The sequence below is a fragment of the Schistocerca cancellata genome, chromosome 2 (genome assembly GCF_023864275.1).
Source record: "Schistocerca cancellata isolate TAMUIC-IGC-003103 chromosome 2, iqSchCanc2.1, whole genome shotgun sequence".
Classification (NCBI taxonomy): domain Eukaryota; kingdom Metazoa; phylum Arthropoda; class Insecta; order Orthoptera; family Acrididae; genus Schistocerca; species Schistocerca cancellata.
In genome coordinates, this window is record NC_064627.1 from 1119438015 (window position 1) to 1119510103 (window position 72089).

General features: G+C 41.1%; 1 protein-coding gene across 1 annotated transcript; it reads right to left on the reverse strand.

Moving 5' to 3' along the window:
* Window positions 1-1790: 1790 nt before the first annotated feature.
* LOC126150058 (uncharacterized) lies at window positions 1791-29141 on the reverse strand. The gene is made up of 4 exons (XM_049915850.1): window positions 28716-29141; window positions 20166-20660; window positions 19750-19911; window positions 1791-2006 (listed from the first exon to the last, which is right to left on the reverse strand). Exons 1-4 carry the CDS (start codon window positions 28792-28794, stop codon window positions 1930-1932), a joined length of 813 nt encoding a protein of 270 aa, XP_049771807.1. The 5' UTR covers window positions 28795-29141; the 3' UTR covers window positions 1791-1929.
* Between the last annotated feature and the right edge of the window lie 42948 nt (window positions 29142-72089).

Genomic DNA, 72089 nt, shown 5'->3' on the forward strand with positions numbered 1-72089 from the left:
TGCGCCTCGTTTTAAAATGTACATTAATGTACATGTATTAACTGTGTATCTGGCATTGAATCATTCAATCTGCTATTTCTCAATATGTTTTTTTTTGGGGGGGGGGGGGGATATAAAATTGCAAGCTGGAACTACCCCACTTGCTATTATTATACTCGTATTAATAAATTACATTTTTCCTTAATTTCCATTAAGTCTAGTCATACACATTGAGTAAATGTCATGCATGCATAAATCTGTAAAAATGTTAATGTTATTCAGACCACATCTCAGGCAGCTTCATTTTTCAGGTGTCAATTGTCAACATGCTCTCTATGGCAATGTTTAAATTAATGAGTAACTGAAAATTTTACTACAGTGTGTGATGATGAATTTCAACTGAATTAATCAGTAAGTTTGGAAACAATGACACATACCACTAGAAAGACTGGAATCTAGACTGCATAACACGTTTTAATTTTCCTGCTCCAAATTAACAGAGAATCTTAAAGTTCAGACTCACCCAAAATTGCTTTTGCCTCTTGTGCCATTACAGCCATTTAATTTCCAAGTTTATAGTTATACTTTTGGTGCCCTAATTTTTCTACACTGAATGACATTTCATTAACCAATTAAGCCACTAATTAAGTATTTGCATAAATTCAACATTGAACTCTAATTGTAAACAGATAATCCCCAGTGCAGATGTACAAAATCGTTCCATAAGCTTTTATAATTTACTAATTACTTATAATGTAAAACAAATTAATGCCTGAGCACACAGCTCATCTACTTTCATAAATTTCAACGTAGCAGTTTTATACACAAAATTTATTTCCTGAGATCATAAAATGTTCATACACAAGTCTCTGAATAGTCCACACCACCCAAATATCTTCAGTCTAGTGGAAATGTCTCCGTGTCAGTTATATACATTTCTGTGTGTTATCGGTAGTGATACCTGCTGCCACTACTGACTGTGTAATTTGATAACAACTTTGGAATGTTCACTTGTCATACTTCATATATGAAAGCGTACTGCAACATTTGGCCAAAGACAAGACTTCTTAGGAGACTGCTGTATGTATCTACTTATGGTCAGTATCTTAGGTGAAAACAGACTGGTCATGTTGCTTCAAGTCTTAATAAATGTGCAAAACAAAGTAATTTAAATGCTGTGTTGCATTCATTATTTGAGAAACTATCATAAAATCAGTTTACAGCAATATAAAGAACTTCTACCAATGAGACACCGAGTGCAATCCAGTGATCACAGATTTGCCCACTTATGTGATGACATTATTTCAAATGGCCCCTTTCTCATTACTTCATCTTGACTGCGTATAACTTGAGGATCTCAGTGCAGTGCAAATCTTTGTAAAAATATTCCACTATTTTCTATAGAAAATTTGCTTTCTAATATTACCATTTGTCCCTTGACCCTTTTGTTTATAACGGAGAGAACTAATACTGTCAAAGATTACAGGAGGTATGTAACATCCTGTCAAGAAGAACACAAAGAAAAATTTATTTACTGGACAAAAGTTGAATGAAAGCTAATAAGCACTACACACAAGATTACAATAAATTAATTTTCTGAAAAAGCGGTTCTCTCCTTGGGAGATGCTGAGAAAGGAAAAGAGGCTGGCTGTCACTGCAGAATAGTAGCTTACCAAACAGAAGTTAGGATGGCAGACACTATGATTAATGAAGAAACACTTCCAAAAAACAGATTAAGACAGTTTTGTGATAATGGGTTGATTATGCATTTGAAACGAATGAGCGTCACTGATTTCTTAAAAACAAATAAATTTATTTTAAATATAATCTGAAAATAGAACATCTGTCATTTACAATAAATGATCCACTTTAAATGAATTTCAAAAATTGCACATTAAATACCACAGCAACACACTGTGAATAATACACTATGAACATATTTACAAAATGTCACCATTCCAGATCTGGTACAGGAATTTTTGGGCCATCGTTTTCACAATCACTACCAAACAGAACATCTGGTACATCTGAAAAACAAAAGGATGTCTTTAAGTGCACCATAGTGTGGTAGTACAAAGACAGCAAACTGTTGTAAAGAAGCACCAATAATTTACTCAAAAAGATTATTTCTCATACATTTTAGGAAACAGATGTTCCACTGCAACTCAAAATAACATAATTTTATGTTTTCTTGCAGTAATTATTAATTTTTATGCTTACAATACAAGACTAGTTTATGTTTTCTTATTGCATGTGAGTGTGAAGTGTAAATTTCTCAGACAGGGTGTATACACAGACAAGAAAAAAATAATTCCAGAATTTTTCCTGGATCTCCCAGTTAAAAACATACTTTTCACATGTAAAAATACATTTTTCAATGTTAAGCAACTATGCACTTTCTCTCGAAGCTGTAAAAACATAAATACTTTGAATGGTAAAGGTTATACACCAGCGAGAACTTTCCGGCACTTTGAAAGCGAAACTCAGCAGGGGGGGGGGGGGGGGGGGGGGGGGGCGGAGGGAGGGAGGGAGGGAGGAGGGGGGAGAAGTGTTTTGGAAATATCTTTGATGTGCAGCAGCATGTACGCTACGTGAGCGTACAAGCTAATAGAGGGGATTAGAGTGGCAGTTTTCTGCCGCAGACCATGTGGCTGGTGGTGTAAGTAAGATGCTGACTAAGCACGAATGGGCCTATGGCATATTTGAAAAAGAATTGTTGGCAGTGGTGTGGGAGTTCATGAAGTTCCGGACATACTTGGAAGGGCACGAGACCACTGTAATGACGGACCACAAGGCACTTAGTTATTTGCAGAATTGTAGCCTGTTGAATAAGAGGCTCACTAGGTGGGCAATGTTCTTACAAAGGTTCCAGTACCAGATAGAGTATGTTAGAGGCACTGAAAATGTGGTGATTGATACTTTCTAATGCTTGCCAATTGGAAGTGAGGGGAACAGTGAAGAGGAGGAAGAGAGTACAGAATTTAAGATGATGTATATAGGGGATGTGGAAGGAGAAAAACAGATTAGGAGCACATGCAAGGACATAAGGGGGAATACAGAATGCATTTACAATTTTGAAGCTAGTTAAGACTAGACTGTGTACAAAGGGACATGAGAAGTTGGAGATATTTTACAAGATAATTAAAGGGGTGTTGTACCACAGAAAGAATTAAAGCAAATAGTAGTAGTGACTGAGCTGGCCTCAGGAACATGTACAGTCACTAATTAATTATGAGCATCTGAACCATGGGCACAAAAATGGATAGGAGTACTACAAGACTGTTGGGTGTTTAATAACATGGACTGTGAGGTGAGAAAGCATCTAGTTGCTTGTGACAGGTGCAGGCGAGTAAAAAAACACAGCACCATTACCAGTCAAGGGGAGATGCAAAACATCTTGGCCAAAAATGCTAAAGAGAACGTAGCAATTGGTCGGTTTGATCTGTTACCAACTACGAGGTGCATTCAAGTTCTAAGGCCTCCGATTTTTTTTCTAATTAACTACTCACCTGAAATCTATGAAACTGGCGTTACTTCTTGACGTAATCGCCCTGCAGACACACACATTTTTCACAACGCTGATGCCATGATTCCATGGCAGCGGCGAAGGCTTTTTTAGGAGTCTGTTTTGACCACTGGAAAATTGCTGAGGCAATAGCAGCATGGCTGGTGAATGTGCAGCCACGGAGAGTGTCTTTCATTGTTGGAAAAAGGCAAAAGTCACTAGGAGGCAGGTCAGGTGAGTAGGGAGTATGAGGAATCACTTCAAAGTTGTTATCACGAAGAAACTGTTGCGTAACGTTAGCTCGATGTGCGGGTGCGTTGTCTTGGCGAAACAGCACACGGGCAGCCCTTCCCGGACGTTTTTGTTGCAGTGCAGGAAGGAATTTGTTCTTCAAAACATTTTCGTAGGATGCACCTATTACCGTAGTGCCCTTTGGAACGCAATGGGTATGGATTACACCCTCATTGTCCCAGAACATGGACACCATCATTTTTTCAGCACTGGTGGTTACCCGAAATTTTTTTGGTGGCGGTGAATCTGTGTGCTTCCATTGAGCTGACTGGCGCTTTGTTTCTGGATTGAAAAATGGCATCCACGTCTCATCCATTGTCACAACTGACGAAAAGAAAGTCCCATTCATGCTGCCGTTGCGCGTCAACATTGCTTGGCAACATGCCACACGGGCAGCCATGTGGTCGTCCGTCGGCATTCGTGGCACCCACCTGGATGACACTTTTCGCATTTTCAGGTTGTCATGCAGGATTGTGTGCACAGAACCCACAGAAATGCCAACTCTGGAGGCGATCTGTTCAACAGTCATTCAGCGATCCCCCAAAACAATTCTCTCCACTTTCTCGATCATGTCGTCAGACCGGCTTGTGCGAGCCCAAGGTTTTTTCGGTTTGTTGTCACATGATGTTCTGCCTTCATTAAACTGTCGCACCCACGAACGCACTTTCGACACATCCATAACTCCATCACCACGTCTCCTGCAACTGTCGATGACTTTCAATTGGTTTCACACCACGCAAAATCAGAAAACGAATGATTGCACGCTGTTCAAGTAAGGAAAACGTCGCCATTTTAAGTATTTAAAACAGTTCTCATTCTCGCCGCTGGCGGTAAAATTCCATCTCTGGGACATATTGACAATGAACGCGGCCTCATTTTAAAACAATGCGCATGTTTCTATCTCTTTCCAGCCCGGAGAAAAAAAATCGGAGGCCTTAGAACTTGAATGCACCTCGTAGTAGGGGTGGGCAAAAGTACATTCTGCCAACAGTTGATGTATTCTTCTAACACGTAAAGATGTATGGGATGTACAAGGACACTAGTGGGACTGTGATTAAAAAACTGGAGTCCTACCACAATGAAATTGGTAAGCCGAAAACAGTGCTCTCTGAAAATGGGTCCCAATTCACCTTCAAGGCATGGGAGAACTTCATGGACCAGAGAGGTGTGAAACACAAGTTTACCACCCAACAGGAAATCTAGCTGAGAAGTATATACAAGAGCTTGGACGATTGTGCAGGGCACACTACAGCCACAGGCGTACCATCTGGGCAGAACTGTGGCCACGTTTGAGGACACCATGAACAGTGTGAAAAACAGTGCCACTGGGTTCACATCTCATGAAGTAATGTGGAATAAAAAGGCAGCCAGCCTTATAGCTGAGGCAGTGAACTTTCCACCAGGCACATCTATTTATGAACAAGAGACAGAAGCTAATTACTGGACAACTGGCAAAAGGGGCTTACAGAGGAAACATAGGCACGATTTAAGATACAAGCCTACAAAGTACAAGGTGGGTGACTTACTATTAGTAAAGACAAGGAAAGCCAAAGGATTTAGATGGAGAGATCAAAAAGCTTTTTGAATCATACCATGGCCCATTTGTTGTGGTAAGCTGCCCTCACCCAAGCGCTTAGAGGTTGGAGTATCCTAAGTCACGTAAATCATTGGGACTCAGGAATGTAACTGAGCTGCGACTGTACGAACAGCTGCTGTGATGGGGTTGAATCTTTTTCTTTTCTTCTTTTTTTTATATAGTAAGAATATGTGTTTACTTAATGGTGCGTATAAGCTGAGGATAATTTATCATGTGTATGTTAGCTAAGGTTTTTTTCAATGGACTCCTTGCTGAATACAGTTTACATGTGTGTTTAATTTTAAGAATTTTCTGGATGGCCTAGTGTTTTTCCATGTTTCTCTTGGCAAAAGTATAGTGGTACTTGAAGTTGTGGAACAGCTGGTTGACACAGCTAATTCTCTCATAATGACTAGTCATATAGGCTACAACAGATGTAGTCACTGTACAGCACTTGTATGTACATGATAGGATGTGAGTGTGAGACAGGGACATTGAGTGGCATTTTTCTTAGTGTTTATAACGATATGAATATCGATTCGATTTTTAATGAGTGGTTATTGTGATTTGGTGACAATATTTTTTTTGTTTATAGGGGTGGAGATAGTTCAGCATGCAACTGACTGATGAGAATATGGAATTCAATGGTATATATAATTTGATTTTATTTTTGTTTATATGTTTCGGATTACTTATTTCAGGGGAAAATAGGCTGATTTGTGGATTATGTTGTGCCATGGGATATTTTATATATTTGATTTTATTCAGTTTGCAGTGCTGTAATTGTCATTGGTCACTGAGCAGCAGTTAGATTATTGTTTGGCTTAAAACTAGAGACAGGGTTGTTACTGGAACCTACCAGGGAACCTATCATATAATCAATTTGAATACTATTCTGGTCACATGTTTTCTTAGTTTCACTTTGGCTAGAGAAACCTTGTCTCAATGTTGTACAATTGCAATGATCTGGGCCGTTTCTGTTCTTTAAAGGAACAAATTGTTGCGATCAAAAAAAGTCTGTAGAGAGCATGTTTTTCTTGGTAACACTACCATCTGCATGTTTGTGTCAGGTTTCGCACTGAAAGTTGGCTTTACTGTGTCAAGTCTGGGTAGCAGAGAGGGAGGGTTTACATCCGACCAGTTTCTGGTACCCACACACCTTTGCTGATAGGAAATTGATCAAGTGAGTTTTGTTTGTTCCTAGCTGCATCAGGCTAGCTGACTGGCAGGAGAACTTGAGAAACAGAACCTGAGGTCTGAGCTGCAGCACTGATGCAGGTCAGAGGCACAACACAGAAGACAACAAAAGGTGAAGTGCTTACTGTATGTGCTGCATAATTTCTACTAAGAAATGTAGTGCACTGAAATAAAAAGATTGAAAAAAGGACAATATTTAGAGGATTTTAAGAAAAATTGCTGATCCACCTTCAATTTGTTAATGTTTCATTACTTTCAACCTTTGGCCAGTCATATCAGCATCATGGAAATACTGATGAATAAATGTATTTAGTGTAAGTTTAGTTAAGTTAGGGTATAAAGTGCTGCCGCATAAGATAATATAGGGACTTGTTCATTTCAATTTTTCTGCTATCATATGTTGAGATTACCTTTGTGTGTTATTTAGTTTCTGAGGGCGCAGATTTGGTTTAGTGCTACTTGCAACCCATGCACTGCGTTTATGGAGTAGCAAGTGGGAGTGACTGAACATACAAGCTGTGGCAGGAGATTAGGGCGGCAGTTTTCCACCACAGAGCACCTGGCTGGCGGCTGCTACGGGGCTGCGGCGAGCAGCTAGCGATAACACGACCTTGGAAAAACCAGTGCAGAAGCTTGGCAGGGGAGCGTATGGCCATGTTTGCATGCTTGGAGGTATTTATGTCAGAGAAAAATTGATAAAAACAGAACTAAGAGTGACACGGAGATGCGAGTTGGCACTCATGGGCAGAAAAATACGTAAAGCTAAATTACCTAGACGTGCCACAAAAATATATAACAGTTAAAAGTTTTTTGTTGTCTTTTTGTAATTTTGTAAATTTATGAAAGTTCAAAAGCTAATATTTTGGCAATGCTTTGGCCGATTAATGTAAATAAAGTATTTATGGATGTGGCTAGTAGAGCTGCATCGAGCAATCATAGCCAATTTAGCCAGAGTATGTACCATTTTTTAATGAGAGATCGTAATATGGGATTTGACTGAGAAAAAACTGTGGTTTTGGTAATAAATAAACTGAAAGAGATGAAATTAGCGGCAGCATTCTAAAGTTTAAAGAGGCAGATGAGTAATTAAGTATGTATTTTTATTTGTTTTTGTTTGGTATTAAAAATCCAAGAAAAGCAAAATCATGCCACAAGAACATTATTTGTGAGAAACAGTGGCAGATCAAAAAACTGGACTTTAAATTGTTATTGCCCGGAAAATTTCTATATTTTTGTGGTTAGTTTTAGAATATTCCTACTTTTTTTTGCCAAACATTGTTTTGAGTTCAGCAGCCTTTTCAAGGGTGTATAGGGCAGCCATCTTTTGGAGAGTAGAGCGGGAGTTTGAGCAATGCTAAGAGCCAGATGTGCCACCCATCTGGGGCTGTATTACAGTATCCGTTATTAATGGCTGCGCTTAGGTAAAAGCCCCTCGGACTGCATTTTAACTGTTTAGTCAAGAATGGGGGAAAGAAATACAGTAGAAGAAGAAGAATGGGTAGCTTTGAGAGATGAAATAATGAAGGCAGCATAGGCTCCAGTAGGAAAAAAGATGAGGGATAGTCGAAATACTTGGGTAGCAAGAGAGATATTGAATTTAATTGATGAAAGGAGAAAATACAAAAATGCAGTAAATGAAGCAGGCAAAAAGGAATACAAACGTCTTAAAATTGAGATTGGCAGGAAGTGCAAAATGGCTAGAGGACAAATGCAAAGATGTAGAGGTATATATCACTAGGGGGTACGGTAGATACTGCCTACAGGAGAATTAAAGCGATCTTTGGAGAAAAGAGAACCACTTGTATGAATACCATGAGCTGAGATGTAAAACCAGTTCTAAGCAAAGAAGGGAAAGCATAAAGGTGGAAGGAGTATACTGAAGGTCTATACAAGGCTGATGTACTGGAGGGCAATATTATGGAAAGGGAAGAGGACGTAGACGAAGTGGGAGATATGATACTGCGTGACGAGTTTGACAGAGTCGAGTCGAAATGAGGCCCCGAGAGTAGACAACATTCCATTAGAACTACTGGTAGCCTTGGGAGAGCCAGCCCTGACAAAACTATACCGTCTGGTGAGCAAGATGTATGAGACAGGTGAAATATCCAGACTTCAGGAAGGATGTAATAATTCCAGTCCCAAAGAAAGCATGTGTTGACAGGTGTGAAAATTACCAAACTAATAGTTTAATAAGTCACGGCTGCACAATAACAACACAAATTCTTTACAGAAAAACTGGTAGAAGCTGACTTTGGGGAATATCAGTTTGGATTCCGTAGAAATGGTGGAACCCATAAGGCAATACTGACCCTACGACTTGTCTTAGAAAATTGATTAAGGAAAGGCAAACCTACATTTCTAGCATTTATAGACTTAGAGAAAGCTTTTGAGAATGTTGACTGAAATATTCTCTTTCAAATTCTGAACGTGGCAGGGGTCAAATACAGAAAACAAAAGCTATTTACAATTTGTACAGAAAACAGATGGCAGTTGTAAGAACCGAGGGGCATGAAAGGGAAGCAGTGGTTCGAGAGGGAGTGAGACAGGGTTGTAGTCTATCCCCAATGTTATTCAATCTGTATATTGAGCAAGCAGTAACAGAAACTAAATAAAAATTTGGAGTAGGAACTAAAATCCATGGAGACAAAATTAAAACTTTGAGGTTTGCTGATGACATTGTAATTCTGTCAGAGACAACAAAGGACCTGGAAGAGCAGTTGAATGGAATGGACATTGTCTTGAAAGGATATAAGATGACCAACAACAAAAGCAAAATGAGGGTAATGGAATGTAGTCGAATTAAATCAGGTGCTGCTGAGGGAATTGGCTCAGGAAATGAGACACTTAAAGTAGTAGATGAGTTTTGCTATTTGGAGAGCAAAATAACTGATGATGATCGAATTAGAGAGGATATAAAATGTAGATTGGCTATGGCAAGGAAAGCGTTTCTGAAGAAGAGAAATTTGTTAACATCGAGTACAGATTTAAGTGAACACACAAATAGGAAAAGTTAATGGTTTAAATTAACGTACAAAAGTGTAGCTACAAAATAGTTATGCTTTCACATATAATACTGGTCTTTGAAATTAATAAACTACAATAAAAGTTAAGCTTTCACAGATAACATTGGTCTTTTTAGCGGGTCTTGCACTTTAAGATACATCACACAAATGCGGCAAAAAAATCTGAAATGATGATGTTAATGTCTGGCCTTCTGGGCTGGTCTTTTAAGTTTTAAATGAGAGTTAAACACTCTGTGATTTAAGGAATTCATTGCATATTCTCACATGTAACATAGTTCATCTTGTGTAAAAGAAAATTTCCTTTGGAAGTAATGTTTTTCGAAGAGCCATTTGCAATATCTTCCTGTGACCTCCGACTTGGGTTCGTTTCAGCAGCTACCAGATAGTGCCAGCAAACAAGCGTTACTGTGCATAGGCAGCTATGACGACACAGGAAGCCCGTACGTTCACACACATATAGCATTAAGAGATCTTACATAACGTCATAAAAGAATTAGGACATCAGAGGATACTCCAAGAGCATAAGAATTTCGTAAACCATACTTAAATGCATAATTCGGATGAAAGGACACGTTCATCAGTCCAGATTCACAATGAAGTAGGCCTCAACTTGATATTAAGCTTTTCAGTGTGCTTTTTGGGATGCAAAATTTTCTTGGAATACCAGTTCTGTATTGTCCCATGTTTGATTCTTTATTATGGCATAATACGGTGTTAGAAGATGAAAATGTGCACTTGAAATTCAGTGAACAGTTGAAACTAACCATTTGTGTGGAATGAAACACATCGTTTCTTATCAATCGACTGCATCTGCAGAAAAGACTAATAAAAGCTATATTTATTTTGCAAACCGAGAAAAATAACTTCATTGTTGTGCAAGGCAATTAATGCTCTACAGCCAAAAAGGTGGAAATAAAATAAAATCAGAAAACTGGAAAACAAACTAATAACTGCCTTTCGTAATTATGTGCACTTATTTTCATTTACCTGATAGTTCCTGGCCACAGAAATCCTATTTTTTTGTCATGTGAACTGTAAACGAAGAGGAAATAGGACATCAGGAACAGCAAAATCACTATACATAAACATGGGTCACTATGCTCTTCCCCAGTAAAACCCGGACTGTTCTTTGCATTGTGCGTATCTGGCAGCTTGGGTGCGCCAGGAATTTTTTTTTTGTGTAGCATGACTAATCTTGCTATTACTGCAGCCACACTGAAAGCAACCAGAAGTAGGAGAAGGCACTGCTCGTATGCAACTCAACTGTGCATGTGCATGAGCCCGCTGGCAACTACTCACAATGACTTAACGTAAACGTTTGTGACGTCACGCTCATCGAAGCAGTTTGCTGTTATGAAGTATTCCATAGTCGTCCTAAAGCCTTTGACACATTTTGTTGCTTATAACTTCTTACCAGTCAAAAATCACACAAATTTAACAGAAGACTAAAACAATGAAAAATTCTTGGAATTCTAGAAAACCCCTGGGTTTTTACTGGTTTTCTCCCAAATAAAAAAATTCCCAAGTTTATCCCGGATTTCCTGGTTGACCCAGAGCATATACACACTGTCAGATTGACCACAAGGAGATGGTGAAAACAAAATTTAATTTTATAGTCTCTGGGCATCTTGCGTGTTAACTTTGGCCAACTGACTACTTCATTCTCAAAATAGTTTTGTTTCTATTGCTGTTAAAAGTACACGAGTTGCCTGTGTCTTGTTCAAATGAATGAAGTAGAATACAGGTCTGTCATGTTTGATATGTTCCATTTTGATTTATCGAGAATCAGCATCGCTGAGATACTTTACACAGTCTGCTATTGTGAGAGGGTGTGTGCGGCGATATGGAGGCTTTTCTTAAGCTGTGTGCAAGCCCGGAGTGGGGAGGTTCTGATAGCTGCTGACTTGACAGAGAGCACGTGTGGCCGATACGTGGCGGCTGGCTGGGACTTCGGACATGATCTTCCTTAGACTAGCGTGGCCCAAGTCAGGGAGGGTGAGTGCAGGGTCAGTGCTGTTGTTGCCATGAACAATGAAATACACTGCAAACCACAGTGATCCATGTCTGGACAGGGCAGGATGTGGCACATGGGGTGGTCACTGTATCAAGCTGAGAGCCATGATCGTAATGGCCGTTTTGCTGATCTGTAATCATTGAGCTGCTGCCAGATTTTTCTGTTTCCTGCAATGACAACATTGCCTCCAGCTGCAACTTTGACTGTTAAAACAGATGAGTTTAAGTGCTACTGCATAGACTGGTCTAGAACATTGTTTAGGATGCAATGTCGGCTTTGGTATCACTCGGGTTTCAGTTCTCCAAAGAAAAGTAAAAATTCAGGTTACACACATAAGGTTCTGTTCTGTTTGCTGATTGTATGTCTCATGGTAGTTAGGCCAGCTATTGTGCCCTTTATTTGATTCAGTATTAAGCTATGCACTATTACTTTTTTTGCATCTGCTAATTCTAAATCATTTCACTATTTAGGTGCCATTTTTTTGTGCGGCACAGTGCGAAAATTTCGGTGTATATCATTGCTTTATCATAACACTTAAGCTTACTGTGTCTTCTCTGTTGTTGCATGCTGGATATGAAGGTTCACTTTAGCCCGGTACACTGCCTTCACGAGCAACAGCTGCTGCTACTACGTTTTCGTTAAAGATTATTACATTAATGTCATGTCTGTAAGTTTGTATCTTGGTCTGACCAGATCACTAACTCTGTGCCTGAACACTTTGAGCAGTACCTTAGTTAAATTTTCAATTGTGCTTTAACAGTTTCTGACAATTTACTTGCTTTCTGAATTTTAAAATTTGTTATTGCAATTATCAGTTGCATTGAAGATTTTAGTCAATGCACTGCTCTCAAATTGAAAACTGGTTGTCAATTGTTTAAAAATTTAGTCAATTTCCAGGCCTTTAAATTTAAAATAATTTTATTTGTAATTACCTATGAGATTTCTGATTGGATTAAAAATTTCCATGATTGCCATTATCAATTCTACGTTAAAGATTTATGGCTAATTAACTTATTTTTATATGGAGTTATGTTGCTGAAGTACCACAGTAGGGAAGTATTTGTGTGTGTGTGTTTTTTTTTTTTTTTTTTTTTTTTTTTTTTTTTTTAGGGCGCACAACTTCAATGGTCATTAGCGCCCTGACTACTCTAAAAATGCACCGCGAGGCACAAGTGGACAACAACTAAAAGGGAAAACACGCTAAAAGAAACTGACAGGCATAGGATTAAAAAACAACATCAAATGTCCTTAGCGAGGTTTGTCAAATTGATAAAACAAAGAACACGAGCAGCTGCTCGTGGGTCATCCGCTAAAACGGCATCGAAAGTATTAGGCAGGTTAAGATCGAGGCGCAGTTGGTTAAGATCGGGACAGGACATTAAAATGTGTCTAACTGTCAGCAAGTGCCCACATGGGCAGAACGGCGCCGGCGCAGCCGTCAGCAGATGGCGATGGCTGAACCGGCAGTGTCCAATCCTTAACCTTGCTAAAACGACCTCCTCCCGCCGAGAAGGGCGTGAGGAGGACGTCCAAGCCACGGGAAGAGGTTTTAAGGCCCGAAGCTTGTTGTCGGTAAGTGCAGCCCAATCGGCATGCCACAGCGACACAACGCGCCGACAAATGACCCTGCTAAAATCGGACGAAGGGACACAACAAGAAGCTGTCCGAGGCTGGAGGACCGCAGCCTTGGCCGCGGCATCTGCAGCTTCGTTCCCAGGGATACCGACATGGCCAGGAACCCACATAAAGCTAACCGGCGGACCGACGTCCACCAGCCGCTGAAGAGAGCGTTGGATCCGGTGTACGAAAGGGTGAACCGGGTACGGATCACTGAGGCTCTGGATGGCGCTCAGGGAATCTGAGCAGATGACATAAGCAGAATGTCGGTGGCGGCAGATGTAAAGAACAGCCTGGTAGAGGGCAAAGAGCTCAGCTGTGAAGACCGAACAATGATCATGGAGCCGGTATTGGAAACTTTGTGCCCCGACTATAAAGGAGCACCCGACCCCGTCATTGGTCTTAGAGCCATCTGTATAAATGAAAGTCATGTTGATGAACTTCGAACGAAGTTCCAAAAAACGGGAGTGGTAGACCGAACTGGGGGTGACCTCTTTTGGGAGCGAGCTGAGGTCAAGGTGAACGCAGACCTGAGCCTGGAGCCAAGGTGGCGTGTGGCTCTCGCCCACTCGAAAGGTTGCAGGGAGTGAAAAATTAAGGTGTTGAAGGAGGCGACGAAAGCGAACTCCAGGGGGTAGCAGGGCAGAGACATACAACCCGTATTGACGGTCAAGAGAGTCGTCAAAAAAGGAACGATAAGACGGATGGTCGGGCATTGACAGTAGCCGACAGGCATACCGACAAAGCAGTATATCGCGCCGGTAAGTGAGTGGCAATTCGCCAGCGTCAGCATGAAGACTCTCTACGGGACTGGTATAAAATGCTCCGATCGCAAGTCGTAAACCCCGATGTTGTATGGAGTTGAGGCGGCGTAAGATGGATGGCCGTGCAGAGGAGTATACGAAGCTCCCATAATCCAGCTTGGAGCGGACGATCGACCGATATAGACGAAGTAGGACGGTTCGATCCGCACCCCACGACATACCACTGAGAACACGGAGGACATTTAAAGAACGGGTACAACGGGCGGCCAAATATGACACATGTGGAGACCAGCTAAGTTTCCTGTCAAAGGTAAGACCTAAAAATTTGGTTGTCTCCACGATTGGGAGAGCAACGGGACCAAGTCGTAAGGACGGTGGGAGAAACTCTTTGTAGCGCCAGAAGTTAATACAGACCGTCTTCTCGGCAGAAAAACGGAAGCCATTGGCGACACTCCAGGAGTAAAGACGGTCAAGAGAACGCTGAAGACAGCGCTCCAGGACACGTGTACGCTGCGCGCTGCAATAGATGGTAAAATCGTCCACAAAAAGGGAGCCTGATACATCAGCTGGGAGGCAATCCATTATTGGATTGATCGCGATGGCGAACAGAGCGACGCTCAAAACTGAGCCCTGTGGCACCCCATTCTCCTGGCGAAAGGTGTCGGACAGGACAGAACCCACACGTACCCTGAACTGTCGATCCATTAAAAAGGAACGAATAAAGAGAGGGAGGCGACCGCGAAGGCCCCATGTATGCATGGTGCGGAGAATGCCCGCCCTCCAACAGGTGTCGTAAGCCTTCTCCAAATCAAAGAACACAGCCGCGGTCGGGCGCTTCCGCAAGAAGTTATTCATAATGAAGGTCGACAAGGTTACCAGATGGTCAACAGCAGAGCGGCGCCTACGAAATCCACATTGGACATTGGTAAGTAGGCGTCGAGACTCAAGCAGCCAAACCAATCGAGAGTTAACCATTCGCTCCATCACTTTACAGACACAGCTGGTAAGTGAGATAGGTCGATAACTGGAAGGCAAGTGCTTGTCCTTCCCCGGCTTAGGAATCGGGACAACAATAGACTCGCGCCAGCATGCGGGAACATGTCCCTCAATCCAGATGCGATTGTATGTACGAAGAAGAAAACCTTTACCCGCAGGAGAAAGGTTCTTCAGCATCTGAACATGAATAGAATCAGGCCCTGGAGCGGAGGACCGTGATCGGCCAAGTGCAGTTTCGAGTTCCCGCATGGTGAATGGGGCATTGTAACTTTCACAATTCGAGGAGCAAAAGTCAGGTGGCCTAGCCTCCTCTGCCTGTTTGCGGGGGAGGAAGGCAGGGTGGTAATGAGCGGAGCTCGAAACCTCGGCGAAAAAGCGGCCGAAGGCATTGGAGACAGCCTCAGGGGCCACAAGGACTTCATTCGCGACCTTCAAGCCAGAAACTGGGGAGTGGACCTTAGTGCCTGATAGCCGGCGCAGGCTACCCCAGACAACAGAAGAAGGGGTAAAACTGTTGAAGGTGCTTGTGAAAGCAGCCCAGCTGGCTTTCTTGCTTTCGTTAATAATACGACGACACTGAGCACGTAATCGTTTATAATTAATACAATTCGCCACTGTAGGGTGGCGTTTAAAGGTGCGTAAAGCACGTCGACGAGCACGTAAAGCGTCTCTACATGCTGCGGTCCACCAGGGGACCGGTACGCGACGTGGAGAAGAAGTAGGGTGAGGGATGGAATATTCAGCAGCAGCGAGAATGACTTCCGTGAGGTGTGCGACCTGACGATCGCAGCTTGTGAAGGTTTGATCCTGAAAGGTCGCCCTGGAAGAAAAGAGCCCCCAGTCTGCCTTGGAGATGGTCCAACTAGAGGAGCACGGAGAGGGAGTATGCTGCAGGAGATGGATAACACACGGGAAGTGGTCGCTCGAATATGTATCAGCAAGTGCATACCACTCAAACCGGCGTGCAAGTTGGGGAGTACATATAGAGAGGTCTAAATGGGAATAGGTATGAGATGTGTCCGAAAGAAAAGTAGGGGCGCCAGTATTAAGGCAGACAAGATTGAGCTGGTTGAAAAGGTCTGCTAACAAGGAGCCCCTCGGGCAGGAGGCTGGAGAACCCCAAAGGGGATGGTGGGCATTGAAGTCTCCAGTTAACAAAAACGGTGCAGGTAGCTGAGCAATAAGTTGCATCATGTCTGCCCTGGTAACGGCAGATGACGAGGGAGTGTAAACGGTACAAAAGGAAAACGTAAAAGTGGGGAGAGTAATGCGGATGGCGACTGCCTGCAGGCCGGTGTGCAATGTGATGGGATCGTAGTAAATATCATTCCGGACCAGCAACATAACCCCTCCATGAGCTGGGATTCCTACCATAGGGGGTAGGTCAAAACGCACAGAGGTGTAGTGTGCCAAGGCAATGTGATCGCATGGGCGTAGCTTCGTTTCCTGGAGGGCTACGACGAGCAGACGATGCAAGCGGAGCAGCAACTTCAAGTCCTCTCGGTTGGAGCGAATGCTGCGAATATTCCAGTGAATAAGTGCCATCGTAAGAGAAGGAAGATGAGAGAAGGGGTCACCTCGAAGGCCGCTTAGGGCCTGGCTTCGAGCGAGCACTGCCGCCGCTATCAGTAGGCGGACAGTCATCGTCCATGGGGTCTATAGGGTCATCGGCCATCTCGGGAGGATGGCCGGGAGGGGGAGCTTCCTCCGCCGGTGAACGGCCAGATGTACGGCTACCGGCGGTGTGGCCAGGCGAAACGGATGACGGCCTGGGGCGGCAACCGCTGGGTGGCGCAGGAGAAGAGATGCGCCGTGGCGGAGAAGGAGAACTGTGCTTCCTATGCGCCTTTTTGGAAGGACGTTTGGTGGAAGTACCGGTCGAAGGCTGGGAGGTCGAGGGACGGAGGAAGTCTGCACGGGATGGTTCCTTCTTGAAGGACCGTGCATCTGACTTCGGGGTCTTCGACTTAGCAGAAGCTGAGGAAGTGGCTGGTGTCTGTGGTGTGATGGGAGGAAGAGGAGACGTCGACCGCGCGATCTTAGCACTGGCCGAACGGACGACCGTGGTGCTGAAGGTCAGATCGCATGTCTGGGTTGCGACCTCCCGGGTAGACCGAGGAGAGGCGAGGACAGTACTATATTTCCCCGCTGGGAGCAGCGTGGGCTTCCTACTAGCCAATAGCTTGCGAGCAGCCGAGGTGGACACTTTCTCTTTGACACGAATTTCTTGGATGCAACGTTCGTCCTTATAGACAGGACAGTCGCGGGAGGATGCGGCATGGTCACCTTGACAGTTCACACAGCGAGGAGACGGAGGTGGACAGTCACCCTCATGGGCATCCCTGCCACAAGTGACACATTTAGCCGCATTGGAACAAGACTGTCGAGTGTGATTGAAACGCTGACACTGGTAGCAGCGCGTAGGTGTCGGGACATAGGGGCGAACAGAAATAACCTCGTAGCCCGCCTTGATGCGCGATGGCAGCTTAACACTATCGAAGGTCAAGAAGAGTGTCCGGGTCGGTACAAGGTCGTTGTTGACCTTTTTCATGACCCGATGGACAGCCGTCACGCCCTGCTCAGCGAGGAAAGATTGAAGCTCCTCGTCAGTCAATCCGTCGAGGGAGCTAGTATACACTACACCACGAGACGAATTTAAAGTACGGTGGGCCTCCACCCGGACAGGGAACGTGTACAGGAGGGTGGCCCGAAGCAGTTTTTGTGCCTGAAAGGCACTCTCAGTTTCTAGTAATAAGGTGCCGTTACGCAACCTGGTACAAGATTTGACAGATCCAGCTATGGCATCAACGCCCTTCTGAATAACAAAAGGGTTGACAGAGGAAAAATCCTTTCCGTCCTCAGTGCGAGAAACTACGAGGAACTGTGGGGCAGGCGGTAGTACTTTTGTCACTGTTGGCTGGTCACGTTTCCATTTTTGGGTCGAAGTCGAAAGCGATGGAGTAGAATCCATTGCGGAGGAATCCCCCATGATTGCCAGCGTCTCCGATGGCGCGCTCCTTCCTTGTGGGGACCCTCTCAGAGGGCACTCCCGCCTTAGGTGAATGTTTACACCTCAGGTCACACCTCCCGAGAAACAGACGGAGGGACCAATCGGCATGGTCAGAAGGTATCAGCTCAGGCAATCACCCCTCCCCGGGCCTGGCCTTTACCAGGGGGTACGCGCGTGCCTTACATGTCTACCCAGGGCGGGGACTTACGCGTTACCCCGTCACCGGCTACGCGTGCGAACGCGTGGGTCGGCCTTCAGACACGCACAGGGAGGAAGGAAGAAGATGAAAAAGAAGAGAGAGAGGGGGAAAGAGGACAGACTGTCTCAAACGCCGAGGCGGAGACCAGAGAAGGCAAGGAGAAGAAGGCAATGAGAAGAAGGCAATGAGAAGGCAAGGAGAAAAAGGCAATGAGAAGGCAAGGAGAAAAAGGCAATGAGAAGGCAAGGAGAAAAAGGCAATGAGAAGGCAAGGAGAAAAAGGCAATGAGAAGGAAAGGAGAAAAAGGCAATGAGAAGGAAAGGAGAAAAAGGCAATGAGAAGGAAAGGAGAAAAAGGCAATGAGAAGGAAAGGAGAAAAAGGCAATGAGAAGGCAAGGAGAAAAAGGCAATGAGAAGGCAAGGAGAAAAAGGCAATGAGAAGGCAAGGAGAAAAAGGCAATGAGAAGGCAAGGAGAAAAAGGCAATGAGAAGGCAAGGAGAAGTCAAGGGAAAGAGTAAGGAAGACAGTGAGGTGGAGAAGAGCAAAGAAAGGGACCAACAAAAGGAAGGAAGAAACGAGAAGTTTAAAACCAAAAAGACCACGATTATAGGTCGTGAAACCGTCCGTCTCCGGACGCAGGCGCTAACTACCCCCGTGAGGGGGATGGACTCCTTTTAGTCGCCTCTTACGACAGGCAGGAATACCTCGGGCCTATTCTAATCCCCGGACCCGCAGGGTGTGTGTGTGTGTGTGTGTGTGTGTGTGTGTGTGGTGGGGGGAAGGGGGGAGGGGGGGGGGCAGGTGGTGGTGGTACGTCCATTTATAAATTTCTTGTTTGTAACTTATTGTGCGTTTGCAGCATTTGTTCACTGTAATAGAGCAAAGAGTACTGTAGGTAAAAGATTTGTGAAAGGACCACCTCTTGTATGAACTAAGTGACCACAGCAAGTTGGAGGAGGGCAGCATGATGGAATTATACCAGCAGCTGTGGGGGCATGAATGGACGGGCCAGTAAACATAACTGCAAAAACCATTGGGGAGATGAGTACCGCCAGCACTGCGTGCCGTTGCTTGTTCCTTGCACTTTAGGAAGGTGTTACATTGTTAGAAGACACATCCCTTTCATGTGCTCAAATGTCGCAGTTACATGCCCTGGCATACCATATGGCCAATAGGACGCCTGATGATGCTATTAATAAAAAGCCTAAATTCACATCCAATATACAGGCTTTCTGGGGGGATCTTTTTAAGTACAGCAACACCTTTCATTCCTCAAGTGTCCGGAAGAAAGTGAAACAGGTGAAATTCAAAATACAGATGATCAGGAGAATTTTAGTGTGCAAAGGAAGATATATAGAATCAGTTTACCAAACTTCCGAACCCCCTTCTTCCTATCATTCATGGTACTGGTGTCTTGGCAATTAATGATGTTAGTCCAACTGTAGAAGTATTGTGGTAGACGGTAAGACTGGAGAATCAACCCACACAGTGTCGTGTGCCAAGTAGTATTTCCTTGTGCAGAAATGATCCAAAGAGCACAAATAAGGTAATGAATAAAATCAGTACAAATACAGTACCTAAAGTTGTTTTTACAGAACTCGGGATCTCAGTAAAAAAACTGGTAAACTCCATGTCTTCCAATTTCGTCAGTGTTTCACATTTTGATGTTTCTGGCACTTCAACAATCTGGTGAAATCCTTCACTAGTCTTCCAGAGAGGTTTCTCAAGCCATCGGTCATCTGTAAAATGTTATAAAGTAAGAATAATGGAAACATTGCAGTTTTTTTATGATAAAAGTTTGTCTCTTCTTCTTGAAAGGGAGTTTGCATCACAAAAAGTACAGAAATGGCTAAGAATGGTATGGAAGCTTAAGTTCACAATCTACCTGAGCATTAAGATTGGCACACATTTTATGTCAACTATCCTAAAACTTTAAAAGTTAAGATTTATGTTCAAAAAATTTACATATACAAAAGAAGAGAATAATTCTTACCATAACTTGTATCGCAACTTCCCTCTTCAGAACAATATCCAGACATAGTTTCAGATGTATCCATATCCCAGTTAGTTGTGCTAATTAATTCTCTCTCGTCTTCTGAAATGGAATAATATGTTCCAAAGAAAACATCTTCCTCAATTCTGGAATTTTCGCCGAAAGTGGAATTACTGCTTTCATCGAAGAGGATATTTTCACTGTACAAGTATGGGGCATCTAGAAGATAATTAGGAACTTCACAAGATGCACCAGGAAAGATATTTTTCTCAGCTATCATTTTTTCATACAATCTCTGGTGCCTATCCTTGCCATTGTCATTGTCATTTTCTACATTTTTGCTTTTCTTGTCACAAGCAGACAGGTTTGAAATTTGATGATCATCATCTATCAGTGGTTCAGCTTCATTTTTTTGTCTCATAATATTACTGAGATTAGCAAAAACATTTTTCTTTTTGAGGACATCACTACCTTTAGATTTTAGAATGCACCCTCCTGGAAAATAAAGAAGATAAAAATAAAATGTTAAACAGTGGTCTTCAACCAACACAAAGAAATGATGTATACTGTACAGCACAGAAAAAACCCACATAAAAGGAAATTATGGAGGCAACAAAACCACAGTCCATTGGTACTTCATCCAAATATAAGCCACTTTATGCATTATTCAATTCAAATATGAAGCAAGTGGAAATTGTCTATAAGGCCCAGCAAGTGCCCTTATCTTAATTTTCAGGGTGCCTAAACAAGTTATACGAGTGAAACAGCAGAATTGTTGTATAGTTTTCCTTGAATACTGGTTCTCTACATTTACCTAACAATTCTATGAGTACAGAGCTTACTCTTTCCTCCAGATTTTTATTCAACTTTCCTATCCTTGCAGAGTGCATCTGAATTTGTTAAATGTCTGCAAGTAGCCTCTACTTAGCCTACTTGATACAAACTCTGAATGTTGGTATTGATACTAGCAGTTGTCAGCATAAAAAATGCCAAATTAAACTTGTTTTGGACCATTCATTTTTGAATTTTTAAAGTTTTGGGATTTTGGTCACATTCTGAAACCTCAAAATAATTGTATCTCAAAAGCTGTACGATTTTGTTCAGTTTCTCATAGGCTTTAAAAATATGTGCTACTTTACTATATTCATAAAACTCTGTATTTTCCAAAACCAACTTTTGTAAATTCTTAAAATTACAAACACAATTTTTTTTGTTTTGAAAAAATTGTATGTTACTTATACATTTTTAATGTGTGTGCCAAATTACATGATGTTATTCAGGTGTGAACATATTAAAATAAGTTTTACTTTACTGGTAAGCACAGCATGCAGCACATAGCCTGCAGGGCTTCTGACTTACCACTAACTTTTAACAGAAAATTAAATGACAAAAGCCATATAAGGCTGTCAAGTCATTGCTATTTTTCCATTTCATGCCAACTTATTGCATTATTAGAATTAAATATTTAAATTTAATGTTAGCATTTTCTTTTGCATGTTAACTGTGAAGCACTCTATCCGTACTAATTTAACACTGGTGTAACTGAACTGCAATAAAATGACAGAGCACTGAAAAACATGTTAACTTTTAAAAATATATTGTGCTAGCAATGCACAGTAAGGTAGCAATGTGAACAGGTCAACAAGCATGTGCAATATGCAAGGTAACAGACTACGTCCTCCAACCTACATTGATGCAAAACAATATATAACCATTCTAGCCAAGCAGGCGTGGAATCCATGGAAAAAAGGGTTCATATTTATACAAACAAATGCAATGACAAATGTATCATCAGGACTTACCATGCTTCAATACTGGGTAGCTAGATATGACACTTTTTGTGCAAATTTTGGTGGAATGAAATTTGGCCTGTTGCTTTTCTCAGTCAACCTTGTAAGAATGTCTTTCTTGTACAGAGTAAAGATGTCAGGTTTCTTGTGGTACGAAAATAAAGGTGAAGGGCTGTGAGGATGTAGAAGCTAATTGTAACCACACTGTTATCTTTATTAACATTCAAAAAACATTCAAGCCAGCAGCAAACTTCATACATGCAGGCAACGTATCGAGTGGTATCACTGAGGTACGAGTCTTGTTGAATCTGTGTTCGACACTCCTTTCTGATCTATGGGGAACTCTTCAACTGGATTTTGTTTGGCCAGTGGGAACAACACAGTGTAGCTTGTGGGTACCTGCAACTGTGCAAACCTGTGTTAACCACTCAAGAAGGAGAGATGCTCTTTCATCAGACTCACTGTTAATTTTATAATTAAAGTGACACACTGAAATGTTCTAGGAACAGCACACACACAACTGTAGGGTGTCATCATCTGATAATTGTATATACACTGCACACTGGCGCGCAAAGCAAGTCTCCTGATGGTATCCCAATACCATAACATGGTCCTTTGCCACTTGATGTGGCAGTGAAATCCCACTCTGCACAGAAACTGAAATCACCCTGATGAAAAGATATGTTTGCAAAATTCTTGTAGTATTTATACTGGGCTGCAGCACCATCTGAGAAGTAACGTGCTTGGATGTTCTATGGAAATGAGATATTGTACAATTAACCAAATGACATTGGAAAAGACAAACACTCACAGTGTCTTGTTTATTATAAGCAACAAACTGATGAATGCATATAACAATATATTCACTGTCATCACTGTCATCTCTCTCTCTCTCTCTCTCTCTCTCTCTCTCTCTCTCTCTCTCTCTCTCTCTCTCAGATATTGCAGAAATTCAAACTGTTGGGTGGCTATGGAGACCTGCAACAGGAGCTTTCAGTTTTCTTAGAAGGGACTATTTTTAAAATTTTTGACAATGTTTTCCTAGAAGCCTGCCACAGAAGATACATGTCTTTGGAGAGTTGGTCAGTGTAGATTTCCACAGTTTGTTACTCAATTCCATTTTTGTCAAACAACTCTCATACACATGTCATGAAAGAATGTATATTTGGACAGTGCTCACATGTTGACAGATAAACACCTTGGCTGTGCAGGATTACAAATGATCTGAGCTAGACAGTGTTTGTACATGTTGATAGTCAGCATCAGGTCAACTCTTTCAATCCAGGAAGTTCCAACACAAGTCTCACATTTTCATTAATACTACAGACACACACACTATGGGTACCAGTTGCAGCAATGAGAATGCAATTCTTGAGTCTTAACTGGCAAAATATGAGTAATGCTATTTTCAGTCTGGGATGGTTGACATCTCATTAAGGTTTCCCAACACATGATTTTTGTTTATGAACCGTGTAATTATCTTCCTCGACAGAAAAGAAATTCTTCTTTCCAGGCAAACAGTGACATATCTTCTCAGTTCACAAGGTGTTAATTTAGGACAAATTTACATCTCTGGTTATGAGCTCATAAGTTACTACATACTTTGACTAACTGTTGTTTTTCTCACGAAATAGTTTGTAGATACAAATTAAATTTTCCACCCTTTGAATGCTCCAACTTTTCAGAAGAAGTGTCAAGACACTCTAGGTGGAGTGGGGAGGATTTCATGAAGGATGGATCTCATTTCAGGGCAGGATTTGAGGAATATATATATGGTTATAATAGAAGGAAACATTCCACGAAGGAAAAATATACCTAAAAACAAAGATGATGTGACTTACCAAATGAAAGTGCTGGCAGGTCGACAGACACACAAACGAACACAAACACACACACAAAATTCAAGCTTTCGCAACAAACTGTTGCCTCATCAGGAAAGAGGGAAGGAGAGGGAAAGACGAAAGGATGTGGGTTTTAAGGGAGAGGGTAAGGAGTCATTCCAGTCCCGGGAGCGGAAAGACTTACCTTAGGGGGAAAAAAGGACGGCTATACACTCGCGCGCGCGCGCGCACACACACACACACACACACACACACACACACACACACACACACACACACACACACACACACACACACATATCCATCCACACATATACAGACACAAGCAGACATATTTCAGATCTGTAAGTCAAATAGTTTTGGAGATATTTTAAGGTTTCAACAAACGTCTCAAATTTTGGTCACTTTAAAAATCAATAACTCTAAAAGTAAAAAAAAAAAAATCTTTAATTTTTGATTTTACCTTATTTTGATATGCAGAATAATCAAATTCTACAGCTGTACTTGCAAACCATCATGAGATGCATGGCAGAGCAATGACCCCAACATCTTAAATGTAGTTTTCTTTATGGATGCATCATACTTTCCCACAAACCTCACAGCAAAACTAACATTTCTATCTGCCTTTCGTAATACAAATTGGAGATGTACATCTCATTCCTATGATATCTTATTGCCACTAGACAGTCAAAAAATACCACAATAACTTATCACAAATGTTTCACCAGCTTTACTAGGTTCTCTTTTATTGTGAGCATTATCCACACTGATACAGAGCTGCTGACCAGTAAAAAAGGGAAATTACTATTTTATATTTCTTTACAGTGATCCACTGTTTTCACAATGCACAATATGGCTTTCAGAAAAAGGTAATGTATTGCTATGGGGGGAGTGTTCAAATAAGAAAGATTTGAAAGACTGAAGAAGTGAAGAAATTCATTGTGCTCACATTGATGTCAGAAAAGCACATGACTACATACCATAAAGGGGCATGCAGAACAGTCGACATTGCTTTGATGTGAGATGTGCTGCCCAGTCAACTTGAAATCCTATTTATGGGGAAAAAAGAAAGAAAACACCTCTCTGCTAACAGCTTTACTCATTGGAGGAACCACATGATACCAACAGAAGCTGGAATATACAACCGCTATACAACTAGTTATTTTTGCTCATCATACTGTTTACATTTCACCCTGGATTTTTCAGTAGGCCTACCACCTATAAATGGTATTACGCAGATACTTGTCAGGAGGTTGAACCAGAACTACATATTTATGGACTGCCTGACACAGTAGCCAACTGGGTTTTCACCATTACCAAATGCTTTGTGTACTCTGCTTTGCTCCATGTTGAGCATTGCTTATTTTTTTCTTATTTCATTCTGCTATGAGAAGATATTAATCCTGGTCCAGGACGGGCTTGGGGTATGACCCTCACAACAGCAGAAAGGATCAGCATTACCTACGAGCATTATTAACTCAATTCTGCTTTTGTTTGTAGCACAGAACATGCATTCAGCCCTGTGTGTGTTGGGGGGGGGGGGGTGGAGGGGGGGGGGGGCTTATTCCTCTGGACACCACTTCCCACCCTCTCGGACAGTCTGATTTTTCGTTTATTTACTTGTTTACACTTACAACTACCAGGTTATAGTATCCACACTCTAGCCAATTGTATATTTCCTTTTGCACCATTTTCAAGAATGCATATTTAAATCATTTGGGAAATGTTCCACAGGCTCAAAAATGGGATGATTCTTGTGGGTGTGCAACATGTCAGAAAGTATAACACAAATAAATTAATATGTTGCCAAATAGGGTAGATAAAAAATCTACTCACCAAGCGGTGAGACATAAAAGACAGTTGTAATTGGCAAGCTTTTGGAGCTTGTGTCTCCTCCTTCAGGCAGAAGGGGAAGGAAAAGGATTGGAGACGTCTAGGAAAAGGGGTAGACTTCGGGAAAGTCACCCAGAACTGCAAGTCGGAGGAGACTTAGCAGATGGGATGAGAAGGAAGTCTTTCCTTCTCATCCCGTAAGGTAAGTCTCCCTTGATCCATGGTTTGAGTGCCTTTCCTCAAATCTACCCCTTGTCCTAGACCTCTCCAGTCCTTTTCATTCACCCCTCATCCTTCCTCTTTGACCCATCTGCCTGAAGAAGGGGCCACTGGCTCCGAAAGCTAGCCAACTACAACAGTCTTATTGTCTTTATTTTGTTAAGTGACATGGCCACCTTTTTCTCATAATGCATTTGCATTAATGTCTGCATCTGTATTACTGTCTACAATATTTCACAGTGGTTCTTAAAATGAGCTACAGCATCAACATCAGAGCTGTTTCTGATCGACAGATACAGTTTCCATTTTGTCTTACAAGGTACCTTTATTCCTTGAGAAATCCATGGATCTGACATAGGTCATGCTGGTAATGTGAGTAATTTCTTCGTACGTTCACATTTTTTCCCCATCCACCTGTTTCACTATATTGCTTGTTAAACCACTCCCAATAAGAGGATATATTTGGGTGACATTTCATTCCCATTTAGGTCAACAAGTATAAGCTAGACTGGAAAGAGTTAAAACAGGTTAAGTGAAAGATAATGAAGGCCATTTCTTCATTCCTGAATTATGTCAGTCACCATGAAACAAATAACAAAGAAAGAAACCACCACAAAATAGTCAGGGTTCTTTGTGAGCCTCAGAAAACTGCAATAGTACCAAAGAGATTCAAAACACAATCATGATAGGGCAATGTTTCAAATCACATGCCTTCAGCAGTTTCCTTGTTCATTTCCCATATTTTACAGGAATAACTACTTAAGTACATGTTATATGTAGGCTATTTTAAACTGCGAACTAAACTATCACATCAATTCAACAGATTAACTCTCAAGCATTTGACTCTGCTTCGTCAACTCACAATCTAATTATCACTTTTTAGTCTTATCTGGACCTATGGCTACACTATTTAGATCAGTACATCATGATATCTATGACTTTATATTCACATTCACTGGCTTAGCCAACTTCAAACCAAACTGTCACCTTCCAACCTATCCTGCATTTTTTGCAACGGTAGCTGGTTACACTATGTTGGTATGTATTAATGTAACATCTTTGAGCAGTAATGAAAGACAATTAGGTTAAAATTATTTTATGGAAGAGTACCTATAATAATAGCTTTTTGTGGTGCATTCTAAGTTATCTGATCTGCTACTACTAAATGCTAGAACATTTCTCAGAATCAACATACATTAATATAGGAGTTCCTCAGTTAGCCTATTAGGACTAATACTGTTCCTGATATACATCAATGACTTCCCAAGTAGTCAGTTTTGCTGATGACAGCAATGTCAATCACTGAGTTTAGTTTGCAAATAAATTATGCAAAGAAGTTTTCAATTTGTTAATATACAATAAAGTGAAACTGAACATAAAGAAAACAAATGCCATGGATTTCTGTTTGGAGAGGGAAAATGACACTTAAATGCAGATGGCACCTGTGTAGACAGTGACAAATGCAAAATTTTTAAAAATGGAGATTGGTTCTCAGTTGAAGTCATGCAAACACATGATGATACTTGCAAACAGGATGTCATCAGCACGCTATGCCCTTAGAGTCCTGTCATCAGTATGTAACAGCCAGTGTCTCTTAACTACATATTACTCATAGGCACACTCAATTTTTAGCTATAGCATCCTTTACTGGGGAACAAATGCATTAAATATGAACACAATTTACAGAAAAGGGCCATAAGAATAATAAACAAAAATAGTCATCAAGCATACTATAAAGATCTGTTCAAAACACTGGCAAATTTAACAGCACCATGAGAGTCCATTTACCTATAGTTGTCCACATCAAAAGTAACATTGATAATTACTGAACAAAAGGCCCTGTTGATGACTACTGAACATGATCTAAAACGAACTTACACGCACCAAGAAAGAAGAAATATAAAACTCAAAATGGTATTTTCTGCCAAAGAATAACATTATTGTACAATAAACTGCCAAGGAAGATCAAAGAAATTGTTAAAACAAACTTATTTAAAAGGGCAGTTAAGTAACTTAAGTAAGACACTGTATACATCGAAGGATTGATAAGTAAAGAATAGGGGTTTGGGGGAAAATGTAACATAAATAATAATAATGGTGATGACAAGAAAATATCTAACATTTCACATTACATTTTATTTCATTTTCAGTAAAAACATACTTCCAAAGCTTTGCAGTGTACACTACTAACATCTTATCCTCTTCCTGAACTCAACATCTCACTCAGAGTTGAGCGATACTGAATCACTTTTTCAGACTAGCAAATGGGAAGCTGTGGTACACAAAATGATTCGGATTTCAGCTTATAGTGTGCAGCAATGTGAAAAAAAAAGTGTATAGTAGGCGCCATGGCAGTGAGTGAGAAATGAATGAACATTGTAACATGAGGCTTTTATCACTATTTAAAGCTCCAATCTTCACCCAGCCATCCTGATTTAGGTTTTCCATAGTTTCCCTAAATTACTTCAGGAAAATGTCGAGATGGTTACTGCTGCAAGGAGACGGCCGAATACCTGTCCCATCCTCGTCAAACTGGACCTTTAAGTTTGTAGATGTGAATTACTTCATTCCGCTGTTCTTAAATTGTGTGATACCAAGACAAGTATACCATCCTTGTAAATGATATCTACGGGTGAAAACAACAACAACTACTACTACTACAACTAAACACAAAACCGCTCACGGTATTTCCCAACCAACAACGCAACGCTCCATACGGTAGGGCTACTTGACAGAATAAATCAAGTCTTCAAAAGATGCCTGCCAACGATACGCGCAGCGCAATAAACGTGTTATGTGCTCATGTACGTACTGTATTGCTGTGGGAACTATAAGCTATATTAAATGAAAGGATTGCACAGAACTACCTTTCACATCTATACTGCGCCTCTGGTGATTGCTTCTCTGCAGATCTTGTGTTTCACGGTCTGAGAATATTTCATACATAGTGAATAAAAGTATTTAAGAAAACACCTTGGAGAAAAATACTTCTTCTAGTACTTCGGAAGTTTTACAAAGCGTCGCAACAACTGATTTCAACCGGCTTCGGAACAGCGATCGCAGTACTCAGTACAGATTTAAACACAAATACCGCGGTTTGAATCACAGATGACGCGTGATTGTTCCTGTTGCCAACGTAACTCCGTTGAAGCAAACATGCGAATATTAAAATTGACTCTTGCTGTAAACTCAATAGAAACTGTTATTTATCTATAGGCCAATACAGTATTCTACAGATATAATAAAAAGTAGTTTAATTCTGGAATGGAAGGTATTTCTACGCAGCGAAATAAGCACTCGCGGATGACATGCCGTGTAGTAACAACTGAATGCCTTTCAGCGAGTGACCAGAGTCGCTGCAGCACCGTTAGATTTTTGCGCGAAATGAAACACAAGAGATATAAAAGTCTGTGATACGTAGTACTTACTGTAATTAAGGAAAACTTGGAAGGGAGGACCCACCAATATAACTTTCTTTTCACACAACCTGTTTATTTAACAATATATAACCACTTTTTACAAAATGAACATATCTGCAAAATTATTTTGACCTAAACCTTAAGATGAATAAGCTTTTGTAAAAGAAATCAAAACAGCAAACAATATGACAATGATTACAAGACGGCCGGATCTGCAGCCCATCCGTTATCGGGTGACACAGCTGTGTTTACTACCGCGTTGGACACAGTCTCTCTTATTAAATGCCCTTTTGCAACACATGAAAACTATATAAGCACCATTGATGACAAGGGTGATTTAATTACTCAATTTAATTACTCAAAACAGATGACGTAACTTTTAATTTGAAAGCCGTACGTCGAAAGGTTCGGGGTTAATAAGTGCACCTGTGCTTAAAGGTTAAACAGATTAGGAATCAATATGGCAATGATAAGGCTTACTCCTTAATTTCAATCTGCAACTGGGATACGACTGGATCCCAACCTGACACTTGTGACAATCTTATTTTCAGTAAAGCCCTGGTGACAGTTGACTGTTAATATTTTCAAAGTTAAACTGATTGTCAGTAATTAAGTCAGCTCTGAAGGAACGTCTTAAAACATTACTTGTGAACATTTATTGCAAGAGAACTCACTCGGCGGAACCACAAGATCCAGCTAAAATCCAACAATAATGACCCAGTCTCTAAGGCGCTGCAGTCATGGACTGTGCGGCTGGTCCCAGCGGAGGTTCGCGTCCTCCCTCGGGCATGGGTGTGTGTATTTGTCCTTAAGATAATTTAGGTTAAGTAGTGTGTAAGCTTAGGGACTGATGACCTTAGCAATTAAGTCCCATAAAATTTCACACACATCTGAACATCTTTTTTGACCCGGTCTTTCAAACACAGTAACGCACAGCTTAGTACTACAGATTGTTCAGATTACAACTAATGACTGAGAAATGCAATTACAGTCAAAGAATTGAACCGGGTAACATCTAAATCTAACCACAAGGTCCCTCTTTTGTTTAACGGCAACCTGTGTCTTAGTCCAATTGGTCTGGCTGTATTTACGACCAGCAGCTGCTTCATTACAACATTAATGAACGGGTACAAACCAGAAAGGAAAGACAATATTATGGCGGGACAAATTTTAAAATGGCAACTAGTGTCTTAGTACAATACTACGGTCTATATTTACGACTAAAGAGCCGACCCAGTAAAACTCTTAGGGTCGCATACAAACCAGAAAATAATAAGGAGGGCAGGTAGATAATGACACAAATCACTACGAGGATTACAGAATGTTACTCTCCTTTATCAGCAAACAGTTCTATGGGTCCACGGTGTGTCACAGCGGTGTATACATGCATACATTACTCCTTGTTCCATAGATCATGAATACATTTCGTAATGTTGTGGAACATGTCACTTTAACATAAGTATTTTTACACAAAATAATTAATTAATAGGTTTTTTTACAATACTACTTCATTATAAGAATTCATCTATTGAGTAGAAGGAGTTGTCATTCAGGAATTCTTTCAATCTGCTTTTAAATGTTGGTTGGGTATCTGTCAGACTTTTAATACTATTCGGCAAATGACAAAACAATTTGTGGCAGCATAATTCACTCCTTTCTGTGCCAAAGTGAGATTTAATCCAGAAATGTGAAGATCATCCTTTCTTCTAGTGTTGTAGCAATGCACTTCGCCATTATTTTAGAATTGGAATGGATTATTAATGACAAATTTCATAATAGAATATACGTATTGTGAAGCTACTGTGAATATACCGAGTTCCTTAAATAAGTGTCTGCAACGTGATCTTCAGTGGGCTCCAGCTATTATTCTGATTACACGCTTTTGTGCAATGAATGCTTTCTCTCGTAATGATGCTTTGCCCCAAAATATGATACCATATGAAAGCAGTGAATGCAAATAGGCATAATAGACCAATTTACTCATATATTTATCATCAAAATTGGCAATAACCCTAATAGCATAAGCAGTTGAACCTAACAGTTTCAGTAAATCATAGATGTGTTTCTTCCAGTTCAATTTCTCATCAATGCACACACGCAGAAAGTTTGAGTATTTTCTGTAGCAACAGACTTCTGTTCATAGTCAATATTTATCAATGGTGTTATGCCATTTTCTGTACAGAATTGTATAAACTGTATTTCTCAAAATTTAGTGAGACTCCATTTGCAGAGAATCATTTAATAATTTTCTGAAAGACATTATTTACAATTTCCTCAGCTGATTCTTGCTTGTTGGGTGTGATTATTATACTTGTATCACCAGCAAAAAGAACTAGCTTTGCATCTTCATGAATACAGAGTGGCAAGCCGTTAATATACAGGGTGGTCCATTGATTGTTACCGGGCCAAATATCGCACCAAATAAGCGCCAAACGAAAAAACTACAAAGAACGAAACTTGTCTAGCTTGAAGGGGGAAACCAGATGGAGCTATAGTTGGCCGGCTAGATGGCACTGCCATAGGTCAAACGGATATCAAGTGCGATTTTTAAAAATAGGAACCCCCATTTTTTATTACATATTCGTGTAGTACGTAAAGGAATATGAATGTTTTAGTTGGACCACTTTTTTCGCTTTGTGATAGATGACGCTGTAATAGTCACAAACATATGGCTCACAATTTTAGACAAACAGTTGGTAACAGGTAGGTTTTTTAAATTAAAATACAGAACATAGGTACAGTACATTTGAACATTTTATTTCGGTTTTTCCAATGTGATACATGTACCTTTGTGAACTTATCATTTCTGAAAACGCATGCTGTTACAGCGTGATTACCTGTAAATACCACATTAATGCAATAAATGCTCAAAATGATGTCCGTCAACCTCAATGCAATTGGCAATATGTGTAACAAAATTCCTCTCAACAGCGAGTAGTTCACCTTCCGCAATGTTCGCACATGCATTGACAATGCGCTGACGCATGTTGTCAGGCGTTGTCGGTGGATCACGATAGCAAATATCCTTCAACTTTCCCCACAGAAAGAAATCCGGGGACGTCAGATTCGGTGAATTTGCAGGCCATGGTATGGCACTTCGACGACCAATCCACCTGTCATGAAATATGCTATTCAATACCGTTTCAACTGCACGTGAGTTATGTGCCGGACATCCATCATCTTGGAAGTACATCGCCATTCTGTCATGCAGTCAAACCTCTTCTAGTAACTTCGGTATAACATTAGGTAGGAAATCAGCATAGATTGCACCATTCAGATTGCCATCGATAAAATGGGGGCCAATTATCCATCCTTCCGTAATGCTGCACCTTACATTAGCCCGCCAAGCTCGCTGATGTTCCACTTGTCCCAGCCATCGTGGATCTTCCGTTGCCCAATAGTGCATATTATGCCGGTTTACGTTACCGCGTTTGGTGCATGACGCTTCGCCGCTATATAGAACGCGTGCAAAAAATTTGTCGTCGTTCCGTAATTTCTCTTATGCCCAGTGGCAAAACTGTACACGACGTTCAAAGTCGTCGCCATGCAATTCCTGGTGCATAGAAATATGGTAGGGGTGCAATCGATGTTGATGTAGCATTCTCAACACCGCCGTTTTTGAGATTCCCGATTCTCGCGCAATTTGTCTGCTACTCATGTACGGATTAGCCGCGACAGCAGTTAAAACACCTACTTGGGCCTCATCATTTGTTGCAGGTCGTGGTTGACGTTTCACATGTGACTGAACACTTCCTGTTTCCATAAATAACGTAACTATCCGGCGAACGGTCGAGACACTTGGATGCTGTCGTCCAGGATACCGAGCAGCATACATAGCACACGCCTGATGGGCATTTCGATCACAATAGCCATACATCAACAAGATATCGACCTTTTCCGCAGTTGGGAAACGGTCCATTTTAACATGAATAATGTATCAAGAAGCAGATACCGTCCACACTGGCGGAATGTTACGTGATACCATGTACTCATACGTTTGTGACTATTACAGCGCCATCTATCACAAAGTGAAAACAGTGGTCCAACTAAAACATTCATATTTCTGTACGTACTACGCGAATATGTAATAAAAAGTGGGGGTTCCTATTTAAAAAACACAGTTGATATCTGTTTGACCTACGGCAGCGCCATCTAGTGGGCCAACGATAGCGCCATCTGGTTTCCCCCTTCAACTTTGATGAGTTTCGTTCTTTTTAGATTTTTGGTTGATGCTTATTTCGTGAGATATTTGGCCTGGTCACTATCAAAGGACCACCCTGTTTATTAAAAACAGTAAGGGATCCAAGACTGAACCCTGGGGGACACCATTCTTGATACCTCCCCAGTTAGAGGACTCTGCTGATTTTTGCAGACTATCTGTACTGTTAATTTCAACCTTCTGCAATCTTCCAGTTACGTATGAATTAAACCATTTGTGCACTGTCGCACTCATATCACAATACTTAAGCTTATCTAGAAGAATTTCATGATTCACACAATCAAAAGCCTTTGAGAAATCACAAAATATCCCAATGGGTGATGTTCGGTTGCTCAATGCATTTAATATTTGATCAGTGAAAGTATATATAGCATTTTCTGTTGAAAAGCCTTTCTGAAAACCAAACTGACATTTTGTTAGTACTTCAATTTTACAAATATGTGATGCTACTCTTGAATACAAGAATTATGGATAAAGGTGTCAGAAGTGAGACTGGGTGGTAGTTGTTAGCATCAGACCTATCCCCTTTTTTATGCAATGGTTTAAAAATTGCGTATTTAAGTCTATCTGGAAAAATGTCCTGTTTCAGTGAGCTACTACATGTGTGTCTGAGAATTCTACTTATTTGTTGGGGGACAAGCTTTTAATACTCTATTGGAAATGACATAAATTCCATGAGAGCTTTTAATTTTGAGCAGTAGTAGTTGTTGTAGTAGTAGTAGAACTAGTAGTAGTAGCTTTATTCATCTGTAGTTCTCTTTTTACAAGGATATAGGACATGTCAAAGTATTTACAAATTTAGATCAATTTAAAATAAGCTAATTTGCATACACATATATTTACAGACTTCTAGTCAGAGACAATCATTAGATTTACTCCTGGTATACAATACTTTTTTTACAAATAACTTACTAAATAATGTAATGCCACATAGTACACTCAGTCACTGCACGCACTATACACACGTCTCATAACACTTCACTCACTTCACTCACTACACACACAAACACACACACACACACACACACACACACACACACACACACACACACACACACACACACACACACTGGTGATCTCTGGGCTATTTTCTGTACTGCAACTTCCCATTTGCTATCCTGAAAAATTGAGTTAGCATCCCTCCATAATGAGTGAGTTGTTGAGCTCAGAAAGAGGAAGAGATGTTAGTATTGTGTTACACATAGCTTGAGGGTAAGTATTTCTAGAAAGGAAAAAAGAAGGAAAAAAACATAAACTGAAGTTATGTGGAATGTTGGATATTTTATAATCATTATTATTATTTATTTGTGTAACATTTTTTTTATCAAATCCCAACTCTGTTTTAGCTAAGTAATCCTTCAGTGTATAAGATGTATTGCATAACAGGTACTTTTTAGCTGCCTTTTTAAATAAGTGTATTTTTGCAATTTTTTAATCTCTTTTGGTAATTTATTGCACAGTTTTATTTCTTTGTACAAAATGCTGTTTTGAGTTTTATGTTTATTTTTTCTTGGTAAGTATAAGTTAAGTCTATCTCTTGTTGCATGATCATGGACAGAAATGTTTGTGCAGTAATTACCAATGTTATTTTTGATGTGTACAACTGACTGGCAAATGTATTCACATGGAGCAGTTAAAATCCCCAGTGTTTTGAACAGATCTTTATGATGAGCTCAACCAGTATATTTGATCATTATTCTTATGGCTCTTTTCTGGAGTTTGAAAATTGTGAGGCTATATTTTGTGCATTTGTTCCCCAAAAAAGAATGCCATAGCGAAGAACTGAGTGTACATATGAATAATATGTAACTAAAAGACACTGTATGTTACACACTGATGATAGGATTCTAAGGGCTTAACATGCTGATGACATTATGTTTGCAAGTACCTTTGTGTGTTCACACCACTTCAACTGAGAATCAATATTCATTCCTAGAAATTTTTCATTTATTACACAGTCTATAGAGGTGGCATCTACATCTGTTTTAACATTGTAATTTTTCGTCTTCAAACTGAAATTCATGACATTAGTTTTCTTTATGTTCACTGTCACCTTATTACTTATTGACCAATCAAAAAATTTCTTGAGAGTTTCATTTGCTTTCTCAGCAAGGAGTTCTCTTGTTTTCTCAGTGAATATAATATTGCTGTCATCAGCAGAGAGGATTTTTTCACCATAAATAACACTACTGGGAAAGTCATATATCAGGAACAGTATTGGACCCAATATGCTACCTTGCAGAACCCCTATATTAATGTATTTTGTTTCTGATAAGTGTTTACTAAATGTTTAGATCTATTTCAAGTATGTGTTATCTCTACTCTTTGAACCCTATCTGTTAGGTATGATCGAAAACAGTCATTAGTTACCCCTCTTATTCCTAATGCTTCTAATTTATTTAACAGAATCTTGTGGTCGACTGTATCAGACCCCTTGGAAAGATCCAAAAATATGCCTGTGACACACTCAGCTTCATCAAGAGCATGAAGTACAACTTTTGTGAATTCTACTATGGCTGACTCCATATTTTTGCCACTTTGGAAACCAAACTGTGATTCGCTTAAAAATTGTATTTATTCAGGTAATTCATTAATATGTCTTTCAGAATTGCTGCTGTTATTTTTGTGAATGAATGGTGACAGCAGGGAAATGGACCTGTAATTTTCTATGTCTTCTGCATTACCTTTCTTAAGCAAAGGTGGTACTCTTGCCTGTTTTAACTGCTCTGGAAATGTTCCTTATGTGAAGGATTCATTTATTATATTTGTTAAGGGGCCTTGTATAATCCCTATGCATTGTTTCAGTACACACACTGGTACTTCATCTAAGCCTACTTATTTTTTATTTTTTTGTTTTTGAATTGTTGTATTGACTTCATTCTCTGTGGTTGGAAGTAACATCATTGTATTTAGTGCAACATTGTTTACAGGTGTTATATTTGTTTGGGGGAATTTTGCTGTAACTTATCTGCAGTACTTGAAAAATGCTCGTTTACATATTTTGCCAAGTGCTGTGGATCATTTATTACATTATCCCCCTCCCTTAGCATTATGTTATTCTGTGTTTGTTTGCCTATCCCCATTTCCTTTTTTTTATAGCATCCCAGACTGCTTTCTTTTATTCCCTGCATTATATATTATTTTGTCATTAAATGACTTTTTTGCAGCAATCAGCACCTTCCTATAGATATTTTTGTATCTGTGATAGAAATTTAAGAATTCTGGATCATTGTGAATCTTTTTCATGGCACTGAGGTGTTTACGTGTTTGGGAGGACTTCTTAATACCTGCTGTTATCCATATGTTTTTGTGAGCTGTTGATACAGACATGCATACTTTTGGAAATGCCTTTTCAAAGTTCAATTTAAACAATGTGGAGAATTTGGGGAATTTCATATTCACATTGGTTTCCTTATACACTTCATCCCAGCTTTGTTTTTCTAGTCCTTTTGAAAAACCTTTTATTCTGATTTCTGATAGATGTCGTTTGTAGGCTTGTAGTTTAGGGAATGATTCGATGCCTGACTTTACTGTTATTGTTTGACAGAGATGGTATGATAGGCCGAGATCTTTTACAGCTACATCACATTTTTCCCTTTCCATATTTGTGGCCACATGGTCAATTACTGATGAAGTCGTTGTGGTAACGCTTGTTGCACTATTGACCAATAGGGGCATGCCAAAACGTTGAAGGATGTTTATGAAGGTGCTGCTGGATTCATTTATGACATTAGTGTTGATGTTAATGTCCCCACAAAGAATTACGTTGACCTTTGTACTTGAGACTTTATCTAGAACTTCTGTTAACTTATTGAAGAAAGTGTCCACACTGCCAATGGACGATCTATACACACACAAAATGATTAATTTATTGGTGATATAAAGCCCTGTTAATTGAGTCACAGATATTTCAAAGTGTTTGTCTTCACTTACGGTACTGAGGTCATGTCTTGATTTGAACGATGTTCCTTTTCTGATATAAATGCGTGATCCTCCACCCCTTGAAGTAGTTCTGCAGTAAGAGTTTGCCTTTTCATAAAATGATAATACTGCATGTTGGATTTCTATGTCTCTACACCAGTGCTCAATAATACAAATTACTGTGCAGTTTGTAACGGAACATATTAAAGGCTTTACTGTACCGAAGTATGCGATACCCTCCAAATTCAACCAGTTTAACGAGTATTTATGATTATAGCAAAGGTATTGTGTATGTTAACAATGATTGCATAACATGTCTCCATAAACAGTCAACCCATTAAATTATACTGAATAACTGACCCACACAAAAGTTTATATCACTTGATCACTGATACAGCAAATGTCATCATGTAAAAACACTAAGTTTATCTTAAATAATTAATATGAAGTACGAAAAATAGGTATTTTGGATCTCCTTAAATAAAAATCACCCAGTAAAACCTATTTGTTCACTAGGAGCGTTTTCACTCAGTATTCACGAAATCAATCCTATTTTAGACGAAAACCAATGTAATTCTTAATAATTCATGTTATTTACTTATTTATGCAAATTAGATAAGTCAATTGACAAACTTCTAAAAATGGCCTTTTTGTAACAAAGAATTATTCTGTCAAGTCAACAAATCTGTTTGTCATTTTAATAACATGTTAAATTATGTCACTCGATGCAAATTAATAACTTTTCTGCACAAATTATGATAACAGATGTACATGTGACTTATAAACTATATCTCTTTTTAGTAGTTCTTTGACAATGTTATAAATACAAGCAGCAAGAACGGTCGGAAGGCAGTCGGAATGTCACTTTGGTAAAATGTGTTTGTGTGTTATTGTTTGAGGTGGATAAACAATGCAAAGAACATGTAACGGAAATACTACTTTGTGTTGAGTCATGGTCTTTGGTGGACAGTGGAATTAAGATGGCCACCAGAGTAATAAATATTTGAAGTTTACATATTTGTTGGTTTCGCTCGTTCTTTATCATCAAAAGCACATAAAAAACACGGGACCTCATGTTTTTAACCCTAGACAACCAGATTTAGAGTCAGCATCAGCATCGAGACACAGCAGCGATCCAGCAAGGAGCAGCGATTACTAAAACACAATGCATTTTAATGGCGCCAACCTAACATCAAGTGTTAACAAGCTTCGTAAATGGGAGTGAAATAGTGCGATTATAGCAATTAGCAATATCTACGACCAGGCGACCATTACAAGTTCAAAGATTAGAGCTCAACTTTTGTTTTTCTTTGTGACATGTGGTATTGTGATATTTGAGGTGTTAAAGTCTGTCTTGTGAGTGATTGTTTCAGTATTTTTTAAAGTGCTGGAGATACTCTTTAGGCAGGGGAACCTGTTGTATGGATTTATCCTAAAAAAAGACCTATTTTTCCTACCTATGACAACAGGTATTTGACCATGTGTGGCCCGAGATCCACCCACTATACTTTCGTGAATCAGCTGTACCAATCTTCCCTTCCCAGTCCTGTTTAGGTCATGCCTAGTGAAAACTATAGTCCCGACGGAAACCAGAGAAACATGAGCAAAGTTGGCTGTCCTCAGAGCCATCCATAACCCCACATTGATTCGCCTCACAACTCCATGAAGGTGTGGTCGATCATGACGCCAGAACAGTTCAACAAAGTGTATGTTGGTGCCATGAATCAGGGCAGATATCTTGTCCAAGTCACCACCAATGTCACATGCCCTATCCCTGCCCAAACTGTTTCCTGCCCCACCCACTATCACCACATGGTCCTCTTTTGTAAAGTCATTATATAAAGACCCTAGATCCTCTATCACAGCAATTAGCACTGCATTTGGCTTGAAGATACTGGTGGCCTGGTACGCTGAGCCTAAACTTTCCTGTAACTGAGGGCCTACACCTCGCCTATGGCTACTACCTAGCAGCAGCGCTTTCTTCTTCCTAACACTTTGTACATTCCTAGGCTTCTTGGCCTCGTCTGAAGTGTGCTGCATATTTCCTGCTCCTCATTCTACCTGGGGCTCTTCTCCACTTAACTCTGGCAGTGATAGATACCTGTTTTTGGTGTTGATGATAAAACTGTCAGATCGCATTCTCTTTTTTCCTATCCTCCTACCAGCTGCCAGTCACCAACCACCCTCCTACCCCCTATCCCTCTTGATCCTTATGAGTTCCTTCCTTGCTCCCTCCAACTGTGCCTGAAGGGCACAGATTTTCCTTTCCTGTTCCCCAATCAAAAATGTTCCTAGTGCGTACACTGCAGTTCCAGGAGAGAGCCTCTTCTGTTCTCCCAGCATTCTCCCCACTGCATCCCCCTTTGTGAAAATATTTCCTACAAGATTGGCAACAAATCCCTCTACTCACTACCCTATAACAGCTCCCACATTTCTTACTCATGGTCAATATCGAAAGAATAATTAAGTTTAAAGAATGTTTTAAATTTGTCAAGGACATGAGATTGGCTGTGTGTAAACAAAAAACGACACAAAGGTCCTATGTGCGTTGGTTTGTTTTTTGGTACTGATTTATTGATAAAATGACAGAAGAATGAATTTGTAATTAATTTGCTTTTAGAGAATTTAAGTTATCAGGCGTGTTTGGTCAAGTTTTTAAACGCTTATAATTTGGAAAGTTTAGGCCTAGATCACGTCTATAAAACAATACGAAATATGTTAGTTAAATACGATTTATAAACGTTTTATTACATTTTTATTGCGACAATAGAAACTGATGAAACTAGTAGCAGTATTTTTAAGACGAATTTTACACTATCAAGAAAACTTGAATAGAATTTTTTGTGTTTATGTCACACAAAATTTCGGGTTATGTTGCTAAAGAAGACATTTTTTGAAGAACAAGCTCTGCTGGGACGCTAATATTCAGTTGTGTCTGACACTACAGCGAGTATAAAAAACAAAGAAAATTTAAATTTGACACTATTTCATCTTAAATAAGTTATTTTAGTGGCCAAATAAAATACCCATGATCTCATTGGGTGACCATATGTTCATTACATCTCACAGATGTCATTTCATGTGTTTGTTTCTTCAAAATACCACCTCTATATGGGAACACTCTGCAAGTATGAGTGAATTTATTATTTTTCTAATTTCAGTAGGAGTGGTGGGTTGAATTTCAATTTTATCAAATTGCATAGTATAAAATAAATAAAATAAAAAATATTATTTAAATATTAATTTTTATATCTGTATGATGGTGATTGTGATTGTAATTGTAATTAATATTTGCTTATCTGGAACGTGGACGTTTAATTATTCGGTATCAGACGCTTGACAATGGCTTTCTCGTAAAGGCAATGTTACTCGTAGTTGACCGTGAAATAAAACTGAAATAATCGGACTTCGTAAATAAATCGTTTCCAAAGACTGCTGCGGTAGGTGCGGACTCATAATCTAAATCTCACTATTTCAATAATTTGCCAGCCATGCCAATACGTCGTACAGAGGTGATTGTCTATTTTATAAATATAAAAAAGTTACACAGTTAGTTAAATCAGATATATTCAATGAATAAGCCTACAGTTCATAATCCTACTTACTTTTATAAATATAAATTCTTTACAGAATCGAGTGCCTAGTCTGATTGCAACTCGCAGTATTCTTCTATAACATGAAATATGGCGGTGTGCCAGACAATAGAATAAAATACGTGCTTCTCGCACCACTTCTCCCAGAGCTCTCTCCTTTCTTAATCAAACATAAGAGTAACGTAATTGTGCTTTTGTTTTATCAGCGACACAGCGCTGCAGTTGTGTGCCATAGGCTTTATTTATTTGTCACTGATTATTTATTTAATTAATATTTCGCGTTTCCGAGGAAACTCACGCTCGGCATGCAAATGTGCCTTTATAATAGGTTGTGCCTCTTCGATATACTGCCTTGCATTTTCTAATGAAGAGCTGTATCCTATTTTCTTTACAACATTTAAGAAATATTATTGAAATGTTTTCTACTTCTGACTTCTTGTTAACAAACTTTTCATTGTGTTTGATAGAAATAAAGCTTCTTGTGCTCTCAGTTGCCCTGTTTCCCTTTTCACAGTATTCCAAATTGTTTTAGTTTTATTGTCAGATGTACTAATCTCAGACATAATGCACATACGTCTGGACTTTTTATAACTTTTCTTAATACAGTGCAGTAGTTTTTATAGTGTTTCACTGTTTCAGGATCATTACTCCTCCTAGCTATAAGATACATTTCCCTTTTCTGTTTAGAAGATAGTTTTATAGTAAGCCATGACTTTTTACATGGTTTCTCATAATTATATTTCACTGTTTTCTTTGGGAAACTGTTTTCAAATATTCTCACAAAGGTATCATGAAATAGGTTAAATTTTAAATCAGTTTCATGTTCCCTGCACACCTCATCCCAGTCTAACTGTTGCAAGCTTTTCCTAAAATTATGAATTGTTAAATCGTTAATTGAACACATTATTGTGGAGTACTTTTTGCATTACTGTATGGAGCTATATCATATACAGTAACTAGCTGTGCATCATGATCGGAGAGACCATTTTTAACAGGAAAAGTTTTTATTTGATTAAATTTATCTTGATCTATGAAAACATTATCTATCAGTGTGCTGCTTTCCTGTAGCAACTGTGTAGGAAAATTAATAACTGATATCAAATTGAAAGAACCAAGTAATACTTCAAGGTCAAGCTTCCTATCGGACTCTTTCAGAAAATCTATATTGAAATTTCCACAAACAATATTTTTCTTTCCTCTGTCTGACAGAGAGCAGAACAAAGAATCCGTTTTTCAAAAAGAGTTGAAAATTTCCCAATAGGGACTTATACACCGCTACAATTATAAAAGTGCCATTATTTCGTTTAAGCTCACACGCACATGCTTCTATATGTTGCCCTACGCATAATTTTTTAGTTTCAAAATTTTTCATACTATGACAGATTTCAACATATATGGCAACTCCTCCTCTCTCCATAGTGTCTCTACTCACATGTGCTGAAAGCTTATATCCACGTACTTTTTACCATTTCCATACCTGTGACTATATGATGCTGAGACAGACATAGTACCTCAGTTTCTAAATCTTCTAAACAAACCAGAAGCTCATTTACTTTGTTTTTAATCCCCTAAGAGGTGCTGATGAAGGCCAGGTAGAAGAGGGCAGCCAGGACACGAGCAGTTGTCCGACAAAAATGTTGCCAACCAACTGACGGGATGTCAGTCTGCTGCTTGTAGTCGACATTGACCCCTGTGAAGTACTCTGGTATCAATCCTCTGCGCAGGCCCCCCTTGTGCAGGTAAGGGCTTCGGCTGCTCGAACCTCGTCACCACCTCTTATCGCGACGCTACCGCCAATCTCCAAACTTGGTACCTCCTCTCGGGCCAGCGAATCCCATATATACATCTGCAAGCAAATACCTTCTAAGGACACAACCCACAGATACCAACTCTTCCTCATAGATACTAGCAATGGGGCCGCAAGAGGAACAGTGGATATTACACCTGAGCCAGTGGCGCCAAACAGTTCAGTCTTCTAATTCAATGGCGCCAGGGCTCACTCTGTTTTAAGATTATATCTTACATTTGCCATTATTCGCAACACGTCGTCAGTCTGTGGGCGAAGTGTTGATTCCAACGTCTATCTTGCAGAAACTGTCCCATAATCCTGAGCAGGTACTCCTCAGAGAGTAAGGACTGGACTAGGGTGCACGGATGACTGTCACCATGGCTGTTTCGTCACTCTTATGCGGTCTTTGGATATTCACATAGATGCGCGAGTGTTATGACATGACAGCTGGATGACATGTTTGACTGCCGATCAGCGAACAAGCCCATGACTGACTGTCACTGGGTTGCTAGGTCCCTATAGCCGCAAGCGGCATTCTCCGCTCTCCATTTGCATCCCGACTATCGACACAGTGTGACATGCAAACATGACATCAACTTCTTCACAGAACGTCACAGTGCACGAAGACTCTTTCGATAATAATATTCTCACAGAATAAGTGGAAAAACGACCAGTGCTTTTCGACAGGAATTTAAAGGATTATTCAGATGTAAATATGAAAATGAAACGGTGGGAAGAAATCAGCTGAATAATATTTTCAAGTGCTTGGGACAATTTGTGTTCGGTTAGGACAGACAATCTCAGGTTTGTATTTTTGTGTGTTACTGCAGGTAAAATGCGATGTCATTCATCAAAACTTCTAATACTAATTCGAAAACACTGAAAAAATTTCTTTTGATATCGAAGTTTATGAATCTCTGTGCAAAACTAGCCACTTATTAGGCTTTCACCCAAAGGGGCTGTACCCACTATTCATTTTTATAATAACTTCCTTTACAACTCATGAGTTCACAAATAATGAGTGTGTCTTCAAAATCGATTTGAGAAATGACTCTTGGATTTCAAAAAAAATGTTTAGTGACTGTCAACCACCGTAAGCGTCTTCTCTTTTGACAATGTGATGTTACAGTCGCAGAAACTTTTTTGCCATGGTGACAAACGTCATCCGTGGGCGCTAGACCTAATCTGTAGTAAAACACTGCACTGTGGTACAAAAGTCACGGGGATAGTGATATGCAGATATACAGCTGGCGGTCGTATCACGTACACGAGATTTTAAATAAAAGGCCAGTGCATTGGTGGATCTGTCATCTGTACTCAGGTGATTAATGTGAAAAGGTTTCCGACGTGATTATGGGGCATGGCGGGAATTACAGACTTTGAATGTGGGGTTGTAGTTGGAGCTACACTCCTGGAAATTGAAATAAGAACACCGTGAATTCATTGTCCCAGGAAGGGGAAATTTTATTGACACATTCCTGGGGTCACATACATCACATGATCACACTGACAGAACCACAGGCACATAGACACAGGCAACAGAGCATGCACAATGTCGGCACTAGTACAGTGTATATCCACCTTTCGCAGCAATGCAGGCTGCTATTCTCCCATGGAGACGATCGTAGAGATGCTGGATGTAGTCCTGTGGAACGGCTTGCCATGCCATTTCCACCTGGCGCCTCAGTTGGACCAGCGTTCGTGCTGGACGTGCAGACCGCGTGAGGCGACGCTTCATCCAGTCCCAAACATGCGCAACGGGGGACAGATCCGGAGATCTTGCTGGCCAGGGTAGTTGACTTACACCTTCTAGAGCACGTTGGGTGGCACGGGATACATGCGGACGTGCATTGTCCTGTTGGAACAGCAAGTTCCCTTGCCGGTCTAGGAATGGTAGAACGATGGGTTCGATGACGGTTTGGATGTACCGTGCACTATTCAGTGTCCCCTCGACGATCACCAATGGTGTACGGCCAGTGTAGGAGATCGCTCCCCACACCATGATGCCGGGTGTTGGCCTGTGTGCCTCGGTCGTATGCAGTCCTGATTGTGGCGCTCACCTGCACGGCGCCAAACACGCATACGACCATCATTGGCACCAAGGCAGAAGCGACTCTCATCGCTGAAGACGACACGTCTCCATTTGTCCCTCCATTCACGCCTGTCGCGACACCACTGGAGGCGGGCTGCACGATGTTGGGGCGTGAGCGGAAGACGGCCTAACGGTGTGCGGGACCGTAGCCCAGCTTCATGGAGACGGTTGCGAATGGTCCTCGCCGATACCCCAGGAGCAACAGTGTCCCTAATTTGCTGGGAAGTGGCGGTGCGGTCCCCTACGGCACTGCGTAGGATCCTACGGTCTTGGCGTGCATCCGTGCGTCGCTGCGGTCCGGTCCCAGGTCGACGGGCACGTGCACCTTCCGCCGACCACTGGCGACAACATCGATGTACTGTGGAGACCTCACGGCCCACGTGTTGAGCAATTCGGCGGTACGTCCACCCGGCCTCCCGCATGCCCACTATACGCCCTCGCTCAAAGTCCGTCAACTGCACATACGGTTCACGTCCACGCTGTCGCGGCATGCTACCAGTGTTAAAGACTGCGATGGAGCTCCGTATGCCACGGCAAACTGGCTGACACTGACGGCGGCGGTGCACAAATGCTGCGCAGCTAGCGCCATTCGACGGCCAACACCGCGGTTCCTGGTGTGTCCGCTGTGCCGTGCGTGTGATCATTGCTTGTACAGCCCTCTCGCAGTGTCCGGAGCAAGTATGGTGGGTCTGACACACCGGTGTCAATGTGTTCTTTTTTCCATTTCCAGGAGTGTAGATGCATGGGACTTTCCATTTCGAAAGTCGTTAGGGAATTCAGTATTCCGAGGTCCACAGTGTCAAGCATGTGCAGAGAATTCCAACCTTAAGGCATTACTTCTCACCACAGAAAACGCAGCGGCCGACGGCTTTCACTTAACGACCGAGAGCAGCAGCGTTTGAGTAGAGTTTTCAGACCTAAGAGACAAGCAACACTGCGTGAAATAATCGCCGAAACGAGTGTGGGACGTACGACGAAAGTACCTGTTAGGACGGTGCAGAGAAATTTGGTGTTAATAGCTATGGCAGCAAGCAAGTGAAACGAGTGCCTATGCTAACAGCATGACATCACCTGCTGCGCCTCTCCTGGGGTCGTGATAGTGTCGGTTGTGTGGTGTTACCGCCAGACACCACACTTGCTAGGTGGTAGTTTTAAATCGGCCGCGGTCCATTAGTACATGTCGGACCCGCGTGTCGCCACTGCCAGTGATCGCAGACCGAGCGCCACCACACGGCAGGTCTTGAGAGACTGACTAGCACTCGCCCCAGTTGTACAGACGACTTTGCTAGCGACTACACTGACGAAGCCTTTCTCTCATTTGCCGAGAGATAGTTAGAATAGCCTTCAGCTAAGTCCATGGCTACGACCTAACAAGGCGCCATTAACCATTTCTAGAGAGAGTCTCACTTGTATCATCAAGAATGCTGTATACAAATGATGGATTAAAGTTAAGTATTCCAGCAGCTACGTACTTTTCTTTATAGCATTCATTACGTATCCTGTTTCAGGCCTAACGCCAGCCTGCGTGAGTTGACGCGAGCATTTCGGCCTCCTCTCTCAATTAGTGTGCGTTGTGTTGGCTAATCTGCCGACACAACAGGTTGGATCCTAGACGACTGGAAATCCGTGGCCTGGTCAGATGAGTCCCGATGTCAGTATGAATCGGTGGTGAAGCCAAGGACCCAAGTTGTCAACATGGCACTGTGCAAGAAGGCAGTGGTTCCATAATGGTGTGGTCTGTGTTTACGTGGAATGGATGGGGTCCTCTGGTCCATCTGAACCGCTCATTGAATGGAAATGTTATGTTCAGGTACTTGGAAACCACTGCAGCCATTCATGGACTTCATGTTCCCAGATATGACGAGCATGTCAATGGGCCACAACTGTCCATGATTGGTTTGAAGAACATTCTGGACAGTTCGAGAGAATCATTTGGACACTCAGATCGCTCGACATGAATCCCGTTTAAGGGGCTCCGGAAAGGCTCAAAATCATGAAAAGTTCAATTTTTACTTTTTTGCGTTTTCTGAATCTGCAGACTATTACCTTTTAATATATATATAATTTATTGAATTCCGAAGACTACAACTATTTTTAAATTTTTTTTGAAATGTGTTCTACATGGGCGTGACCCACTGTAGCGCTGTTAAACTGCTGTCAAATGGTGTTATTATTAACGTCCGTGTTCATCAGGTACATAATGGAGATGATAAAACCTATTTTCAGAGACTTAGCAGCACCTGAACTGTTGAAAAAGTGTATTCACGGAAAAACTCAAAACCCCAATGAAAGTGTAAATAGTGTTATATGGTCGAGAATCCCCAAGACTGTATTTGTTGGAATAGAAACACTTCACTTTGGTGTGTATGATGCTGTTGCGACTTTCAATTATGGCAGCATTGTAAGGTGCAAGGTATTTAGAAATATGGGAATGAAGATAGGTTATAGCATGGTACGAGCGATGCTTGCTTTAGACAAGGAACGCCTTCGGGCTGCAGACAGGGCTGTAAAGAGTCTAGAAATACAAGCAAGAGTAAACAGGAGGAGGAACAAGAGGAAGCTGGAGGAGGAGTTTGCAGAGGATGAAGATAATCCATCCTATGGACCTGGAATGCACTAAAAAGTTAATCCAATCTTTGTCGCTCGATTCCCTAAACTTTTATTTTCTCATACTAATTACATGTTTTCTAAGGATCTTCCAAACATATTTGTTTCACACTTTCAGTAAATGTTACACAGTAGCTTCTGCATAATTTAACTCAGCCTTTTTCCAAAAAACTGTATATTTTTGAATATATAAATAAAAAATTGCAAAAAATGTTGTGAATTTTCATTACAATTGAAAAAAATCATCTTTAATAACTGAACTAAAATTTTGTAAAATCCCTGTGTTGAGTTGTAGCCCATATTCCAATAAATAATCTGTAAAAAGTTCAACTTCCTACCTCAAATACTTTGTGAGGAAAGATGTAATTTATAAGCGTTATTTTAACATTGCAAGTATAGGGCGTTCCGGAGCCCCTTAACACTTATGCGACATAATAAAGAGGTCAGTTTGTGCACAAAATCCTGCTCCGCCAACACTTTCTTGCAGTTATGGACGGCTATAGAGCCAGTATGGCTCAGAATTTCTGTAGGGGACTTCCAATGACTTGTTGAGTCCATGACACAGCGAGTTCCTGCAATATGTCAGGCAAAAGGAGGCCCAACATGATATTAGGAGACATCCCATGACTTGCGTCATCTTAGTGTATGTCCATGTGGCGGAACTGCATGAGCAGCGTTCGCTGCCATCACTCGCGTTCACTTGGCACGCGTTGCGGAAACACGCGGCCGGCAGTTTACGCACTCGGCATCACGCAGAGCGCACTCTCTGAGTGGTCCTGCCACGCGGCTGTGGAAATGTCACTCTGTACGGCTTCATCACAACATAGCGGCACCAGTGGGCCTGGAAAGGACTGGAATGTATTTAAAATTAGAATCTCTTTTTAACTGTCTATTGTCCACGTTTTCTATGGAGAAAGTGTACACTATATAATTGAGATTCAAGTATTACCACAACGATCGAGTACGATCATGTGTAATGAAAATTAAAGTAGTAAGCCAATACAGAATGTTACTGAGGGTCATCGATGTAGCTGTGGATCTGTAAATTTGTGCGCGAGAACAGCTGACAAAATAATGCTCGCATTCGGTCAGGACAGAATAAACGAAAAAGATTTATGTTCAAATGGCTCTGAGCACTATGGGACTTAACATCTATGGTCATCAGTCCCCGAGAACTTAGAACTACTTAAACCTAACTAACCTAAGGACATCACACAACACCCAGCCATCACGAGGCAGAGAAAATCCCTGACCCCGCCGGGAATCGAACCCGGGAACCCGGGCGTGGGAAGCGAGAACGCTACCGCACGACCACGAGATGCGGGCGAAAAAGATTTATGTTGAGGAGAGTAACAACAGATTGTAACTGTCGATATTTTTTATAATTTACAAAAAACTTCAATCCAGCTACATTGCAGACTATTGTTCATGAATCAAGCAAATGAACTAAAACTCTCGTTACAGTTGATGATATTAACTGCAATGAACAAAAAGGGTAAGGAAGCCCATGGTGTAGTGGTAACCAGAGATAGGCATTATTCTAAAATAAATTTTCATCTGGGTAATTATTCTAAAAAGAATATCCTTGAAACAATTTTTTCATGAATAATTTTTAACTTTTTTTTTTCTTTTGGTCATCAATCTACTGACTGGTTTGATGCGGCCTGCCACGAATTCCTCTCCTGTGCCAACCTCTTCATCTCAGAGTAGCACATGCAACCTACGTCCTCAATTATTTGCTTGACGTATTCCAATCTCTGTCTTCCTCTACAGTTTTTGCCCTCTACAGCTCCCTCTAGTACCATGGAAGTCATTCCCTCATGTCTTAGCAGATGTCCTATCATCCTGTCGCTTCTCCTTATCAGTGTTTTCCACATATTCCTCTCCTCTCCGATTCTGCGTAGAACCTCCTCATTCCTTACCTTATCAGTCCACCTACTTTTCAACATACGTCTATAGCACCACATCTCAAATGCTTCGATTCTCTTCTGTTCCGGTTTTCCCACAGTCCATGTTTCACTACCATACAATGCTGTGCTCCAGACGTACATCCTCAGAAATTTCTTCCTCAAATTAAGGCCGGTATTTGATATTAGTAGACTTCTCTTGGCCAGAAATGCCTTTTTTGCCATAGCGAGTCTGCTTTTGACGTCCTCCTCGCTCCGTCCGTCATTGGTTATTTTAGAATGAGATTTTCACTCTGCAGCGGAGTGTGCGCTGATATGAAACTTCCTGGCAGATTAAAACTGTGTGCCCGACCGAGACTCGAACTCGGGACCTTTGCCTTTCGCGGGCAAGTGCTCTACCAACTGAGCTACCGAAGCACGACTCACGCCCGGTACTCACAGCTTTACTTCTGCCAGGTTCGCAGGAGAGCTTCTGTAAAGTTTGGAAGGTAGGAGACGAGGTACTGGCAGAAGTAAAGCTGTGAGTACCGGGCGTGAGTCGTGCTTCGGTAGCTCAGTTGGTAGAGCACTTGCCCGCGAAAGGCAAAGGTCCCGAGTTCGAGTCTCGGTCGGGCACACAGTTTTAATCTGCCAGGAAGTTTCATTGGTTATTTTACTTCCTAGGTAGCAGAATTCCTTAACTTCATTGACTTCGTGACCATCAATCCTGATGTTAAGTTTCTCGCTGTTCTCATTTCTACTACTTCTCATTACCTTCGTCTTTCTCCGATTTACTCTCAAACCATACTCTGTACTCATTAGACTGTTCATTCCGTTCAGCAGATCATTTAATTCTTCTTCACTTTCACTCAGGATAGCAATGTCATCAGCGAATCGTATCATTGATATCCTTTCACCTTGTATTTTAATTGCACTCCTGAACCTTTCTTTTATTTCCATCATTGCTTCCTCGATGTACAGATTAACTTAAATAACAGATAACATAAGATGCTACTGTATTTGCTTTGTTTACATATTGTACCTAATTCTGTGTCTATTCAAAATTGCATGATAGTTGACATCTGTGTCTTTCTGCTACAGTGTTGCCACATCGGCTGCCGGCTGCCGCTCAGTTATACGTAACATACAAACACAGCAGATCACTTTACAATTGCTATTAATGTGTAACGCGGGGCAATGCTGGATGTGGCCGCGATGAGGTATGTCAGAAACGAGAGATGCTCGGTCGACAGCTCATTCCAAGTGACCACCGACTGGAATGGTGCAGTGATGCGTTTTGTAACCCTACACACAACCTCGTGATGTGCAATATGTCCGAGAGAAAGGCGATCAACAATCTGCGGCAGAACTAGAATCATGATCGCTTTGCACACGGCGTTAAAGCTAACCTCTATGAGCAAACCCAAGAAAGAAAAAAAATCAGTTTCAGTGCTAAACGCAAACTGTAATTTATCGCTTACATTGGTTGCCTTAAACTATCCTCAAGCCGGCTACAAGAGCTGCCGCACTACTAAACGATGAGCAGTCCTTACTGGCACTTGGTTGCAGGTTATAGGCGACACAGGCAGATTCCAAACGAAGAAACAATGATAGGAAGAAAAATAAGAACAAATAAAAAAGTCAAAGCAGTGATGAATACGATAGGGTAAAGTATTAGAAATTAAAAAAAATTACATTTAAACTTAACTGAATAAAAATAATAATCAAACTCCTTTGACTAGATTTAGAAATAAAAAAAGAATTCACTACTTTTGTCAACGTTCGAACCTAAACGCTTCTACATGTCATGTTTAGACGGTAACTATTGCGCAATGTATGCCACAACACTAGCTTAAGTAGTTAAATTTCTAACTGTGGCGACCCAGTCGCAATGATAAATTGCAGCCTTCGAAAATTCTGCTTCGCGCAATGTCATGCGAAGCTTACCTAACGTAAGCCGATCTCTGTACTTATGATAAATGTATATGTGACGCTGCTTCACATTTTGTGTGGAAGTATCCAGTAGTGTTTGGTTAGAGCTGTATGTGAAACGTGTGTATTTCATTAGCATTGTTTTTGTGTGTGTGTGTGTTTGTGTTTTATTTTTGGTGCGATTATCATGTGTGATGAAATACGAAATAAAAACGCCAGACCCATGGTTCAGGATCCAAACAAATGAAGAAAGAAAGTCGGACAAGGAAGTGGAAGTGAAGTGACCCATTGTTGCGGTAGTTTCGTAACGGCGAACGTTTGGGGCGTGACGTAAGGGCGTTGATGGGAGGAAACCAGCTCCAACGCATGAAGTGTCAATTATCAAGTAATTTTATCGGACTATAATGCTTGTACCCTTGGTTCAGTGTAGTTTCTATTTCATAAATAACTTATTAACGAACTGTACATGAATGCGCCTTGGTGACTTGGTTGGTTAGGTTAACAGAAAATTTTCTCACCGATAGAGGTTGAAAGATGTTGTTCAACATCCACAAAGAACCTCTGATGACATAAAGATGAAGAAACAGATCGAAAGAAGAAATCTTCAATGCCAAAGGTTTTGCGTTGAATCCGCCTTTGGTTTCGATTTTTGCTGTTACTTATCCCTTTTGTCGTATCTGAAAATGAAAAAAATGTCAAGTTGCTCCGTATTTTGGAGTACATGCTGAATAATAGGCTGTGTTAAGTCGGCCCAGAGATGGGAAGAAGTCAGGGGTACACCACAATGCCTAGTAAAGCACTGCAATGTTCAAACTAACCTTCTGGTTGACCACAGCTTTACTTATTTTGTAGCAAAACTGAAGTACTATATAATGAGCCGACGTTACCAGTTATACTATCGTCTTGGGGTTGAAGCTCTTTTCTCCGTGTTTGCTTCAACAATACGTATGTTTTTGGGCTAGGGTCCGCCTTTAGCAAAACACAATTTAGTTTTTTAACCCAAACATGTTTCATTGCAGTTGTAGCATCTTCAGGGGGCTTTTATTTTATGGCTGTTAAAGATAAAGAATGTTCTTTACTGTTTGTATACATGTAACTATTAGTTTTTAAATCTTAAATACAGATATTTGAAAAAACACATAAAATTATGAATTCATACCTTTTTACCACATGTTGTGGTTTTTCTGGTGTATTGTGTTTCTACAGTGACTGTTTTGTTCCACAGTTTGTCATCTGCAACCACTTACACCTCAAAGTACCAGGTGATCAAAAAAGTCAGTATAAATTTGAAAACTTAATAAACCACGGAATAATGTAGATAGAGAGGTAAAAATTGACACATGGAATGACATGGGGTTTTATTAGAACAAAAAAAAGTTCAAAAATGTCCGTCAGATGGCACTGGACGGCAAAACTTCAGTGACTGCGCATGACAATCGTGTATAAAAGGAGCTGTAATGAGAGAGAGAATCAGATGCGCCAACAGTCGCAGCATGTTGACGTTACCTGAAAAGGCGCTTTTAGTGAAGGTGTATTATCAGAATGGGAACTGTGCTAGTTCAGAGTTACGATCCTATCCCCATAGGAAGGGGATTCGAACGGGTAAAGGTCCGTTGACAAATGCAGCTGTGGCGAGAATGATTTCGAAGTTCGAAGCCACGGGTTGTTTAGACGATAGACCCCGTAGTGGCCGACCGAGCACAAGGCGTAATGCTGCTGAAACAGTTCAGGAAGAAAAGGAGACTGTAGCGGGTTCGTCTATGCATGGGGAAGTCAGCGCTCATGCAGTCGCACGTCGCACCAGCATTCCATACACTACTGTTTGGTTGGCACTGAGGCGTACCCTCCGCTGCTATCCGTACAAAATCCATCGGTATAATGAACTGTTACCTGGCGATTTAGTGAAGCGGAGGGCATTTGCGGTGTGGGCGTTTCAAAAGATGGCGGAAAATGACGATTGGTTGAGTAACGTGTTGTGGACCGACGAAGCTCATTTCACGCTCCCAGGGTCTGTCAACGCCCACCACTGCAGAATTTGGGCTACCGAAAATCCTAGAACTGTCGTGGAAACTCCATTTCACGACGAGAAAGTCACGGTATGGGTTGGATTTACCACATCTACCGTTATCGGGCCTTTTTTCTTCGAAGAAATGTGTGATTCTGGTTTTGTAATTGCTACCGTGACGGGTGAGAGGTACGCCGATATGTTACAGACTTGCATCATCCCCAGCCTGGCTTATAAACACCTGCTGGAACGTACGATGTTTATGCAGGATAGCGCTCCACCCCATATTGCTAGACGCGTGAAAGATCTCTTGCGCGCGTCGTTTGGTGATGACCGTGTGCTCAGCCGCTTGGCCTCTCAGGTCCCCAGACCTCAGTCCCTGCGATTATTGGCTTTGGGGTTACCTGAAGTCACAAGTGTATCGTGATCGACCGACATCTCTAGGGATGCTGAAAGACAACATCCGACGCCAATGCCTCACCATAACTCCGGACATGCTTTACAGTGCTGTTCACAACATTATTCCTCGACTACAGCTATTGTTGTGGAGTGATGGTGGACATATTGAACATTTCCTGTAAAGAACATCATCTTTGCTTTGTCTTACTTTCTTATGCTAATTATTGCTATTCTGATCAGACAAAGCACCATCTGTCGGACATTTTTGAACTTTCGTATTTTTTTGGTTCTAATAAAACCCCATGTCATTCCAAGCATGTGCGTCAATTTGTACCTCTCTATCTACATTATTCCGTGATTTATTCAGTTTTCAAATTTATACTGACTTTTTGCTCACCTGTTAGATAAATTGTTTAAGCCAAAATTACGATATGAAAATTGGTACTTCTATACCTGAAATTTATTAATTCTATGTGTGTGTGCGTGTGTCTATTTACATTATGTTTCACTTACGTTTGCTTTTTCCTCATCTTCATCACTGTCAAACATTATATATTGAACTGTCACTCTCAATGTCACTGTTTCACTGTTTACCAGCTGTAAAAACAAACATGGCGGATAGTGAAACAATTAAAGGCGTAAAAACAAGACGGCTGACAGTGGAACAGTTGAAGTTGTTCCTGGCAGTTATTCTGAATCTTTCAGAGGTGTCTGTGCATTTTATTTATTCGTGTGTGTGTTTAGATTAGATTAGATTTACTTTCATTCCAATTGATCTTTAGTGAGGAAGTCCTTCGGGATATAGAACATGTCAGAAAAACAGCAATAATGACAAATATTTACAACTAAAACAAATAAGCTAATGTACCATTCCACAGGTCCCAAATGGAATGATCATCATTTTTTAATGAACACTATATGAAAGAGTCATTTTACAAATACTAATGCATTGAATTTAAAATAAAAAAGTTTTATTAATTTATTTGTAAGGTAATAAATGTGTAATACAACTACTATAATACTTATTTACAATGAACAAATTACTGCACTGAAATGGTGCAGAAGTTAGATTGTACTTACACACACACATACACACACAAACAAACACACACACACACACATTTACAATGAAAACATTACTGCACTGAAATTGTGCAGAAGTTACATCAGTTGCTTTTACTGAGAAATTCACCAATGGAGTAGAAGGAGTTGGCCACCAATGAATTTTTTAGGCTTCTCTTAAACTGAATTTCATTGGTTGTTAAGCTTTTTATGGCTGCTGGCTAGTTGTTGAAAATGTGTGTTCCTGAATAATGCACACCTTTTTGTACAGGACTAAGTGACTTAAAATCCTTGTGAAGATTATTCTTATTTCTAGTACTGATTCTGTGAAATGAGCTGTTGGTTTGAAAAAGGGATATATTTTTAATGACAAATTTCATTAAGGAATAAATATATTGGGAAGCAGTAGTTAGTATCCCTAGTTCCCTAAACAGGCTTCTGCAGGATGTTCTTGAATTCACACCGCATATAACTCTTACTGCATGTTTTTGTGCCCAGAAAACCTTAGCTTGGCTTGATGAATTACCCCAAAAAATAATCCCATATGACATTATGGAATGAAAGTAAGCATAGTATGCCAGCTTTTTCATTTTTGTATCCCCTATATATGACACAATTCGCATTGCAGATAGAGATTTGTTAAGACGCTTCAGCAGTTCTGTGGTGTGCTCCTCCCAGTTGAATTTATTATCAAGCTGTAAATTTAACACTGTCCACTTCTTCTATCTGCTTGTCATCGTATGTTAGGCATATACTCGTGGGACACCCCTTACAAGTTCTGAACTGCATATAGTGTGTTTCTTCGAAGTTTAGTGACAAAGAATTGGCTAGGAACCAGTGATTAATGTCCACAAATATTTTATTAGCCGATCTTTCTAAGACTACACTTGATTTGCTATTTACTGCAATGTTCTTATCATCGGCAAACAAAACGAACTTGGCATCTGGTAATGTTACTGAGAAAGGTCATTGATGTACACAAGAAAAAGTAAGGGCCCCAAAATGGAACCTTGTGGGACCCCACAGGTAATTGGTTCCCAGCAGTATGATGCCTGATGGCTCTTTCCTAATAACACCCTTTGTTTCCTGCCAGTGTGTGTGTGTGTGTGTGTGTGCATATATATATATATATATATATATATATATATATATATATATGTGTGTGTGTGTGTGTGTGTGTGTGTGAGAGAGAGAGAGAGAGAGAGAGAGAGAGAGAGAGAGAGAGAGAGAGAGAGAGAGAGCAGGTCTGAGGATTTTTATCATTATTATTATTACTACAAGCACGTTTTTGTGTGTGTGTGAGTGTTGTGTGTAAAAAGGGAGAGACAGATAGAGAGAGAGATAGAGAGAGAGAGAGAGAGAGAGAGAGAGAGAGAGAGAGAGGGAGAGTGACAGTAGGTTTGAGACTTTTTTGTGTGGGGTGGGGAAGGGGTGGGGTAGGAGGGGTGAGAGCTTTATGGGTTGGTCTTGTCTGATAATTCTTTGAGGGGAGAGAACAGAGTTCCATTGCAGAGAGCTGTGTATAGTTATACTATCGTCGAGGCCTAGTTCAGTTGCACTCGCCAGTACTTCCCCACTAGGTAAGTACCCAAAAATGAGAATGCGACCAACAGAATCTTTATCTGCAGCACCTTCCTCCATTGTCCCAAGTTTGCTAAAACTATCGGATATGGGAGCCTCGTTAATACAGTTACGCATTTCGCTCCTGTTAGTAATGTTACAAACCAACTGATTTGTGTGTGTGTAGATACATATAAAAGTACAATTTCAGTGCTGTAATGTGTTCATTGTAAATAAGTATGTGTGTGTGTGTGTGTGTGTGTGTGTGTGTGTAAGTACACTCTAACTTCTGCACCACTTCAGTACAGTAATGTGTTCATTGTAAATAAGTATTATAGTAGTTGTATTACACGTTTATTACCTTATAAATAACTAAAAATCATTTTTAATTTAAAATTCAGTGCATTAGTGTTTGTAAAATGATTTTTTCATATACTGTTCTTAAAAAAATGACGATCATTCCATTTGGGACCTGTGGAATGGTACATCAGCTTATTTGTTTGAGTTGTAAGCATTTGTCATGTATTGTTGTTTTCCTGACATGTTCCACATCCTGGAGGACCTCCTCACTACGGATCAATTGGTATGAAAGTAAATCTAATCTAATCTAATCCAAACAAAATGAGAGAACAAAGAGCTCAGTTGCTAATGACTAACATTGACGGACTTCAAATCTAAGGAACTCCAAAAACGTTTGTGCGATGCTGTTGGACGTGAAAAAAATTTTAATAATCCGAACATGCGTTTGTGTAGTTACATAGAACTCTGAGATGCAAAAACTTCGGAATAGACACTGGGGTTGGTTATGCTTACGTAAAAGAGTTCATTACAGGGCAGTACACTGGCAGCTTTTTCCTTATCGAGAATGTCACCGGATGACTGGAGGAGTTTTTCGCCTTTCTACACCAAGTGAATTTATTGCAGCACCGTTTTGCTCACGATTTAAGAACAAATACACTCCTGGAAATGGAAAAAAGAACACATTGACACCGGTGTGTCAGACCCACCATACTTGTTCCGGACACTGCGAGAGGGCTGTACAAGCAATGATCACACGCACGGCACAGCGGACACACCAGGAACCGCGGTGTTGGCCGTCGAATGGCGCTAGCTGCGCAGCATATGTGCACCGCTGCCGTCAGTGTCAGCCAGTTTGCCGTGGCATACGGAGCTCCATCGCAGTCTTTAACACTGGTAGCATGCCGCGACAGCGTGGACGTGAACCGTATGTGCAGTTGACGGACTTTGAGCGAGGGCGTATAGTGGGCATGCGGGAGGCCGGGTTGACGTACCGCCGAATTGCTCAACACGTGGGGCGTGAGGTCTCCACAGTACATCGATGTTGTCGCCAGTGGTCGGCGGAAGGTGCACGTGCCCGTCGACCTGGGACCGGACCGCAGCGACGCACGGATGCACGCCAAGACCGTAGGATCCTACGCAGTGCCGTAGGGGACCGCACCGCCACTTCCCAGCAAATTAGGGACACTGTTGCTCCTGGGGTATCGGCGAGGACCATTCGCAACCGTCTCCGTGAAGCTGGGCTACGGTCCCGCACACCGTTACGCCGTCTTCCGCTCACGCCCCAACATCGTGCAGCCCGCCTCCAGTGGTGTCGCGACAGGCGTGAATGGAGGGACGAATGGAGACGTGTCGTCTTCAGCGATGAGAGTCGCTTCTGCCTTGGTGCCAATGATGGTCGTATGCGTGTTTGGCGCCGTGCAGGTGAGCGCCACAATCAGGACTGCATACGACCGAGGCACACCGGGCCAACACCCGGCATCATGGTGTGGGGAGCGATCTCCTACACTGGCCGTACACCACTGGTGATCGTCGAGGGGACACTGAATAGTGCACGGTACACCCAAACCGTCATCGAACCCATCGTTCTACCATTCTTAGACCGGCAAGGGAACTTGCTGTTCCAACAGGACAATGCACGTCCGCATGTATCCCGTGCCACCCAACGTGCTCTAGAAGGTGTAAGTCAACTACCCTGGCCAGCAAGATCTCCGGATCTGTCCCCCATTGAGCATATTTGGGACTGGATGAAGCGTCGTCTCACGCGGTCTGCACGTCCAGCACGAACGCTGGTCCAACTGAGGCGCCAGGTGGAAATGGCATGGCAAGCCGTTCCACAGGACTAGATCCAGCATCTCTACGATCGTCTCCATGGGAGAATAGTAGCGTGCATTGCTGCGAAAGGTGGATATACACTGTACTAGTGCCGACATTGTGCATGCTCTGTTGCCTGTGTCTATGTGCCTGTGGTTCTGTCAGTGTGATCATGTGATGTATCTGACCCCAGGAATGTGTCAATAAAGTTTCCCCTTCCTGGGACAATGAATTCACGGTGTTCTTATTTCAATTTCCAGGAGTGTAGATCACCTATATTGCTGTCCATGATCTTGTGTGGCTAGCAATAAACTACAGGCATATAACAGTCAAAGAAATGTCGGAGAAATGCGGTCACGGGGTCACGAGTTTGAATATAATTTGGGAAGTGAAGCTAACATGAAATCGATACGAATCATTTGTCAAAAAGTACAGTGGAATTGAAAATTTCTCAATTTTTGCTGAAGATGATTCTGAATTGAAAGTCTCACATCGTTATCACGAATTAAAGATCAATTCCGGAGATGCAATGCACCTATATACTCGTGTAGGACGTACTTTCATTAGTGTCACAACGTCAAATCTTCGAAAATCAAATAAAATTCCTGATGAGCTGTTCGACAAAAGGAGTTGTTATGAAAGCTTATTTTAAAGCAACAAAAAGTACATTCGTTTCAAATGATTCAAATGGCTCTGAGCACTATGGGACTTAACTTCTGAGGTCATCAGCACCCTACAACTTAGAACTACTTAAACCGAACTAAGCTAAGGACATCACACACATCCATGTCCGATGCAGAATTCGAACCTGCGACCGTAGCGGTCGCGCGGTTCCAGACTGTAGCTCCTAGAAGCACTCGGTCATCGCGGCGGGCGATTCGTTTAATAAATGACAAAAATTGGAGCTTCACGTGTCGACAGCTAATAATAATTTTTGTCTGTATCCGTTATTCATAATTCGAATACATTTAGCCCGGTGGTAAATGAAGCGCATCAGGCATATGCACAAAACAAATTCGCAGCCTGTGTGCAAGTGATTGCAATTGTGTGACATGGGCATGGCCGTGTACAAAGTGTTCACTTGGCTGCCATTAGGCGAAGCTGCATCGGTAAGTCGCGCCAAAGTATGCGAATCTGTTTGCGCTCTCTCGCTCGCAGCAGTCACGTGAACGCCGCACGACTTGGCAAGCACTTCCCGTGCTCTGATCTGTAGTGTATTATTTTCACAACTGTGGCGAAGTCCCATGACGTTGACTCTATCCTCGTCAGTGAAACACCAGCTCAAGGATACCAACGGTCGCTATTAGTGTGGGTGAATGCTACCAGTATTAAGTTACAAATCAATTTTGCCAATAAACAATGAACAACATCCGTTGATGCACAATATAATATCGCAAGTTTCTGAGGACGAAGGAGTCGGTGGAAATAGATCACTACTCAAAAATGGTTCAAATGGCTCTGAGCACTATGGGACTTAACTTCCGAGGTCATCAGCCCCCTAGAACTTAGAACTACTTGAACCGAACTAAGCTAAGGACATCACACACATCCATGTCCGAGGCAGGATTCCAACCTGCGACCGTAGCGGTCGCGCGGTTCCGGACTGAAGCGCCTAGAACCGCTCGGCTACCGCACTGCTGATCGTTTCCGTCCATTGTCAAACTTAGCTAGCAGACAATATATCGTCCCACAGTAGTATATTTACCACAGCGAATGCAATATTGACTTCGGCATGCTGCCTTCCAGGGGAAAAAAAAAAGAGACAGATTCCCCCATACACCTCTCCGCCCTCTGTAGCAACTAACGTGTTTCGTGTTGATCACGTGCTCTCAGCATCCTCCCATAAAAGTGCCAAGTGCATATAGTATTCTGCTAATAAAATAACCCTTCGAATCGGCCATATGAATTAACGTCGCGAAGATATTGAAACTGTCAGGAACGTTTGGAACAGCCAAATTTCATTCACCTATATTTGTTTCAAGCCATAGCATTATTTTATGTTCATTGTATTTCACACGACACCAAACTTGCAACTTCGACATTTACAGAGGATGGTCAAATTGTTAAGAGAGACGAAAAAGTTCAGGCCACAGTTAACCACAATTCAATTTTAAAAGATCGTTCAGGAAATGTGGTTAAACAGGTGTTACACGGACTAAAAGAACCAATAGGAAAAGTAAATGAACAATTAGCCAAAGTTAGGAGAGTTTCAATGGATATCAGACCACAGGGCACATATCTGCTCCGAGTCAGAGCACACGCAGCATGAACAATCTGACCTCACTGATACATTGTCACCTGAAACACATTGTACACACAAGGCAGCGCCGAATTAGGCAGCAGTGCTCATGGAAGAGAAGTTACTCAAACACTGGCATTTTTACATCTTTTCGTTGGATAAGAAAAGTATCCACTCTCTTGCTTATATCAGTGGATTCGATAGTGTACTGCCATATCAAAAAGACAAGCTTCATCAGCAGATATATTCACGACGATGCTACCCTAAGGGCAATAGAGGCAACACACTCTTGTCATATTTATGATGAATTTTAGAAAAAGGCTTTTTCGGCTAAACATTGGTCGAGTGACGCATAAGAACACCTCAGGAAAGAGGTATTTAATCTGCAGCCATTCACCCTCCGGCAAGGAAGTCTACGAAGGTATTTAGAAAAATACATTAATAAAATCCGCTACTGAAAGGAACTTATGTCACATCATGACATTTTGAGACTTTTAAAAGCAAAATTACTGATTGATGTTCGCAAGAAGTTGGTTCATATACCCAGGCTATGTCAGAAGAATTCTTGTTGCTCTTCAACTCAATAGATTAAGACATGATGATGCTATGACAAGAGCTGGACAGGCTACGAATCAAGTTACTGTTGCCAGCATAAGCGTCGGTCGTAGATATAATGCATTCGGTAAACTATTGTTCTGTCCACAATGAAACAATCGAATCCACAGAATCACAATAAAGGCAATAGAAATGGCATTATTCATAGCAACAATAGGCACAAATAAAAACAACGAGAACATCGGTACATCCCCAGTTGTATGCCATCAAATAATTAATAATCACTGGCAGAATACCCAGTAACAATGGCAAAACGAAGCCTGGAGTAATCTGTGGAGATCTGTGTACCCTTAATGTCATGCTGCACGACACTCTGTCGGCCATGGGCAATTACTAATGTGAAGCTGGTATCTGTACAGATATCATTATTGATCTTGCAGCTCTCGAAGAATGAAGCTATAATGAAATCTAGACCTGTCGCTGCTTACAGGCGTTGATAAATATCAACGGGGACATTTCTAAGGTAATTAATGATGGTAGTAGTTTGACTGGCTTAAGAGCAGAAAATTGAACACAACTGCGTCTGACCCCAAACTATTGGTCATGGACAGTGATGGGTGTTGTGTTGGAATGGTCAACATGTTACAATGCAACTTTGGTACAGACATCGGGCAGGAACTATGCTTCCATATTAATCAATGTAATATCAAATAAAATAATTCGAAATTAATTTGCATCAGATCTATTAGGTACAGAACTACTACCCAATACAGACATGTGAAAATTTGTGCCAGATTTCCCGCTTATTGTGATTGGTCACCTTAACCACTTTGGCTATCTGCGCATGTTCCGCAGACAGACACAAATGTCTATAAGTCACATTCGTTTACATCCTTAGATCATAGCCCTCTGAATTCATCATCTAATACTTGCCGAATTACTCGGATTTCCACATGAGGAAGAATGAGACATGACAGTAAGTACATTGTTCTCAATTCCTCATTGTCTCATTCTCGCTAGTGCAGGAATCCGAGTAATGTTACAAGCAGTAGGTGATGAATGCAGTGGACTTTGATACAAGGAGTAGAGAAACATAACATATGGACATTTGGGTTGGTGTGGAGAGTGTGCGTGGATAACTGAAGTACTTAAAGCGACCGCTCATGATAAGTGGAAACCTGGGTTCGAGTCCTGGTGTGGCACAAATTTTCGTATATCACTATTGCGTAGTAGATCAAATAAAATTCGAAGTAAACGAATTCAGCACCACATTCGAGATTTGTCATGTAGTCAACAAAACATCAACTGACAGTGCCATCGACTTTGAAATTCATAATTCACTGCCAACCTAGAAACATGGATCTTTGAATGATATTCCCATTTGTCCTCCGACACAATAGCAAAGAACATTTTCGGAAGTCTGGTTTCTGTTCACCCCAATCTACGTCTACATGGATACTCTGCAAATCACATTTAAGTGCCTGGCAGAGGGTCCATCGAGCCAACTTCACAATTCTCTATTATTCCAATCTCGTATAGAGCGCGGAAAGAACGAATACCTATATCTTTCCGTGCGAGCTCTGATTTCCCTTATTTTATCGCGGTGATCGTTTCTCCCTATGTAGGTCGGTGTCAACAAAATATTTTCGCATTCTGAGGACAAAGCTGGTGATTGGAATTTCGTGAGAAGATTCCGCCATAACCAAAAAGTATTTCTTTTAATGATGTCCAGCCCAAATACTGTATCATTTCTGTGACACTCTCTACCATATTTCGCGTGAAAATAAAACGTGCTGCCCTTCTTTGAACTTTTTCGATGTACTCCGTCAGTCCTATCTGGTAAGGATCCCACACCGCGCAGCAGTATTCTAAAAGAGGACGGACAAAACATGATGTAGGCAGTCTCCTTAGTAGATCTGTTACATTTTCTAAGTTTCCTGCCAATAAAACGCAGTCTTTGGTTAGCCTTCCCCACAACATTTTCTATGTGTTCCTTCCAATTTAAGTTGTTCGTAATTATAATACCTAGGTATTTAGTTGAATTTACGGCTTTTACATTAGGCTGATTTATCGTGTAACCGAAGTTTAATGAATTCCTTTTAGCACTCATGTGGATGACCTCACATTTGTCGTTATTTATGGTCAACTGCCAATTTTCGCACCATTCAGATATCTTTTCAAAATCGTTTTGCAATTCGTTTTGATCCTCTGATAACTTTATTAGTCGATAAACGACAGCGTCATCTGCAAACAACCGGGGACGGTTGCTCAGATTGTCTCCCAAATCGTTTATATAGATAAGGGTCTATAACACTACCTTGGGGAACGTCAAAAATCACTTCTGTTTCACTCGATGACTTTCCGTCAATTACTACGAACTGCGGCCTCTCTGACAGGAAATCACAAATCCCGTCACATAACTGAGACGATGTTCCATAAGCACGCAGTTTCACTACAAGCCGCTTGTGTGGTACAGTGTCAAAACCTTCCAGAAATTCAGAAATACGGAAACGATCTGAAATCTCTTGTCAATAGCACTCAACACTTCATGTGAATAAAGAGCTACTTATGTTTCACAGGAACGATGTTTTCTAAACCCATGTTGACTGTGTGTCAATAGAGAGTTTTCTTGGAGGTAATTTATAACGTTTGAACACAATATACACTCCTGGAAATGGAAAAAAGAACACATTGTCACCGGTGTGTCAGACCCACCATACTTGCTCCGGACACTGCGAGAGGGCTGTACAAGCAATGATCACACGCACGGCTCAGCGGACACACCAGGAACCGCGGTGTTGGCCGTCGAATGGCGCTAGCTGCGCAGCATTTGTGCACCGCCGCCGTCAGTGTCAGCCAGTTTGCCGTGGCATACGGAGCTCCATCGCAGTCTTTAACACTGGTAGCATGCCGCGGCAGCGTGGACGTGAACCGTATGTGCAGTTGACGGACTTTGAGCGAGGGCGTATAGTGGGCATGCGGGAGGCCGGGTGGACGTACCGCCGAATTGCTCAACACGTGGGGCGTGAGGTCTCCACAGTACATCGATGTTGTCGCCAGTGGTCGGCGGAAGGTGCACGTGCCCGTCGACCTGGGACCGGACCGCAGCGACGCACGGATGCACGCCAAGACCGTAGGATCCTACGCAGTGCCGTAGGGGACCGCACCGCCACTTCCCAGCAAATTAGGGACACTGTTGCTCCTGGGGTATCGGCGAGGACCATTCGCAACCGTCTCCATGAAGCTGGGCTACGGTCCCGCACACCGTTAGGCCGTCTTCCGCTCACGCCCCAACATCGTGCAGCCCGCCTCAATTGGTGTCGCGACAGGCGTGAATGGAGGGACGAATGGAGACGTGTCGTCTTCAGCGATGAGAGTCGCTTCTGCCTTGGTGCCAATGATGGTCGTATGCGTGTTTGGCGCCGTGCAGGTGAGCGCCACAATCAGGACTGCATACGACCGAGGCACACAGGGCCAACACCCGGCATCATGGTGTGGGGAGCGATCTCCTACACTGGCCGTACACCACTGGTGATCGTCGAGGGGACACTGAATAGTGCATGGTACATCCAAACCGTCATCGAACCCATCGTTCTACCCTTCCTAGACCGGCAAGGGAACTTGCTGTTCCAACAGGACAATGCACGTCCGCATGTATCCCGTGCCACCCAACGTGCTCTAGAAGGTGTAAGTCAACTACCCTGGCCAGCAAGATCTCCGGATCTGTCCCCCATTGAGCATGTTTGGGACTGGATGAAGCGTCGTCTCACGCGGTCTGCACGTCCAGCACGAACGCTGGTCCAACTGAGGCGCCAGGTGGAAATGGCATGGCAAGCCGTTCCACAGGACTACATCCAGCATCTCTACGATCGTCTCCATGGGAGAATAGCAGCCTGCATTGCTGCGAAAGGTGGATATACACTGTACTAGTGCCGACATTGTGCATGCTCTGTTGCCTGTGTCTATGTGCCTGTGGTTCTGTCAGTGTGATCATGTGATGTATCTGACCCCAGGAATGTGTCAATAAAGTTTCCCCTTACTGGGACAATGAATTCACGGTGTTCTTATTTCAATTTCCAGGAGTGTATGTTCCAAAATCCTGCTGCATATCGACGTTAACGATGTGGGCCTGTAATTTAGTGGATTACTCCTACTACCTTTCTTGAATATTGGTGTGACCTGGGCAACTTTCCAGTTTTGGGTACGGATCTTTCGTCGAGCGAAGTTATTTGTGATTGTTAAGTATGGAGCTAATGCATCAGCATACTCCGAAAGGAACGTAATTGGTATACATTCTGGACCAGAAGACTTGCTTTTATTAAGTGATTTAAGTTGCTTCACTACTCCGAGGATATTTACTTCTACGTTACTCATGTTGGCAGCTGTTCTCGATTCGAATTCTATGATATTTACTTCGTCTTCTTTTGTGTAGGCATTTCGAAAAGCTGTGTTTAGTAACTCTGCTTTGGCAGCACTGTCTTCGATAGTATCTCCGTTGCTATCGCGTAGACAAGGCATTGATTGTTTCTTGCCGCTAACATACTTCACATACGACCAGAATCTCTTTGGATTTTCCGCCAGGTTTCGAGACAAAGTTTCGTTGTGGAAACTGTTATAAGTATCTCGCAGTGAAGTCCGCGCTAAATTTCGAGCTTCTGTAAAAGATCGCCAATCTTGAGGATTTTGCGTCTGTTTAAATTTTGCATGCTTGTTTCGTTGTTTCTGCCACAGTGTTCTAAACCGATTTGTGTACCAAGGAAGATCAGCTCCATCGTTTGTTAATTTATTTGGTATAAATCACTCAGTTGCTGACGATACTATTTGTTTGAATTCAAGCCACATCTGGTCTACACTTATATTATTAGTTTGGAATGAGTTGGGGATTGTCTCTCAGGAAGGTGTCAAGTGAATTTTTATCTGCTTTTTTGAATAGGTATATTTTTCGCTTATTTTTGGAGGATTTGGGGATTACAATATTCAGTCTCGCTACAACAGCCCTGTATTCACTAATCGCTATAGCGGTTTTGATGTTCGTTATTAAGTCAGGATTACTTGTTGCTATGAGGTCAAGTGTGTTTTCACATCCGTTTACTATTCGCGTGGGCTCACGAACTAACTGCTCGAAATAATTTCCAGAGAATGCGTTTAGCACAATTTAGGATGATATTTTATGCGTACCTCCGGATGGGTCTTTTCACTCCATTTTAAGGTACAATAAAAGTCAGTGAGATTTGTTACACATAATTATTGGTTTTCTGAGCTTAATTAACCAGCAGATTAGTCCCTTTCCTGTTATCTGAAACGACGTGTGTGATATGCTATTACTTACAAACTAATGGTAATGTGCATTAGGACCTGCATCTGCAGAGTTTGCTTTAATTGCTTTGCTACTAATGAATGAAAAAAATTTCCACTAACCATTAGCTGCGCAGCTGTACACACATTGCAGAGTGCGTGATACTTCGCCAGCTACCACGCACTATCTGATCTAACCTTATATTAACAATAATGATAATTGAAACTACAGTTTTTGATTTAAATAAAGTTAAAGGCGATAATTTAAAGATCATCTTCGACAGATTCAAGAAGAGCTCCCATCTTGGCTGGTGGGAGAAAGACCACATACATTTTATGCTTCTTCATTGTCGAGGCAATTTTTGAAGAAACATTTCCCACTTATAGTATAAAGGCCATAGACTTGAGAAAGGCTGTAGACTTTACTTATCTTTCTGCTTGCTTTTCCTTTGGGTGGTCTGGCGTTTTCGATGGCAGAGCTCTCTTAATTTGATGTTCCGTATATCCATTTTTGCCAAATACGTCTTCCAAGTGCACCGATTCACCATTTAGATCACTATGTACAGTGTCAGTATCGAACGTACTAAATTTTTAAAAATGCTCATAGTTTGCAAATAAGGGTGGGAGCTAGGCGCCTGCAAGTATAAATTTAATATGGGTTGGTTTACAGTATACTCAGTACCCTAAATCCCACCATCCTTACATCGAACTAATACATGAAAAAGCGGTAAACAGCCATTCACTTACGGTTCAACGGTAAATCTTGTGGATGGCGTTAAGGTGCTTAAGAAACTCCGTCAGTTTGTTCTCGTCATGGGGCCAAACTGTGTATGTGTTATCGATGTACACTGTGGGAAAAAAAAATTAGTACACCTGGAAAGACGACGTCGATTTTCATCCAATGACGACGTATTCTACCTGGAGGATGGTAGATGTACTGATAATGATTTCAACGACGTCTGCCAACAGATAGCGTAGTGGCATAGTAGCTACGAGAGCGCCATCTGAGTCTGCCTCTTAATAGAGAATGATTACAGCCGGAAGGCTCAGTGCGGTAGAGACGCGTGAAGGAAGCACGAGACCACACGACAGAGCTTGTGCTAATACGGGTGTTACTCCATAGGTCGATATCTGGTACCACAGAACCTCTAATGCTATTGTAAATACAATACTGCGATTAATCTGTATATTTTAATTTTTTTTTGTTGAGTAATAATTTTGAAAAATTAAGAAAATACTATTACGAGAGTAAGCTTTTGTTAAGTGTAGTTTATCTGTTTAAAATAACTTCTTTGACGTAGGTTGAATAAATGTATTAAAACATATTTTGTAAATAATTATGTAATATTTCAAGTACAACTGTAATTAATTATGTCAATTTTGTATGTATATGCTGTGATGCAATTGTAGATGGTTGATACTTAGGTTTTTTGTAAGCAGAAGTGTAAATTGAAAAGCTGTAGGGATCATAGGTAGAGCGGAACTCCGTTCTGTGGTGGAATGGAAAAGGTGGTGGGGCGCGCGAGTGAGATTTGGCGCGCAAGTGGCTCACACAGTCGGTAGCTGCCCTGCAAGTGGTGAACACGCATTACGTTGGTCAAGCACTAGAGGCCCCGAATTTACCCGCAAGACTGGGCTTTTGGCCTGGGGCGTGTTCTACATGATTGGTGCAGTACGGCAATAAATTAATAGCTCAGAAATTTGTAATTTTATCGTCGCCACCAAGAGGAAGACAGAGCTATGTACATCGAGAGCCGTACCTGCGCAATATTACTACGCAGCACCGCCTCACGCCACCTGCGACATCAGTAACAGGCGAAGTACTTTATTTAGAAGTGTATCACAGTGTGATCCATCCATCTTCAATCAGTGGAATGTAAGTATTAAATGTATCTTTGTGTTTAACTGTGATTTTCCTATGTCATTTACCTCAGTAGGGTCCTTACCTAAACGAATTTATTCCGAGTATCGTGATGTTTATTGAAGCTTGAATAATAGTAAATTACTGGAAAGAGTACTGTTTTGGTAGTAAATTCTGAAAATCATTATTAAATACTAAAGTTTGCACGTATCAGTTTAAGGGCCACCACTTTGCATGACCATGAGGATAAGTTTTCAATAGTATTTCTGAAAGTAAAGTAACGTAATTGTTTAACTGCAACAATCTTAACAGTAATTGTTCGTGTTGCTTCTCCATGTCAGAGAAAGCCAGCCCAGTATTGGTGTTAGTAAAACGTTAACAAATAACAGTCCTAAAGAAATAAAATTTAGTCGTTTTAAATAATAGTTTTGGTCATATGAATGATAGCTATAAGTTTAATATTTTTTTTTGTATCCTTGTTGAAACATATGTGTGTCTTCTTTAAATAATTACTGAAGTATAGTGATAAATTCCATAAGTAACAGAAAGTGGTATTAATAGTACTTATTGCCAAGTGACCGTAGTAAGTGAAAGTAGTTATTTATTCAGTGTCGAAAATTGATTTAATCTTTTTGTGTGGACACTGCTCGATTTGGGCTGGTGGCCGGTTTATTAAGCGAAACAGTTTATTGTTATAACAGGCTTTGTCTGATAAAAGGTCTCCAAAAGTAATTATTCTCACTGCTTTTCTCCCAAACTGTTCGATACTTTACCATTGGGTTGAACACAGTTAAAATCTCTCTCCGAGAATCGATGATTTGGAGTGTCAGTGCTGCGTGATTTTGTGTTGGTGTTCCTGCCGCTATTTACTACATAGTTCTGACATTCCAAATCGCGGATCTTCCGTCTTTACAGTCGTAGAACTTAAACGTTCTGGTACCGTATTGACGAGAACGCGAAAGTACAGTTGCAAACCGCTTATGCTATTGGAGTGTAAATGTAATCATTTCATGTACCCTGTACGCACTATTGCAACTAGAAAAACTTGACTGAACTGGAAACCTCTAAAAGGTTGTACAAATTTTTTTCGGACTGTGTATCTTCAGAACACATCGGTTTTAAAATTTCAGGCAGTGGTATCCGTGACACAAGTGCGTTTACTTCACAGTATTGTGTCAAGTCGTTTAAATTTTGCCAGTGATTCACCTAGTAGATAGCTACAAGGTTGTCAACTGAAATATCGGAATGATACTCGAAAGCAGATGGAAGCTAAGTTCTCCAGATAACTTCAAGGAAACAACCACTATCTTCTCTAAATATCATGTAAAGGACCGCTGAATAAGATACATTTTATTAATATCATAATAATTCCTTTATATTTTTAATTACAAAGCCAGACAGGCCATAAACGTGTTCAAAGTTGCAGCAGCTCAGTTATGACATTGATTTAATGATATCATGTACTTTACTTCTTTCCAGGTACAAACAGTCATATGTTCGTAAATTTTTGTAGGAGATGATCGCTAGAGTTTGAGGAACTGGCCTTTGTAGCATTAATAAAAAAAAGATTAGCTTTGGAAGCATATAGTATTTCATTGTGTGTGTCACATAGCCACATTGGATTTGTCTGGTTGCTATTTGTAGAAATTGGGATATTTGGTACCAGTGTTGGTATAAAATTCTTTCACAGTTACGCGAATATTAGTGTAAGTGGTTACTTCGTGGTGGGTGTCGCTGACGGGGCACCACATTTGAACTAGAATGCCCATTGTGAAGTTTTGTGTAGATAAAATTCTTCTTTTACTAAGCTAACACACTTTTACGTTTTCGAAACAAACTCTCAGAAAATGAGCACTCGATTTTTCTCATTTGAGTATTTCACTACACTCTCCACTTCAGGAAAATTTTTTTTTCTTCGGTTGGAATTTCATTATAAAAGTGTTCATTGGATTCAGATACAGGTCTTTTAGTCACTGATATCCTGCAAACTACAGACCATAGGTAACAGACACACCAGTCTCTGTCTGCTGTGTTGACGTTCGAAAACAACGGCTGTCACGTGACTCGGGGCAGCATGCCGAATCACTGGCATTAAGCGCTATGCGAAATGGAGCTGACAGTTTTCCTTATGTATACCTGCAATCAAACACAGATTTTAACAATAAAATGGCTTGTCGTATTCCTATTATTAATGGGACAGTTATCGTTATTACACATGGTCATTTGAAAAAACGACAGAATTACAGCTATTTGGTGAATGCCTGCTTTTGTTGCGCGGTCAGCCTTAACTCACTGCTTACAAGTAAGCAGAAGACGAACTATCGGTCTAGCAGGCAGCGTTAGTTTTCCGACGATTCCTCAACAATATATCCGAAATGTTTTATTACACTTTTATAAGAAATGATATCCGTTTATATCCATAATATTCGTATTTTCCCATAATAAGCGTTTGTTTTATTTTGCTTAATCCAGTACCGATACCAAAACAATGGACATAATGTTAGAAAATGTTGTTGAGAATTCCTGTAGTGAGTTAGATACTAACATTCTGTCATTTTAAAACGCTAATATTTCATGGAGTTTTTCATGCAAAGATCAACATGCATTCTAAGTTTCAACTCATGGAAATATTTTTGCTAGTGTTTTAAAGTAGTTCACTTTCACAACTGAGATTTTCGTCAGTTTACCTAATCTGCAGGATACGTAACACGACTTATCTGAGCATATGTGGAAGACATCACTTATGTTACTAGTAAAAAGCATAACATTTGACCTGTAACAAAAATTTCATAAATTGTGCACCATAAATGCATAATGACATACTCGGCTTCGTGCCCCGAGTCACGTAACTTAGATGTTGGTCTCAATAAAATGACGTCATGCCCAGTTTATGGTCTAAGTCAAGATGTTTTGTTGTAATGTTAGTCTTTGCTACATACGAATTTGTGTGAGCACTTATAATCCAAGTGCGAGTAGCTTATCGATCTGTGTTACGAACTGATACAAATACAAACGAGCAAGTTGATCTTCGTGATCGAGTTTAGTATCAATGGCATGAGGCATTAAACAGGTCGTTAACGCTTCAGGTAGTAACAGAGCGTTTACGTCCTTGGGATATGACAGTGTCCATGGGAGACGAGGGTGCCTGAGGTATTTTTTAATCTTTCTTGTTATGACCTGACGAAACTAGAATCATCCGGTCATGTCTATGGGTTCTTTGATTTCTGTGAGAAATGGTTGACTGGAACTACAGCACTTGAAGTATTAGTTCACTTTATTACTAGAATAATAAGAATATTTACTTCAGTTTTTACAGTCCATAGCCACAGGGCTGTGTCGAATATGTACAGCCAGTGCTTTTTTTTTCTAAAAAAAATGTTTGAGGGTACTCCGACATTGGATATAATGCAGCGAAAATTACTTATAACTGAAGCATGGGATACCACCCGTCTACTTTTAGCCATGACGTGATTAACATCATCATGGTAGCGGGACCATAGAGACATCTATCGGTAGTTCGGCGTTTGAGCGTACGCATATCCGTTTAGCGCTACCATCGCCCACTATTACCGGGCGATGGCACTACATGATTGTCGAACTGGCTGCCAGCGATTGAGTTGTCGAGAACGGTTGCCGCAGCTTCGAAATGCTTGAAACAGTCAATGACAGCGGTTTTCCCACCAAAAACTGCACTG

Excerpts from the sequence above, each read along its gene's own strand:
- LOC126150058 (XM_049915850.1), bottom strand. The coding sequence starts at position 28,794 with ATGTATGAAATATTCTCAGACCGTGAAACACAAGATCTGCAGAGAAGC. Across the intron at positions 20,661-28,715 it reads GCGCAGTATAGATGTGAAAG|GAGGGTGCATTCTAAAATCT; the intron begins GTAGTTCTGTGC and ends TTTATTTTCCAG. Across the intron at positions 19,912-20,165 it reads AAGTTGCGATACAAGTTATG|ATGACCGATGGCTTGAGAAA; the intron begins GTAAGAATTATT and ends AACATTTTACAG.